Here is a 72,089-nt window from a genome sequence, read left to right as displayed (position 1 = left end):
GTTGTTTCCCTATTGATTTGGGTTGTTGCTGATTTTTCACTTCTGAAAAAAAAGTACCACATTTTCATGTGCTATATCTAATTCTGAAAGCATTTTCATAGAATGGACACATAGATGACCAGATGCTGAACCAGGGAGTAAAGCCTGTGTACTTTACATGTTGATAGGTAGACTGGACTAATCCATCCTTGGGTCTATTCCCACTCACAGTGCACTGGAGTCCCAAAGTCTGTATTTTATTTTGAATTTTGTCTTGGTGAGTTAGACAATATCTTGGATTACATTAAACCAAGACTTCTAGAGGTCCCCAAACTCTTCAGTTTCTAGTGCTGGAGATTCTTTGTGTCTATCTCATCTTTCCTTGTCAACGAGACAAACTAGTCCAGCAGAGGGCTTACAGACCAGAGCATCCAGGAGATCCATCTGCCCCATTGAAGTGTTTGGGGATTTTCTGCTTAAGGAATGATCAGTTCTGGAGCCTAAATAAGGCTTTTAGTTTGGTGGGCTCATGCTCTTGGAAGGCACTTTTAACACAAATACATGTCAACTAGAAGACAGTTTGACAAATGACACCAGGAACTATTCATTGTCTACTGTGTAGGAGGTGCTATACAGACGTATCTAATTTGATTCTCATTAAAAGCCCAAAACTGCAGTATTTCCCTATCCATTTCATAGACCTAAAGCTCAGAGAGAAGAAACTTTTCCACAAAATGACTAATCCGCAAACCTAGGATTTACACACGTTGTCTCAACCTGAAGTCCACATTCCTTTAATGACACGAGGCTCTTTCTCAGTAGCCACACCAGGCTTCAGTGTACTCTGATTTTTTTTTTTTTTTTTTTTTTTTTTTTTTTTTTTTCAAGGAATCTCAGTATATTATAGTACAGGCTGGTCTTGAATTTGCTATTCTCTTGCCTCAGCTGCCAGATATTCTCTTGCCTCAGCCTCCAGAATGGTGGGATTTCAGGTGTGTGCCACCATAACCAAATTTAGGTGATTCTTAATTGGTTACTATAGTTCACTGTGAGGGATTTTGAGAATACCAGAAGATTTTTGAAATTAATTATGATCCACCAAGCATTTATTTTGCAATCTGCTCATTCATCAAGCATTGACCAAACACATGGTATATATTCACTCAGAAGTAGATACTAGAAAGCAAAAGATAACCAGGCTACTATTCACTGCCCCAGAGAAACTAGGTAGCGAGGAGGACACTAAGAAAGATGCATGGATTGCCCTAGGAAGGGGAAATAGATAAGATCTGGGTAAACTGGGGAGGGAGTAGAGGGGAGAGACTAGGGGTGAGAATATGAGGAGACAGGATGATTGAGTTGGGGGAGGGATAGAGAGGGAGAACAATGAAAGACACAAAGGGAGCCATTATGAGGTTAGGGAGAAACCTCTCTAGAGAGATTATTAGGAATCCACAAGGATGAACCTATTATGGTGGGATGCCTTGCTCAACCTTGATGCAGGGGGGAAGGGCTTGGTCCTGCCGCTCACCATGGGAGGATTTACCCTTTCTAAGGAGGGGACAGGGGTAGAGTGGGGTGGAGGAAGGTAGGGGGGAGGAGGGGAGGAGGGGAGGAAGAGGGAACTGTGGTTGGTATGTAAAATGAATAAAAAATTTAAAATAAAAAATCAAGTAAAATAAAATGTGAGGGCTGGAGAGATGGCTCCATGGTTAAGACTGTATACTGCTGTTGCAAAGGACTCAGGTTAGGTGCTAAGGACCCACATCAGGCAACTCATACCTGCTGGGAATTTCAACTTTAGGCAACCTGATACTCTCTTTTAGACTCTGGGTACAGGCACTTGTGTGAACATACCTTACACAGATACACACATGATTAAAAAAAAACCCTAAAACAAAAAGTGTAGTTTCTCTTCTCTAGGATTTCAGGGCCAGACAGGCAATGTAATAAATCAAATGCACACAGAAGAGAAAGTTGGATGATGGGGACACATTCAGATATCTAGGAGCCTAGAGAGAAAACACCTATTTGCATATTAAGCAACATCTGAGTAAATATAAAGCCCAAATCTATCTCCCACAAAACATCCCATGATGTACTTTCAAAATTTGAGTAAGATTAGATGCAAGAAAAGAGCAGAAGATGAGAAGAAAAGAGCACAGATTTAGTGTTTCAAACAGAAAAAAAAAAAACCAAAACAATCTTTTGTCTGATAATGTAGTTTCATTTTTTCAATAATTCAAGGAAATAAAATCACTGGTAACTTTTGGCATCGTTTTAATTTTCTGGTGCCCGCATACACACACTCAGAGAGATACTCATGCAATCCTATTTACATAATTTCTTGAAATTTTCTTTCTTCATTCCAAAATGAAAGTTTTTTTTCCTGCTGTTTATTATTAGTAATTAAATTTACTTACCCACTTCTCTGTTTCTGTTCAGAAAGGCACAGGCCTCTCATGAGTGTCAACAAAGCATGGCATATCAAGTTGAGGTAGGAGTAAACTCCTCCCCTTGTATTAAGGCTGGGCAAGGCAACCCAGTGTGAAGCCAGCCAAAGTGTTAGGGACAGTCCCTGCTTCTATCAGTAGGAGTCTCATAAGTAGATCAGGCCACACAGTTGCCACAGATATGTAGAGGACCTAGATTGGTCCCGTGCAGGATCCCCAGCTGTTAGTTCAGAGTCTGTGAGGTCCTATGAGCTCAGGTTAGTTGTTTCTGTGGGTTGTCTTGTGATGATCTTGACTCCCAGCTTATACAATCCTTCCTCTTTTCAACAGAATTTTCCAAGCTCTGGTCCAGTGCTTGGCTATGGATCTCTGTATCTGTTTCCATCTGATGACAATTGGGGTAGTTATCAATCTGATTACAGGAGAGGGCCAGTTCAGGCTACCTATCCACTATTGCTAGAAGTCTTAGCTGGAGTTATCCTTTTAGAATTGTGGGAGTTTCCCTTGCACCAGGTTTCTACCTGATCCCAAAATGCTTCCCCCAATCAAGGCATCTCTTTCATTACTCTGTTACTCCATCCATACCCCTCCCCCAACACAGTCCCTCATGTTCTCATCCCTGCTGGCCCCTACTCTAACCAGGAGAATTCTCTTTCCTCTTCCCAGGGAAATCCATGGGTCCTGGCCCCACTTTGGGCTCTCCTTGTTACATAGTCTCTCTGGATCTGTGCACTGTAGCATGGTTACCCTTTACATTACAGCTAATATTGACTTCTTAGTGAGTACATACCATGTTTGTCTTTCTGGGTCTGGGTTACCTCACTCAGGATGATTTTTTTCCTAGTCCCATCCATTTGCCTTCAAATTCCCTGGTGGCTATTACAAATAATGCTGATTACAAATAATGCTATGGATGTAGTTGGTTAACTGTCCTTGTAGAATGATTGAGTATTCTTTGGGTATATGCCCAAGAGTGATATAGCTGGGTCTCAAGGTAGATTAATTCCCTCTTTTCTTTTTCTTTCTTTCTTTTTTTTTTTTTTTTGAGAAAACTCCGTATTAATTTCCAAAGTGGGTGCATAAGTTTGCCATTCATAGCAGTGGAGGAGTGTTCCCCTTGTTCCACATACTCTCCAACATAAGCTATCATTAGTTTTTGATCTTAGACATTCTGACTGGTATAAGATGGTATCTCAGAGTTGCTTTGATTTGCATTTCTCTGATGGCTAAGGATGTTAACAATTGATTCTTAAAGTATTTTTTAGCCATTTGAGATTCTTCTGTTGGGAATTCTCTGTTTAGATCTGTACCTCATTTTTAGATTGGATTATTTTTTTTTTGATGTCTAATTTCTTGAGTTCTTTATATGTTTTGGAACCAGTCCTCTATCAGATGTGGGGTTGGTGAAGATCTTTTTCCATTCTGTAGGCTTCAGTATAAAAGGTACTTTTAATCAAGATATTTCTTACAATTGCATCTTTTAAAAAGGTATGCACTGTTTTGTTATGTGAGTTTGTCAGTGTTAATTCAGCTTCAAAGGACACTTTGCTGGTTCTCAGCTTTTTATATTGCAAAACACTGAAATGGATCTCTGTATGTACTGTAACACGAGTTCTAGTGGGTCTTAATAATAAAAGCCTGGAGTCAGATATAGTGGAAAATGCTGAGAGATCAGAGAGAGGAAAGAGCAAAACCACCTACTCAACTTCCCAGCCCAAAAGAGACTGAACTCCTGTCTCCATCTACCTGATCACTTCCTTTCTCTGCCCAGCCATCTTACTTCCCATCTGTTTGCCTAGACCTCTATGGTTAACTAGTGGCTAGCACTGCCCTCTGATTTTCAGGTAAGCTTTACTTGTTAGAGTATAAACAACAGACCACTATAATGTACTGCTCTGGAGTTTAATTTTCCTCTAAAAGGAATTAAAAAACATTTATTTTTAATTTCTTATATTTATAATACATGTGTATGTGCGCGTGCATACACGTGCACGTGCCTGTATATGAATGTGTACATGTGAGTACATGGAGGACAGAGGTGCCGGAACTTTCTGTAGCTGGAGTTAAAGGTAGATGCTGGGCTGCTTCATCCAAGGTCAGATTCCCACACATGCTCAACCAGTGGCCGGTTTCAGACCTCCACATTTGAGTCCAACCATGGGAGGCTACCTCCCAACTCAGTGCAATGTGACCCCACAGACCCAGGATCCAATTCCTTATGGAGAGATACCTTGTTCAGCCTAGGTACTTGGGGGGGGGGGCACTTGATCCTGCCCCAAATGATGTGACAGACTTTGTTGATACCCCATGGGAGGTCTCTCACCCTCTCTGAGGAGTGGTTGGAGGCTGGGATGGGGAGAAGGTGGGGGATCGAGGAAGACAGGAGGGAGAGGGAACTAGGATTGGTATGTAAAATAAGATTGCTTTAAAAATAAACAAATAAATAAATAAAATAAAAGGTTAGATAAATGTAAATAAAAATATGAAGTTAAAACAAACAAACAAAAAAGCTGGCAAAAAAGGTGCCACTGAGCAGCTATCTGGCATGGATGCTGGAAACCGAACTCTTTTCTTTTATTCCTGAACTTTTTTCTTCACGCATTCCTAACCACTGAGCCATCTCTCCAGCTCTCTCACTGGGGGAAATTTCTAGAAGGAGAATTACTGAACTATGTCAGAGCGTACACATTGCCAGATTATGATTAAAAAAAAAAAAGGACTGTACCAATCCCAACAACTCTTGTGGGATATAAGAATTTCAGAAATTACTTTGAAATCAGAGGACTTCAGTACGGATCCTGGTTAGCTACCTTCTACATCTTACAAAGTTGGCATGTCAGGCAAACCTGGCCTCAACCACCTAGTGTCTGAAATTTATTAGCAATGTCTAATAGAATTATGTGTGTGGACTGAGATAACATTCATTTATAAGAGACTAGGTGGGTGTTTGGCACAAGTCAAGAGTGTCCATCTGATAGTTTCAGGATCTGTAGAAGGGCTAGAATGCTAAGGATACAGAAAGCACACATTTTATCCTCACAACGAAGCAATCCTCGGCCTCTGGCTAATTTGATGAATGATCATGTGTACAGAGGAACTTTGTAAGGGTGTTCACACAGAGGCCTGAGCCCTGGACACACAAGTCTCTGTATGCTAGATCCTTCATGGAAGCCTCTTCAACACTTATCCCTTCCCACCTGCTTATTAGATTTGATATGTACAGGAAAGCACCCCATGTGTTTGAATAGCCAGGGTTGAGAATGTATTTTTCTTTTTTTATAACACAAGGCCTTTTAAAAGGTGTTGGTGATCTATAATCTGGGGCTGTTGCATGAAGTCCTAGATTGCTTGTAGCGAGTTAAATTGGATCTGCATAGTAGCACATTAAAGACAGGGACATCTGCACAGCTTCCCCTGGTGCTTTGTAACTGGTCGCTTCCTTTAAAATCTGCATCTGTTGTATAGCTCCTAAGTAAATGGTGCACATTTTGCTTAAAGACAGGACAGACTGTAAGGACTAAATTTTATTTTTTTCTGACCATTAGTGCCTGTCATAAAACAGATTGTGAAAACGCACGCATTTTTGAGCTATAAGCAGGCTTTTGTGTGCATCCCCACAAGGGACACATTTAATTCCCCCCCCCAAAAATGTGTGCATACATTTATTTGCTAATATACATATCTATTCCTTTATTTAGGAAATAATTTGTGATTCTCAGTGGGGAATTCTGAATTTATGTATTGTTACATGATTTAAAGAAGTAATTTATAAAGCGTTCTTTTTTTTTTTTCTTCCGAGAATGGTGTAATCTTAATAATCACTGAAGCTGGGCGGTGGGCATGTATGAGGATGCTATAGTATTCTCTCTGCTGTGCATGTTTAGAGCTCGGCTAAATACAAATTAGACTGAGAAGATTATGTTTTCATGAGCACAAATATACACTATGCTCTCTCTGTCTGTAGTGGACTATAAAACTCCATATTAGATCGAGAAGAGCTCCTAAGTGTTCAGTGTAAAATCAAATGACTGTGCACAACCTTTGTCCTGTTAGCCTTTGAGGAGAGCCAAGTGCTTTTGTGGTATTGTGGTTCAGCTGCACTTGGGGTAATTTACTTAGAATTGTAAATGTCCAAAATAAAATGTTTATCTTAATCTCATTCTATGTGTCCATCTTTTGATTATTTGAGTTTTCTATCAATTACTCATTCTTTCTTTATTTTTCCTGTATTAATGGATATTTATCTTTTCAAGTAATACAAGATAAGTAACACAAGTAATACAAGTAACACAAGAATTACCATTCACTCTGGTTTGAGTTTGATTTTATGTAAGTTTGAGAAATATCTTATTTTTCTGAAAATCTGTGCTTTTGTTTTTCATAAATAGAATTGATGCAAAAGAGTCCTTCCAGGATTTTGGTAAAGATTAAAATAGAGTGAATGAGATATGCTTTACAAACTGTAAAGCTCTTATAGCTGGAGGATGTAGTGTGTCTTCAGAGAAGTTAAAAGAATAAGAAGCATGTAGGTAACCAGAGTTCAGAATATACATAAGTCAGGATAATACCTTCCATCTTCGGGAAATAGAGTGACAACCTTTTCCATACCATGTGGTAGTTTTCAAATGTTAACATGCCCCTGAGAACTTGCTAAGATTTCTGGCTGCAGGCCAATTCCCCAGGAAGCTGATTCATAAACTTCAGGGCGATGGCAAGGATTTGCATTTTTTAATGAACATCCCTGATGATTCTGATGTGGGTAGCCCAAAGATTATAATTTAGAGGACACAGTTTCTAAGGTGTAAAATGTTATCCTTTTGAAGGATTTCTCTAGTTTGAAAGAAGATTCTGGGAAGAGGAAATATGTAATCCAAAAGAATAAATCAATCAGAAGGAAACATAAATATAGCATGTAGGAAAGAATTTTGAATGTGAACTCCCTAAGGTTCTTCAAATGGCATCCCATAATCACAACTAAACTTAAATAAGGATATACTTCTAAAAAATTGTCTTTCTGCCTTATATTTATGACTCTCCAGGTGATTTTGTGTCTATGTGGATGTAGCCTTAAGGGAATGTTACTGTGGAGACTTTATTTGTATTTTCTGAATTACTTTGAGTACAATTATTGTTTTGTCAGAAAACCATAGCTTTTCCTTTAGATAATTGACTTTAGAGGGGTTTGTTGCATTGTTAAATGTGTTTTTTTATTTAGACTTAGGCCTAAAATATTTCCTGTGGGGAATACATCTTTAGCTTTGTAATGGAAAAATAGGTTTTGATTAAAAGAAAATTGCTTTATAGTCAATTTTTTTTACAAGAATTGGGACAATTGCATTAGATGAGATTGCCCTGTGTGACTACTCTCCAAATGTTATTTACTTTTTTATAATATAGCATTATTCAGTGTGCTCTTTATTTTCTTAAATTTGCCATCTCCATTCAGACTGTTGCAATCTGATTTCCTAATTATGCAATACTTAAACCAAATAATATGAAGGATATAAAAGTGTTTTGGAAGCTGTAACATTATAAACATGTAAGAGATTTTAATACTGCAGATTTTTGTTCCTTGTTGCACTCCACAAGCAATCCCTAAATTCTTGGAGGTTTTCATGAAAGATATTGCACAAACACACACACACACACACACACACACACACACACACAGAGAGAGAGAGAGACACACCCTACTCTTTATTTAGAGAACTGTGCAAAAAAAATCCTACTCATACAGTGTAGGATGAAGTGAGCAAGTCAGAATACCATCCTATGTTTCCCTTTGTTTTCTACATATTTATGCATAGGAGACGGAGCTTAAAGTAGCAATTGGTATTTTAAGGAAAAAACACCTTACTTATTATCTTTAATACTAACTTTTGGTGATGGATAAGGTATTTTAATCTATATGATAGATTTTAGTGATGACCTCCTTTCAAGGTACCCAAAAGTGTGACATAAGGACCATATTTCCTTCCCATTGCTGTTGGGGTGATCAGGAAGATAAGTTTATTCCAGATGGCTCAGATCAAGGGACTCTAATGGCATATTACTCTCAAAGTGTGTGAGCAGGGTCAGTAACATGGAAACAGCCAGACACAGAAAGATGGGAAGTTATTACTATTGAAAGGATGGAAAAGGCAAGAGAAAGAACAGCACAGCGTTAGTTCAGTAACAGCTAAAACCACGAGAAAGGAATTCCTGCCTGGTTGAAATTGTCGAGGTGGAAGGACAATGAAATACAGGATGAAGCTAGCAAGAAGAAGGAATATGTGGCTCAACTTCTCTTTCTATTGCTTCCAATCTGTGTATCCACCAACATCAGCCAGTTAGTAAGGAAGCCCAGATGATGCGGTCTGCAAGGATTGACATCCTAGGATGTAGAATCACAGTAGAGTAGATGTAGATGTATGGTGGTAAAGCACATACAACACAGTCTTTCTTTGGCATCAACTGAAGATCACATCTTCCCATCTTATCCCTCTCCCCACCCCTCTTCTTTTCAGGTAAAAATATAATGTAGCACTTTGGACTGTGACTGATTTTGACTAAAATTCATGAGCATGGTGATTGATGTGATTGATAAACCTGAGAAATATTAGCTGATCAAGTTTTCACATGAATAAATTGGAAGTTTGAAAATTTGTAATGAAATGAATATACTCTATGTATAAGTTTGCATTTTGAGTTGTTAGAAGAACACTGAGCAACAGATTTGTAGGTAGGGTATATTAATAATATGATGATGCTTATCACATTTTATTGTTAGTTGTAAACATTTGAATGAAGTGGATGTTTCTGTGTAGTTTTTGATCCCAAGATTTTTTGTTGCATATATATATATGTATGTATGTATATACATATATACATATATATGTATACATATATATGTTTTGATGTATCTCCTTTGAAGTATATTTATCATTAACATTTTTGCTTTTATTAAAAGAAGTGCCATTAAAATTATTTAGCTTTATCTAAACCTGAGTCTATGAAGGTGATATATAGTGAAGGAGGGAGTGAGGAAGAAACTGTAAGGATGTAGTAGTGGTATGCATGTACCTTGGCAATAACAAACTGATGGGAGATGTCATTCTGTAAATATGTTTCTCATACTGGTTAATGAACAAAGCACTGTTGGCCAATAGGAAAGGAAGACAGAAGGGACTAGGAGACAAGGAGGAAATAGGAAGTAGTAAGGGAGGAGTCAAGATGGAGAGTCTGGAGAGAGCAGGACGCTGGCTCTCAGTAAGATAAGACCATGTGGAAATACATAGAAATGAGTTAATACTTAAGACAGAGCTAGCTGATAAGAAACAAGTACCTGGTCAACAGCATTTTATCAAATACAGAGTCTCGGTGTGTTAATTGGGGCTGGTGTGGCAGCAGGACAAGACCAGTGGTGGGAGGAAAAACCGTACTCCTTACAACATATAGCTTTCTAATTGAAATTAAAATCTGTTCAATAAGAGGGAAACCACTGGAAACTTAGCTAACTAGTCTGTACAAGATAGTTGGTTACTGGAGGAGAATCAGTAATCACTAATCTACTAAAATAGCATAACACCTAATAATAATCTACAGAAACTTGTCCTTACATCAACAGATAAGTGTAGTCCTCACAACTCATCAAGGGAAATTTTCTTTGCAACAGTCAGAAACCATTACAGAAAACCACAACCAATCAAATTACTGAGTCATTTCCACACTAAGGCTCAAGGACTATTGTGGAAGAGGGGGCTGGAAAGACTCTAAGAGTCTGAAAATCAGGAAATTTGTGTGAGATTGTTTCTCCTGGTAATGTCAGAAGTCACATTGATGTCATCACCAATGTTGACTGAACAAGTTGACTGAACAAGTCAACACCAATGCACAAGCCAAAGTGGGTAGGAAAAGCCCATGAGGCTTCAGCACTGTATAAAGAACTATAAACAACCAAGGAAAGCTAGGGTTTGGAGAGGTGGTGTTCCCCAGGGTAGAACATACAAATTTGTTGTCCATTATCAAATGGTTAGTCCTGAAAATATACATATAACTATGGACTTAGCAGGTTATACTTGGTAATGCACATGCGAGAGAGAGAGAGAGAGAGAGAGAGAGAGAGAGAGAGAGAGAGAGAGAGAGAGAGAGAGACTGGGAGAGAGATAAAGAGATGTTACAAATGTTTTCCCCACCAGCCTGGTCCCAGAGCCGCTGGATTAGTTGATATGTATTGTTTAAATCTGGTTTTGTCATGGAATATTTTGGTTTCTCCATCTATAGTGATTGAAAGCTTTGCTTGGTATAATAGTCTGGACTGGCATCTATGGTCTTTTAGTGTTTGTAGAATAGCTATCTAGGACATTCTAGCCTTTAGAGTTTCTGTTATCAGTATTTTCCCTCTTGCCGGTCTTGTCCCTCTGCCATGCCAGCCCCAAATAATACACAGAGATGCTGTATTAGATATAATTCTGATGGCCTGTTATTAGGTTCTTATTGGCTAGCTCTGTCTTAAATATTAACCCATTTCTATTAATCTAAGTATTTCCACGTGGTCTTATCTTACCAGAGAGAGGGCCCGGAGTTCTACCCTGTTGGTCCTACATCTTCAAACTCCTCCCTAATACTTCCTGAATCCTGGTCTCCTAGTCCCGCCTATCTTGCTTTCCTATTGGCCAATAGTGCTTTATTCATTAATTAATAAGAGAAACATATTTACAGAATGACATCTCCCATCTCTGTCTCTCTCTCTCTTTCTCTCTCTCTCTCTCTCTCTCTCACACACACACACACACATGAGAGGGAGGGAGGGAGAGAGAGAGAGAGAGAGAGAGAGAGAGAGAGAGAGAGAGAGAGATAAGAGGCCATGAACTTAAAGGAGAATGAAGAGTGTGTATATAGGAGGGCTTGGAGGGAGGAAAGGGAAGGGAGAAATGTTATAATTATAATCGCGAAAATAAAACTAAAAAGAGAAGAAAAAGAAAAAAGAGTGGGTGAAATTTAAAAAATGTGGTAACATAAAAATTATGCCAAAATGGTAGAGGGAGAGTTGCTAAATCAAGAATGTATCATGTTTATTTGCATATCTTATTCTACCCTAAATTGTGAGCAATTCGGCAGAAATTGAATGTAGGTTTTCCTTTTAAGTACAAATCAATTAACTACAGAGTAACTAAATTGCAGTATTGCCACTTGTCTTAGTTAAGCAATTTGGATTAAGAAAAAGGAAAACATGGGAGTCAGCATCAGAATTAGATGCAACAAGAGGTATGAGGTGACTGACGAGAGGCTGGTGGTCTTGGCTGATGATAAGTGTTGGTGAGGATGATACAAGCAGAGAAGATGGGTTGCTAATGATCATCAAGGTCTGTGGCAGATATTGGTAGTGGAAATGGTGTCATTACTGAGAGATCTGATAGTGCCTGTGGTGGTAGAAGTATGGAAACTATAAAGGTGAAGCTAAGTTGGGAGGGGAACTATGGCTGGAAGTATTGATGTTGATGAGGTGAGAGGTAGTGAAGTTACTAGTAATGCTTAAGGTGATGCTAGGCCTTATGCAGAGAGGTGATGCCAAGTGACCTTTACATGTTTAAAATGTGCCAGTGGTTGAAAGCAAATAATGAAACCCAGTAAGTTTACTTGCAAGGAGATTTATCACACTAAACACTCACTTTGCAGATGCTCTCTAAGCATTTCCTTAATTACAGATATTAGCATCATGCTGAGCCAAAAAAAAAAAAAAAAAAAAAAAAACACCACTCCTGTCAATATCAACACAGCGCACAAGTTCTTTCGGTAAATATTACTCAACTTCAATTACTGAAAACTTTTGGAATAAAGTTGGCCTCTCCTATTTAATACAATGCACTTTATATATAAATATATTTTTAGTGTGAAGATAATGCAGTTCACTTGGGAATTATCTTCTATCTCTTTTTCCAAAACACCTGGAATTATATCTTCTGTGACTTGGTATCTGCCTTTTGTACTTAATTGCCAAACAAAAAAAATTTCATTGGTAATCAACCATCTTGTTGCTTCATAGCATAAACATATATCATTTGAAAAATGCTGACTTTATAAGCCTGACCATCCGATATAATATATGGTCCTTCCCCCACCCCTTGACTGAATATGTGAAATTACACTAAAATATTCAGAGTAACAGTTTCTATTTTTATTGTTTAAAGTTAGCTCCTGCCTTCTCTTTAGCAACAGGTCACTCATCTAACAGTCTCGAGAATCATGTTAGATTAGAAAGACCAGCATGAATTCTACTCAACAAACTTATGTTGCTCAAACAAGTGGAATATGTTTTCCAACTTGATATATAGCTCAGTATATCAAGTATACAGAAGTATACATTTAATTGCTGGTTTATATTTATTGAATATTTATATCAGAAACTTTATATACCCAGTTTATTTTTGTCATGTTCTCACCAAACATAAATAGAATAAAGCCTAGGAAGTTTTAATTATGTGGCTCAGGTGGGTTTTGAATTCAGGTACCTGATGGAGTATAAAGTTTTATTTGAATATTTATGAAGTTAATATAAATTGTAAACTTTATGCTTGGGGCTCTCTAAAACAGTTCTATATACACTCAAAGTTTAATCATTTTATTTTTCCATTGCACTGCATTTAGTTATTTATTGACATTTCACTGTACATAGTGTTCAGCTTCATAGAGAAAATTTCATGCAAATATGTACTTTGGCCACATATATATATATATATATATATATATGTGTGTGTGTGTGTGTGTGTGTGTGTGTGTATGAAATTATGTATCTGTATAAAGTCTAGAATCTAAAAACAAGAGAAAATATATGGTATTTGCCTGAATCTTATTTCAATTAATATGACAATCTCCAGTTAATCCATTTACTGCAAACAGACTAATTTCATTTTTCTTTATGGTTGACTATAACTCCATTGAGTTTATATGCCACATTTCTTTATTCATTCATCTGTTGACAGATACCTAGGTTGATTCTGCAGCTTGTCTACTGTGAATAACGCTGCAATAAACATAGATGGGAAAATATTCCTTTGGTATGCTTATATAGAGTCCTTCAAGTAAGTGCCCAGAAGTGGTATAACTCAGTCATAAAGTAGTTCTAGTATCATTGTACTTTTTTAAAAAAATCCTGAGATGATTTTTATAGCACCTCCAGTATTGACAGCATTTATAGATGTTTTCTTAATGATAGTTAATCTGTCTGACCTAGGTAAGATGATATCAGGGTATCAGGGTTTTTTGTTTTTTGTTTTTTTGGTTTGGTTATGTGGTTTTTTTCAAGTTTTCCTTATGGCAAAGAATGATGAACATTTTTCATATGTTTATTGGACTTTTTTTATTTAATCTCTTGAGAACTGCCTGTTTTATTAGTCCCTAGAGATTGGGCAATTTTTTTCTTGGTATTTAGCTTGAGTTACATTCTCTAGATAGTAGTCCTTTTTCAGATATATAGATTTGTCTTAGTTACTTTTCTATTATTTTTTCTTTTTGTATGTGATTTTTTAAATTTAAATTAGAAACAAGCTTGTTTTACATATCAATCTCAGTTTCTGCACTCTTCTGTCAACCCATTTCCTTCCACCAACCCCATCCTGTCTCCTCTTTGCTCCTCAGGGAGGGTGAGGTCTTTCATTGGGAGTCTTCAAAGTCTGTTATATCATTTGGAGCAGGGTCCATGTCCTCCCCCATGTGTCTAGGTTGAGAGAGTATCCCCTCTATGTGGAATGGGCTCCCAATGTCCATTGGTATACTAGGGATAAATACTGACTCACTACTAGAGGCCCCATAGACTGCCCATTTCCCAACTAACACCACATTCAGGGGGTCTGGGTCAGGCTGGTTTCCAAGCTATCAGACTGGAGTTTATGATCTCCCCCTTGTTCAGGTCATCAGTTTCTATGGGTTTCTCTAGCCTGGTCTTGACCCCTTTGCTCATCACTCCTCCGTTTCTGCAACTGGATTCCAAGAGTTTGTCTCAGTGTTTAGCTGTGGGTGTCTGCTTCTGCTTCCATCAGCTACTAGATGAAGGCTTGTGTTTGTCTTTCTGTGACTGGGTTACCTCATTCAGGATGGTTTCTTCTAGTTTCATTCATTTGCCAGTGAATTTCAAGATTCTGTTGTTTTTTCTTTCCATTGTGTAAATGTACCACATTTTCTGCATTCATTCTTCAGTTGAGGGATATTTAGGTTGCTTCCAGGTTCTGGCTATTACAAATAATGCTGCTATGAACATAGTTAAAGAGATGTCCTTATTGTGTAAATGTGCATTTTTTGGGTATATGCCTAAGTGGATTTACTGGGTCTTGAGGTAGACTGATTCCCATTTTCCTGAGGAAACGCCATACTGATTTCCAAAAGTGGTGGTACTATACAAGTTTGTACTCCCACCAACAGTGGAGGGGAGTGTACCCTTTTCAACATATCCTCTCCAGCATAAACTGTCTTTGGTGTTTTTGATTTTAGCCATTCTGACAGGAGTAAGATGGTATCTCAGAGTTGTTTTGATTTGCATTTCCCTGATGGCTAAGGATGTTGAGCACTATCTTAAGTGTCTTTCAGCCATTTTGGATTCCTCTGTTGAGAATTCTCTATTTAGTTCTGTACCCCACTTTTTAATTGGATTATTTGGTGTTTTGGTTACTAACTTCTTGAGTTCTTTGTATATTTTGTAGATAAGCCCTCTGTCAGATGTGGGGTTGGTGAATATCTTATCCTATTCTGTGGGCTGCCATTTTGTCTTGTTGACTGTGTCCTTTGCTTTATAGAAACTTTTCAATTTTAGGGTTAGGGTTCAGGAAGCAGTCTCCTCTACCAATTAGTTCAACAGTACCTCCCACTTTCTCTCCTAAGAGGTTCAGTGTGGCTGGATTTATGTTGAGGTCTTTGATCCATTTAGACTTGAGTTTTGTGCATGGCGACAGACATGGGTCTATCTGTAGTCTTCTACACACCATCATCCAATGTTGCCAGCACCATTTGTTGAAGATGCTTTCTTTTTCCCATTGTATAATTTTAGTTTTTTTTTTTTTTTTGGTCAAAAATCAGGTGTTCATAGGTGTGTGGGTAAATGTCAGGGTTTTCAGTTTGATTCCATTGGTCTTCCTGTCTTCTTTTGTGCCAGTACTAAGCTGTTTTCAGGACTATAGCTCTATAATAGAGCTTGAAGTCAGGGATGGTGATGCCTCTGGAAGTTCATTTATTGTATAGGTTTTTTTTTTTTTTTTTGAGTATTCTGGGTCTTTTGTTTTTCCATATAAAGTTGAGTATTGTTCTTTCAAGGTCTGTGAAGAATTGTGCTGAGATTTTGATGGGGATTGCATTCAATCTGTAGATTGCTTTTGGCAAGATTGCCATTTTTTACTATGTTGATCCTACCTATCCAAGAGCAGGGGAGACCTTTTCATTTTCTGGTATCGTCTTTAATTTATTTCTTTAAAGACTCAAAGTTCTTATTATGTACGTCTTTCAATTGTTTGGTTAGCATTACCCCAAGATATTTTGTTGTTTGTGGCTTTTGTAAAGGGTGATGTTTTTCTGATTTCCTTTGCAGCACCTTTATCATCTGTGTTTATTAGGGCTACTGACTTTTTTTTTTGAGTTAATCTTGCATCCTGCCACTTTTTTGAAGGTGTTTATCAGGTGTAGGAGTTCCCTGGTAGAGTTTTTTGGGTCACCTATGTAAACTATCTTATCATCTGCAAATAGTGAGAGTTTGACTTCTTCCTTTCCAATTCATATTACCTTGATCTCCTTTTGTTGTCTTATTTCTCTAGCTAGAACTTCAAGTACAATATTGAAGAGATTTGGAGAGATTGGACAGCCTTGTCTTGTTCCTGATTTTAGAGGAATCACATTGAGTTTCTCTCCATTGACTTTGATGTTGGCTATTGATTTGCTGTATATTGCTTTTATTATGCTTAAGTATGTTCCTGTTATCCCTGATCTCTCCAATACCTTAATCATGAAGGAGTGTTGGATTTTGTCAAAGGCTTTTTCAGCATCTAGTGAAATTATCATGTGATTTTTCTTTTTCAGTTTGTTTATGTGGTGGATTATATTGATGGATTTTCATATGTTGAACCATATGTTGAAGATTATTTGTTCATGGTAGATGATTTCTCTGATGTGTTCTTGTATTCGATTTACCAGTATTTTATTGGGCATTTTTTGCATCAATATTCATGAGGGATATTGGTCTGCAATTCTCTTTCTTAGTTGTGACTTTCTGTGGCTTGGGTATTAAGGTAATTGTAGCCTCATAAATTGAGTTTGGCAATGACCCTTCTGCTTCTATTGTGTAAAACACTTTGAGGAGTATTGGTGTTAGCTCTTCTTTGAATTTCTTGTAGAATTCTGCACTGAAACCATCTGGCCCTGGGCTTTTTGTTTGGTTGGGAGATTTTGATGACTGCTTGTATTTCATTAGGGGTTATAGGTCTATTTAAATTGCTAATCTGGTCTTGATTTAATTTGGGTAAGTGATATCTATCCAAAATTGTTCTTTTCCATTGAATTTTCAAATTCTGTGGAGTACAAGTTTTCAAAGTAGTACCTGAAGATTCTCTAGATTTCCTCAGTGTCGGTAGTTATATCCCCCCTTTCATTTGTGATCTTGTTAATTTGCATGTTCTCTCTCTGCCTCTTGGATAGTTTGCATAGTAGTTTATCCATTTTGTTGATTTTCTTGAAGAACCAACTCTTTGTTACATTGATTATTTGTATTGTTTTCCTTGTTTCTACTTTATTGATTTCAGCCCTCAATTTGATTATTTCCTTGGTGTCTACTCCTCTGGGGTGAGTTTCCTTCTTTTTGTTCTAGAGCTTTCAGTTGTGTTGTTAATTCTCTAGTGTGACTATTCTCCAGTTTCTTCATGTGGGCACTTAGTGCTATGAACTTTGGTTTAGTACTGCTTTCAAAGTATCCCATAGGTTTGGGTATGTTGTGCCTTCATTCTCAATTGAATTCTAGGAAGTCTTTAATTTCTTTCTTTATTTTTTCCCTGACCCAGGAATGGTGCAATTGCACATTTTTCAATTTCTATGAGTTTGTAGGGTTTTTACAATTTCTGTTGTTGAATTCTAACTTTAGAGCATGGTGGTCTGATAAGATACAGGGCATTATTCCATTTTTTTTGTACCTATTGAGTTTTACTATATTACTGAGTATGTGGTCAATTTTAGAGATGGTTCCATGTGGCACTGAGAAGAAGGTATATTCTTTTGTGTTTGGATGGAATGTTCTATAAATATCTGTTAAACCCAATTGGGTCATAACTTCTGTTAGTTTCTTTGTTTCTTTGTTAAGTTTCTGTCTGGTGGACCTGTCTAGTGTTAAGAGTGGGGTGTCGAAATCTCCCACTATAAGCCTGTGAAGTTTTATGTGCGATTTGAATTTTAGTAATGTTTCTTTTATGAATGTGGGTGCCTTTGTATTTGGGACATAGATGTTCAGAATTGAGACTTCATCTTGATGGATTTTTCCTGTGATGAATAAGAAATACCCTTCTCCATCTCTTTTGATTGGTTTTAGTTTAAAGTTGAATTTGTTTAATATTAGGATTACTATACCCACTTGTGTCCATTTGATTGTAAAATCTTTTCCCAACTTTTAACTCTGAGGTAAAATCTGTGTTTGAAATTGAGGGTGTGTCTTGTATACAGCAGAAGGATGGAGTCTGTCTTTGTATCCATTCTGTTAACCTGTGCCTTTCTATAGGCAAGTTAAGACCATTAATATTGAGGGATATTAATGGTCATTGATTGTTAATTCTTGTTTGTTTTGGATTTGTTGTTGTTGTTGGTAGTATGTGTGGATTTCCTCCCATTTTTCTTTTGGCTGTTGATAAAATGGGATTATTCATTGCCTATGTTTTTGTGGGTGTAGTTGACTTCCTTGGATTGGAGTTTTCTTTCCAGAGTTTTCTGTAGGGCTGGGTAAGTTAAGTATTGTTCAAATCTGGTTTTTCATGGAGTATCTTGTTTTCTCCATCTATAGTGATTGAAAGCTTTGCTGGGTATAGTAGTCTAGCCTGGCATCCTTGGTCTGGTAGTGTTGGTAGAATATCTATCCAGGACCTTCTGGCCTTCAGAGTTTTCATGGAGAAATCAGGTGTGATTCTGATAGGTTTGTCTGTACATGTTACCTAGCCTTTTCCCCTTTTTGCTCTTAATAGTCTTTCTTTATTCTGTATGTTTGGTGTTTTGATTATTATGTGGCAAGAGAACTTTTTTTATGGTCCATGTAGATCTGTCAGGTCATTTGAAGTAGGGACTAGGACTTTTCTCCTGTCTCTTGGTTAAGGCAGTATCCCTCCATGGGGGATGTGTTCACAAGGTCCTTTTGTGCTCCAGGGATACATCCTGGTTCCACTGTCTGAGGTCCCTTAGACTGCTCAGTCCTTCTGGCTGAGACACATATTCAGAGGGGCCTGAGTCAGTCCCATGCTGGATTCCCAGCTATCAGTCTGGGGGCCGTCAGCTTCTCCTTGTTCAGGTCAGTTGTCTCTATGTGTTTCTGCAACCTGGTCTCTCTCTCTCTCTCTTTCTCTCTCTCTCCTGTCTTCTATTCCTACCCTGACTCAATCTTCCTAGTCACATGTGCTTTCCTCTCCTCCCCCTCTCTTTCTCCTACTTCTTTCTCCATTCACTGCCCCCCCCACTTCCCCTGTGCATTGGGGGACTTGTCCCTTCCCCCTTCTGTGAGGGATTTTATATGGATCTCTTAGAATACACCTTGTATCCTAGTTCCTCTGATGGTATGAATTATAGGCTGGTGATCCTTCTTTAAAGGATTTTTTTTATTCCCTCTTTTAGGGTCTCTATCATCTTCATGAAGTTGTTTTTAGGGTTGTTCTCTTCTGCTTCATCTGTTTTGGGATGTTCAAGTCTTGCTGGCTTAGAGTTCCTAGACTCTGGGGGTGTCAAATTGTCCTTTCTGTTGTTGACTTTTGTCTACCCATCCCTTTTTCCAGTGTATACCTGTGGGGTCTCTTCCTCTCCTGGAGAGAACAGGACCAAGGTTCTCTTCCAGTGGGTACAATACTCTGATGCCCCTCTTCATCCAGTGGGTGAAAGTGGGACTAGGGTGCTGGCAGACTGCAGATAGGCTTGTCCACTGAGATGGGTTGCCCTGTGCACTTCCTCAGGATGCTTTGAGGAAGACACTGGAAGGCAGGTTCCTTATGTGGGTAGAGGTAGAACCAGGGCACTGGCAATCTCTGGACAGGCTGGTTTGCCTGGATGGGCTCCCCAGTGTATGTGCAGGCCCCAGGCCTCAGGAGGCTCCGAGCATGGCACTGGAAGGCAGGCTCCCTCCTTGGGTAGAGACAGGACCAGGATGCAGGTAGACTTTGGGCAGACCAGTCAGCCTAGGCAATCTCTGCCATGTGCATGCAGGCACTTTATGGCTTTATATATATATATATCATTATTTATATTCCATTGATCTATGTGTCTCTTTTTATTTGTTTGTTTATTTGGTGTGTGTGTGTGTGTGTGTGTGTGTGTGTGTGTGTGTGTGTGTGTGTGTGTGTATACTAGTACCAAGTTGTTTTGTTATTGTGTCTCTGGACCAGATCTTGAAATGAAATGAGACATGGTGATCTCTCCTTTATTTTTCTTTTCTTGTTTACTTATTTATGCTAAGAATTACTTTGATTATTCAGGATCTTTTGTGCTTCCACATGAATTTTATGATATTTTTCCATTTGTATGAAGAATGCCACTATAATTTTGATGGAGCTTTATGGAATCTGTAGATTGCTTAGATAATTCAGCCATTTTCACAATATTAATTCTGCAAATCCATGAACATGGGAGGACTTTACACCTTTCAATGACTTCAGTTTTGAACCTATATTCTTTTTTTTTTAATTTGGAGTGACTTCTCTCTCTCCTTCTCTTTATTATTCTCTCATACAATACATCCTGACTTTAGTCTCACCTCCCTATATTGCTATTTCCACATCTTCCTGCCCTCCAAGTGCCCCCCAATCTCTTCCCATACTCTCTCCCTCCATTCTTTCCTCCCAATCCTGATCCCATCACCACTTACCCCTTATTTAAATTTGAAACAAGGTTGTTTTACATGTCAATCCCAGTTCCCTCACCCTCCCATCCTCCCTTATCACCCCCACCAAACCCCAGCCCATTCCCTTTCTGCTCCTCAGGGAGGGTGAAGCCTTTCATGGGGAGCCTTCAAATAATATACTTTCTAATACATTATTGTTACAAAGATGAGGGAATGAAGAAAGGTGTAGTCGAGATATTTTAAAATTGTTTTTAATTAAGAAAAACTATTTATTTTCTACCTCATTCTAGCTTAAAGCTTTATATTGCTTCTTTGTTTGACAAAGCATTGATCCTTCTCTGTAATCACAGTAGGAAATTAATCTTTAATTGCAATGCATCAATATTATGGTGGGCAAACTGCCTCTGATATGGCTGTTATTAAGACTACCATTAAAACTGTACAATAAAACCTCATTAGTGACATCTTCATCCTTGGGAGATCAGCTGAATTGTTTCTTACACCTTGGTACATTCTATCCAGGTCATGGGAAATTATGAGACTGACTTATACTTGTAATATATTGCTGCCTTGGTTTGCAAATGCTTTACAAACACAAGTGTGAAAAGAACAGAAGTGTAGCAGTTTCCCAGGACAGATTCACAGATAAGGTGGCATGCCGAACTTAGATTGGGGTGGATTTCTCTAATCATGTTAATGATGGCCTGTTAGCATAGGAGACAGTGTGTCCTCACCAGCAATTAGAGAGACCAGTGAGATATAGGGATCTTCCTTATGTCCGGAATTACAAACGTTCATCATCATGCACAACGGTTTTTTTTTTTTTTTTATGTGTTCTGGAAATTGAACTTGGTTTCAAAACTAGCACTTCACCAAGTAGCTTAACTGTCTAGGCTAGGAGAGATAATTATACTACGCTTTGACTAGTATAGTACAGGAGAAGCAGTACTGTGTGTGTTCCAGAGTGTAGACCCCAAGAAGAATTATAGTTTTACCTTTTAACTTTTTGGTCTCTTGCCTTGAGACCACATTATAATGGGGAGGATAAGTCACTGGGAGTAACCAAGGTACCCTTGCCCATAATAATACTGACTTCTATGTGTGTGTGTGGTTAATTTAAGTTTCTTATTCTAGAACATTAATTGTTCAGCCAAGCCATAAAATTGGTAAAAAGACTAACTTATCAACTTGAGGGTGGTTGTTATGCAACCAAGAATAATCAAACCCATTTCTAGCAGTCTGAGACTAAATTTCTTTGAATGTAAGTCAGTAGTTTGGATTGGATATTTTGCTATGATATTTCTATTGGGAGCACAGAAACTATTAACAGAATATAATAAGAAAATAGGAGAATGAATACAACTCATTTGACTGGTACAGATTGTTTAAGAATATGGCTGGTCTAGAAGGGTAAGTTAGAATGAGACGGAGGAACAACTTCTATATAACAGAGAGGAATGTTCAGTTTAGCTGCTAACCCATGCAAAGATTGTAATAAAAAGCAAAGAAGAAGAAAATGAACCTCTATGGACATTGCTAAAAGCTCAGTGTGGTTGATGAGATATCAGGGAAGAGCCCAGATGTTTTTTGAACAGCCCTCTTTAATGGTTTAGAATAAAACTCAGAGTGTACTCTCATGGACTCTGGGATGTGCAGAGGCTTAAAACTTCCTACTAAATCTCTCAAAGCGAAGTTTTGCCAAACATTCAGTAAGAACAGCTGTTTTCTCCCATGAGTATGCTAGCCACTGCACAGACACCATCTGTGGATAATGAGGTATCACTCTAGTAAAGACTTTAACCACGGTTATTCTGCATGCTGTTTGGTCTTGGGTATGATTATGATTTTCCATTTTTTAGCAGATCCATGGGAAATAAATGCCTATAAATATAATAGTTCATTATAGAAAACCCAAGCCACAGAGGAAAGCAAATATCAGTGATGAAGTTTACATTAAGTGTTAAGAGGAGTACAAACTTGGGCACCTCATAGAAAGACAGCTTTGTATATTTCAAAGACTACATGCTGAGACCGTCAGAGAAGCCATGTACTTTTCGGTCAGTTTCTACATGCTGTTGTCCCAGTTACGGCATGCATTTTGGGTGATCTCCACCTTAAAAAAAATTACCTGCTGAGGAGTAGAAGCCAAGGGAATGTGAAGTGGGGATGAGGATGATTGAAGTACTTTGCATACATGTATAAAAATCATACTGAAGTCCATTGTCTTTACAATTATTTTATGCTAAACATCCTACTTACATACGTAAGCCTCTTCATTCAGCATCTTTTCTGTGGCTCTAGGCATCATGGCAGGTCACATCTTCATATCTTAATGTAAGAAACTGGGCCATGTACTACTATTCACCATCCCTCCTCTCCTGTCTGATGAATTTTTGCTGGGAGCACTGATCACTTCAGTGTTCTAAACCCTAAATGGGAATCTGGAGATGATCTTTGACTTCATTGCTTCCTTTAGGCTTCTGTATTTAAGGGGCTTCCTTTTGTGATACTGAGGACTAAACCTGAGGCTTTTCATATGCTGGGCAAATGCTCCAGTCTTGGGATCCTCTATTTATACCGAACTTTTCTGGCTCCACTTATCAAAGACTTCTATATCAGGTCTTGGAGTTTAAGCCCAACGACTGAAGATGTATGGCTCCCTTCGTCACTGATGCCCTTAATCTCAGAGCCTATGAGAAAGATAATAAGAATAGACATTTTCAGCTTCTTGACTGAATGCCATTTATATTGTTTTAATCTCCCTCTAACCTCTATAGGATGATGATATATGTACAAGATACAACAGGGTATTTATGACATATATTTGTGCTGTAGTAGTTTTGCTGCAAGTATTATTAAATGAGTCCAACTCTCTAAGGATAAGAAATCTTGGGGATGAAACTTTAGCACATGGCTTAGAAAAGGACAAACTTTATTGAGCTCCTTGGTTTTTTTTTATTTTTTTTTTATTTAATTTTATATAACAAAGTCCAATTAAATGAAAACAAACATTTATACACAATATTTGGGAATTTGGGCGTCGTTCTTTCCAAACTACTTCCTGCTGGTAAGGGGCGCTGTCTTGGGGGATTCGAAGAAGATTCAGATATCCTAGCTGTAGTCTGTAGGGCTGTTTTGTCCAGCTGTTTGGAATGTAGGATCAGCTTGTACTCTGTTTCAGGCGGTCTGGCGTGATCAAACCACATTAGTCTGGAAGGAATCCACATCTTTTCATTTTCTGTGGAAACAAAAATAGAAATACTTTTCCCCAGTAACTTGTTCTTCAACTTAAATTTTGGAGTCAAAGCGTTTTTTTTTTTTTTTTAATTTATTATTTTACATGTCGATCCCAGTTCCCTCTCCCTCCCTCCTTCCCTCCAGCCCTCCCTCCCTCCTTCCCTCCAGCCCTCCCTCCCTCCTTCCCTCCCTTTTGCCCTCTCTGCCCTCTCCCATGCACTCTAAACACCCTCCCCTCCCAACCCCCCACCACAATACCATATGTAGGGGAATGCCATCCAGTTGGGGTCATGTAGATCTGACAGGTCCTGTGAAGTAGGGACTAGGGCTTCTCTCCTATCTCTAGAATAAGGCAGTTATCCCTCCATGCACCAGGGATACATCCTGGCTCCACTGTCTGAGGTCTCTTAGACTGCTCAGACCTTCTGGCTGAGACCCATATTCAGGGGGGTCCGAGTCAGTCCCCTGTTGGCTTCCCAGCTATCAGTCTAGTGGCCCTTAGCTCCTCCTTGTTCAGGTAAGCTGTCTCTATGTACTTCTACCGCATGGTCTTGTCCTCTCCATCTGCTTCTGGGTTCTAGTTCGACTCAGTGTTTATGTATGGGTGTTTGCTCCTGTTTTCAACAGGCATTAGTTGAGGACTCCATGGAGAAGTTAGTTGTTGATCTCACTCTCCGGGAAGGGCATTTATGATAGCCTTTCCACGGGAGCTGAGATTGTTAGTTGGGAGCAGTCTTGTAGTTCCCTCGACCTTTCTTTGTGTTCAACTTTATCTTCAAACCAATATTGGCTCCCTCTTTTATGTTCTCTTTCTCTGTCTCTCTCTCTGTCTCTCTCTCTCTCTCTTTCCTATTTTCCATTCCTAACCAGGCTCAATCCTCCTGGTCGCACATGCCTTCCTCTCCTCCCTCTCATTTTCTCCTACTTCTCTCTCCATTAGCTGTCCTCCCCCACTTTACCTGAGGTCTGGGGGACTTGTCCCTTCCCAGTTCTGTGAGGGACTTTATATGAATCTCTTAGAATACACCTTGTATCCTAGTTCATCTGGTGATGTGAATTATAGGCTGGTGATCATTTGATCTAGGTCTAAAATCCATATATGAGTGAGTACATACTGTGTTCTTCTATTTCTGACTGGGTTACCTCATTCAGGATGGTTTCTTCAAGTGCCATCCACTTGCCTGCGAATTTCAAGATACCATTATTTTTTTCTGCAGAGTAGTATTCCATTGTGTAGATGTGCCACATCTTCATTAACCATTCTTCAATTGAGGGGCATCTAGGTTGCTTCCAGGTTCTTGCTATTACAAATAGTGCTGCTATGAACATAGTTGAACAGATGTCTTTGTTGCATTGATGTGAATCCTTTGGGTATATGCCTAAGAGGGGGATTGCCGGGTCCTGTGGTAAACTAATTCCCATTTTCCTGAGGAACCGCCATACTGATTTCCAAAATGGCTGTATGAGTTTGCACTCCCACCAGCAGTGGAGGAGTGTTCCACTTTCTCCACATCCTCTCCAACATAAGTCATCACTGGTGTTTCTAATTTTAGCCATTCTGGCAGGGGTAAGATGGTATCTCAAAGTTGTTTTGATTTGCATTTCCCTGATGAGCTCCTTGGTTTTAGTTTTCTCCTATACAGTGGTTCCAGGTATTCGTTTGGTCTAGTTGTCAGCAACAAGACCCACTTTAAGCATAGCAGGGTCATTTCTTCCTATAGTGGAGGGTTTGCCAGTGTGCTGGTGGTTACCACTTACTTCCACAGGGATGCTCTACAGAATTCATGGCCCTACCTTGTATATGTGACCATCAGTTTCTCTTTGTTTTATATTTGTGTTATACACTGTCTGCCTTTAAGATAGTTTTGTCACCATGAGCCACCATGTCAACAACAGCTTCATTCAGGTCTTCTTAGTCTTTGGGTTGTGGGACCTTTATTGATAGGAGATGTCATTCTGTATATGTTTCTCATACTGGTTAATGAATAAAGCACTGTTGGCCAATAGGAAAGGAAGATAGGAGGGACTAGGAGACAAGGAGGAAAGAGGAAGTAGTAAGGAGGGTCAAGATGGAGAGTCTGGAGAAGGCAGAACCGCCAGCCGCCTCTTGCTGGTAAGACCACGTGAAAATACATAGAAATGGGTTAATAATTAAAATAGAGCTAGCCGATAAGAAACTAGTAATGGGCCAACAGAATTATATCAAATACAGAGTCTCAGTGTGTTAATTGGGACTGGTGCGGTGGTGGGACCAGACCAGCAGTGGGAGGAAAAACCCTACTCCTTACACCTTATTGGCAAGAGGATTGTGTCAACTTGCCCATGTCCCCAGGCTTCTCATCCAGACAAGCCACAATAGCATGGTGGCCGTAGACAAAGTACTGTAGATACTGAGAGGAGGAAGCTTGATAAAACAGTGAAGCTCATTGAAGTCCACTGCATATGCACACAGACACACAATGATGCCTTTCCTCTCCCCTTAGATTGCATAGCCCACAGACAAAATAGGAAATACGTTAACTTTTGAGGGCAGCTATGATGATAGTTTGTACACTGACAAAAGCTTAAAGGACCCAGACTCTAACCTATCATCATATAGAATTTGGGAACTAAACTAGTTTAATTCATAGATTTGATACCGATGACCTCTGTTGATATTTCGCATGTGATAGAATATACTAGGGTTGGAGAGAAGCCTCAGCAATACTGCTGCCAAGCCTGACAGTATGAGGTTGATCCCTGAGACCCACTTGGTGGGAAGAATAAACCAATTCCCACAAGTTGTCCTTTGACCTTCATATGCATGCTCACATGTATGCACAGACACGGTCACTCACAATAAATAAATAAATAAGTAAATAAAAGGCAATAATTTTAAATGGTTTTCAAAGTGTATTAGTATTGTCTCATTAGCAGACATGTTCTCAGGGAAATACTTTTAACCCACAATTGCTGCTGAGGAGAGGAAATTTAATCCACACACGCTATTGGCTTTTTTTTTTCCCTCCTGTCTTTTTCTTAGATGGATTTGAAGGCAAAAGTGTGAGCAGGAAAAGGGTCAGTGAGGCTGTGCTGTGCTGACAAAATCCCCAAGTTTCTAAAATCATAAGGGATTCTCACTCTTCAGTTCTGCCCGGCTGAAGACAGAACATTTTCTCCTATGATGTATATGTCACTTTCCATTAATTCTGTGAGGCCTGTCCCTTTAGAAAGCAGAGTAAACAGTGTAGTGTATTGGATTAGATCTCTACCGTGAATAAATTTATTTTCTAGCAAGTGTAAAAATGAGCAATGCCAAAAGCCCCCAGAGCAGAAAATGTCACAATGATTGCTAATACATTATTGCACAGAAAAAGGGGCTAATAAAACCCCTATTAGGATGTCATACCTGCTTACGACTGAATTCTCCAGAAAGTTTATTTGATATGTCTAAGCCAATTATCAAAGTATTAGTGATAAGAAGCAGCTCGATGGGCCTGAATGTGTCAGAATAGAATGACTAAATTGTGGGAATTCATGGGCTTCTGCTTTGATAATTAACTTGGCTTTTTGTAGAATGCATACACTTTGGAAACTAATTTTCTCTTTTCATGAAGCATTCTGCCCTTGTGCTGCCTTTGAAAAGTAAACTGTTTAGTTGTAAGGTTATTCCCTTTTCATTATATTGGTTTGTGCTTCCTTCTCGGTGTTGTGGCCCCGCCCTTCCTCTTGCTCTTTGTCTTGGTAGCATCATCTTGGCAGGACTGCTGTGGTCCTCAAACGGGTATGTGATATGCAGTGATGACATTTTCTCTAAGTGGAATTTAATCATTTTTTTTTTTTTTTTGCAGTGACATTCATGCTTTGCCTTTTCTTGCATTTTGCTAGGACTAGAACACCAACTTTATTTTTAAAGGATTTGAAGGCATTTTTACCCCTTTCAGAGGAGCAGAAGCATTGGTTGCATAAATAATTCTGTAGATAAAAGCCAGAATTCTGTAGATAAAAGCCAGTTGATTTGTAATGTCAGAATCATGATTTGGATCAGAATGGGTAGCTAGTTTGGGTAAACAAGACAAATCAAATGACCCTTTCTGCCCCATGGGTTTCTCTGCTGAAGTGGGCCAAACAGGGCCTCAGCTTTGGAATGGGTACATGAATTTTTCTTGTCTCTCAGCTGAGTGATGCTATTCTGCGGATTGGTGTGTGTGTGTGTGGGGGGGGCGCACTCTTGTTTTCTCTTTAGCTCCAGGGTAGATCTCACAATGGACTTCTATGTATTGCACGTTGATACCATCCATTTGAAACATCACCTACCCGATGATGTTTGGCTTTTCCTCTTTGGAGGCAAACTGGTCTGTAACTCAGAAAGAATCCCTGGGGTGGGAGGTGGCAGGGATGGATGAAACAGAATAGAAAGGGAGGAGGCATGTATAGAAATCGTAGGGGAGATGAGATGGGTGTTTGCCTCGTTACACGATTTAGGAAACGGTATTTCTTTCAGAAGGCACCTGTGTTAGACGAATACTATCAGGTGGTTGCACACCTGGAAAAAACCTCCGGAAGATGAATGAGAATGAGGAAGTTATTGAAAGTGATTCAATGCAGTTTGTAGTCTCAAGCTGTATTTATGGGCTATTTATTCCTATGTGAGAGAAAAAGTTCTTTCCAACTCAGATTCTAAGGAACATGTGTTAGAATGCTTATATTCTCCCCAGAGGAATGAAGTACTTTGCATTTTGGGCCTCTCAGAGGGCTTCTAGTAAACCTCACAGGAAGGTTCAAATATTTGCTTAAAATAAATTGCAAAATCAAGTTCTGCCTGTGACAACTCTCTTTTGCATTTCCTCAGTAAAGCCTGTGAAACTAGGTAAGCTTGGTGGAGATTGTGATGAAGTGAACAGGAGTCTGTGGAGATGTAGTTATTTGTAATCTCTGTCTAAATAGAAGGATACAAAAGTATATGTGGGAAAAACATGTTACTAACACTTTTCTTCTAGGTCTCCTATGAAATGTTACATGTAGAGCTTGGGAAATGACTGAGTTAGTTAAGTACTTGCCTTTTAAGTGTGAAGCACTGAATCCAATCCCTAGAATCCACATACAAATGCTAGGCATTGGCCAGCGCCGAGACAGCCTGTAACAGTGCTTGCTAGTCTGATGACCCTATTTGGTCTGAGTTTGAACCCTGGACACCATCATGGAAAAATATGAACTCCACAGATATGTTATAACATGCACATGACCTTCCTCAATATGTATAAATGAAAGAAAAATTTAAAAATGTCAACTATGGTGGCATGTGCTGGGAGGCAGAGACACAGGAGGTTCTCTTGGACAGCTAATCTAGTTTAATGAATGAGTTCAAGGGCAATGAGGCATTCTGTCTCAAAGGAGGTAGATGGCATTCTTAGGGTGATGTTGGAGGTTGTCTTCCCATCTTTACATGGATGTAAATACATGTGCTTTCATGCCACCCACATGTACCTACATGGGTACTTACATGTACATATATGTGTATATAATGAAAATAGTATGTGAACTCTGAAAAGCTTTTGTAGAAATGACTTTCACCATACTTTCTCCCCTTCATGTATATCTTTTACTGTGGTCAGTGAATTATTAATTATAGACCAAAAGAAGCAAGCAAGCAAACAAACAAACAAAAAAAGTAAAGAGCAAAGGCTGCTGGGATCTCAACCAATGATAACTGAAAACCTTTAGGGTGATTCTTTAGGAGGGTAAAGTAAGAGCAAATGCTTGACAATAAATTATCTTTTCCCACTTAAAAATATGCCTTTGGGAGGGGGTTGTTGATGATCATAAAAAGCAAGTAAATAATATTTCACAACTCCAAAAATGATTAAGAATCACTGCTCTGAGAACTTAGGTTCTAAAGAAAGCATCCCACATCTGTACAAGTGTCTCTTATACATATGCTAATCAGTTCCACTGGTAATTTTAGCTTTTGGTTTGTTTTCTTCCTTCCTGTCATTATTTTATGTTCATATTTGCTAGACTCCATATGCACACCCGTGGCAGTGGGGGGTGCTACACAATTGCTTACCATTCAAGTTTGGGAGATCATGGTAAGAATATGTAATAGTCCTTTGTATGAAGATACTTTTCTTCATGAAGCACAACTTGGTGAGCACTTTTGAATTATAAAGGTTTTTGATGAATAGAAGAAATAAAGGACTATGGTATAGATTTATATCTCCAGGCATACATATTAAAACCTTTAAATACTTCTGACCATAATAACCTACGGATTCCATTTTATCTCTTAATGGATTGTGTGAAAATGAAATACTTGAGCATTTTGGCAGATTTACAAAAATCACTTATTCTTGCTCTTTTTGCACCTGGAGATAGAGAAGCACTTCATAGCTGTAGCCTCTACCCAGGCTTCTTAGACTAGGTCAACTGCATCTATCAGGGGCCAAGAATGATCTTGCACTGCAAATGAAGACAGTCAGTCAATCCTTCAGGACCATTACAATCTTGCTTTGGATCTGCAAGGCACGTGAACCCACCCACATGCAGAGTTCTGCCTTTGTGCAGCACAGACCCTGCAGCTCTGCCTGCCAGAGATCTTCCTAAGCCCTACCTCCCCAGGCATGCCAGATCCACTCTTCCACATTTTTCCATTTATTTTATGACTTCCATTAGGCAATCGGCATCACATTAATTTACATGACTTGGTCTTTCCATCTTCCTGTTCTGTCCCTACTCAGTTTATTGTTCCCTGTGCTTCTGCCTGAGTCTCCTGGTCCTGGTTCCCCCCTGGCAGAAACACCCAGCAGCCAGAGAGTGGGGGTGTCTGTTGGTGCAGATGATGTCAGTGAGTCTCCCAGGACACTGAGTAGGCTGGAAAAGGGATCAGACACTCTGGAGATGGGGAAAATGTGTAACACACTCAATCTATTGTTTTGGAGCTTCTTTGTCCACGTTTGCTTTCATGAACAGAATTCTAAGCACGCTTATTCTCGTTAGTTAATGTTTCTCAGAACACCAGAGTACTCTGGCCATAAATGGTGATTATTATCTTAAGACATTCAGTTATCTAGACCTTGACTCTACTTTAAAAAGGAAGGTTTTATGCCTCCCCATCTGTACTCAATGACTTTCCTTCCTGAGGGTCAGCGTTAAAGCATCTGCCTAAAGTAGCTGTCTTGGGTGAAAAATCACTTTAGGGCAGTTGCTGTATAAGACCCTCATAGGGTTTGATAAAGTGGAATTTACTTGGAGGAAGAGAGCATTTTCAGGGATCCTGGGAGACGGGGATATCACTTCTGAGAAGCGTTCCTCTCTTGCCTGAGAAATGCTGACTAGAATTGTTTTAGTTACAAGACTTCAAATATATATTTAGATAAATAAACTTGGCATGTTCAACTCCAAAATTTCATAATGTCCAGCTGTGCCCTTTTGATATTTAATTTTATTTTTTTAAACCATCTTAATCTGGGCTGATGACTCAGTGGGTAACAGCACTTATGTGCAGGACAGATGACCTGATCCTCAGAGCCTACAAAAAGTAGGAGAGAACCTGTTTCAGAAACTCTACACACATTTAGTGGCATATTCATGTCCCCTTCCCCATCACCCCCCCACACACCCATACACACACTAATAATAGTACTACTAATAAATTAAAAATAAAAATAAAACTATCTTAAGTTCATGGAATACGTCTTATTTTGTTTATTCTGTATTCAGTAAGCTAAGCATTAAGGTACTTGGGACATGGGAAAAGCTAATGCATGTCTGTTTTCACAGATATCACAAACAAAACTAACAAAATTTCATTCCTGGACTTTTTCAGGGATTATTGATGCTTAGAGCTCCTTAACTCTTAGGAAGAAATTGACAGCAGGAACTGTGATATAATTTGATTCAGATTGTGATGGGAGTGAAGAAAAACATTAGGTTTAGGTTCAGGAGATACCTTTGTCTTTTCTGATGTTGCAACTAAATATCACAGCATGAGTGATTTACAATGAAAGTAAAGTTATTTCTTAGAGCTCTGCAGCATGGAAAGTTCAAGGCCAAGGGGCAATGACTGGTGAGAACCTCCTCACTCTTGGAAGTCCCAAAGCAGTGCTGGAAATTACATGGAGAGACAGAATGAGATTGTTACTTCTAATTTCTCTCTCTCCTCTTATAAAGTCACTAAAACCAATAAAGCCATGGCATTATAGGAACCTAAAAGTTTTTCTTAAAGTCATTAATATAATGTTGGGTTCCACTGTCTTGACCTTACCTAATACTAATTATCTACCAAAGACCCTGTTCTCAAGTACCTTTAATAAATGACTGAAAATTAAGTGTCTAGCAAACAGATTCTTGCGGGCAAACCCAAATTATTGTATGCACATAATCAAGTCATCTAAAATACTTCCTAGAACAAATCAGAAAAATGAGAAATTACCATAAATAATATTTTTGGAGTCTGTCTTTTGTCATTTTTAGTTTAACATATGTTGTCCTTTTAAAGTTGCTTGTTCTATTAAAATTTCTTCCTATTTGGGAGGCACAGTCCTTTGTGGAACTGCGACTTAGCCATGATTAAAAAACAAAAACAAAAACAAAAACACTATATACATTGGATACATACTGCTTTGCAAAACTTTCTTAAAGAACAAATGTCTTTAAATAACCTTAAGATCATTTGGAATGCAATCATTACAATATGAAGATTGGGAAGCTGCCTTGGTATTTGTAATGCATGTGAATCATATTATGTGTGTTTATATATTGACTCAGGCTTTAGGTAACTACATTTGGTAATGGGTAAAACTGGATTGGGATTTTATGCCCATTTCCCATTTTCCATGCTGGAATTTTATCTGATTTGAACTTGTACAGTTCTTGCATATGTTGTCACTTTCTCTGTGAGTTCGTATGTGCATTGATCTTTCTGTGTTGTTTCTTTGAGGTTATTCATAAACTCTGGCTCTTAGAATTTTTCCACTACTTCTTTTTGTGTAGATGGCCTAGTCTTAAGAGACAGAGTGTGATATAGACATCCATCCCATTTAGTGGTTAGCATCCCAAAGTCTCTTATTTTTTTGTATGTTGATCAGTTGTGGTTTTCTGTATAAATTACAATCTATTGCAAGAAGAAGTTTCTCTGATGAATGTTGAGCAATGCTCTGATCTATGGCCATATCAATGTGTTTTTATGAGTCATTTTATTGTGTACTCACTTAGTAGAATCATAGTGGTAGATTTTCCAATAGGTCCTGTAACCTGTCTAGCATTTAAGTGATGATGTGGCAGGACTTATTTAGTATGTGTCTTAGTTTGGGTTTCTATTGCTGTGAAGGACCATAGCAATTCTTATAAAGGATAACATTCAATTGGGGCTGGCTTACAATTTCAGAGGTTTAGTCCATTATTATCATAGTGGGACATGTTGACATGTAGGCAGACACAGTGCTGGAGAAGGAGCTGAGAGTTCTACATCTTGATCCACAGGCTGTACTAGGTATAGCTTGAACATATATGAGAGATCAAAGCCCACCCTCACACTGATACACTTCTTCCAAAAAGGCCACACCTTTTCCAATAAGACCATACCTCCTAATAGTGCAACTCTTTATGGGCCAAGCATTCAAACACAAGTGTCTATGAGGGGGGGCACTCCTAGTCAAACCACCACACCATGTTTAACAGAAAATACAGCCCTTCAGTAAACCAAGGACACACCACCAAATGTGACCATATAGGTTTGGCCAGTTCCTGGTAATTTTAAAAAGTAGGCTTTTCTTTATTGTAGAAGATCAGATTTGGGCTCTAGCCACTAATTTTGATTACAAATTCATCTTTTTTCATTTTTCTTACTTTGTATATTTATGATATATAAATTGTGTGATTGATGTGTCTTGACTTAGCAGCCAGGTCACTCAGAGCTTCTGAGTTCCATCGTATGTCAATCATCTGCAAGGCAGGCTCAGTTGTCAGCCCTTCACTTGGAAGCCTTCAGGAAGAAACAAAGTTCATAGTGTAGATTTTAAACTCTGTTTATAATAAATCCTAAACTTGTATAAGTGCTAAAAATGGAACTTTTTTCTCTTATGTAATGAAATCTAGTCTTAGTGTCACTTCTTGGGATCTTGGGAAAAATGGCAAATTCTTAGCTAGTTTGTCAGTTTGTCCCCTCCTCCCACTCCCCCTGCAGTTGCTTCTTAAAGTATTTTTGTATGCTTTTTTTTTTTTAAAAAATGATACTCTAATTATGTAACTAAAAATTGGATTATGTAGGTTTTGAAAAGAGTGACTTCACCTTAGGGATATGTATTTGTCCACGTAGCGCTGTTACTTATTTTTTTCCATAGTATCTGCTTGGTGGTAATTAGATGTGTTTATAGTCACTTGACTAGAGTACACAACCCAAAGAAAGACTGGAGATCAAACAATACTATAACAAGGAGGTAATAGATTCATAGTTCCATCTACTGCAGTGTAAGTCAAATGAATGGTTCCAGAGGACTTCTTTTCGTGTTTTGTTTTGTTGTTGTTTTTTGAGACAGGGTTTCTCTGTGCAGCCTTTGGAGCCTGTCCTGAAACTCAATCTGTAGATCAGGCTGATCTTGAACTCACAGAGGTCTGCCTGCCTCTGCCTCCCGAGTGCTGAGATTAAAGGCGAGGCCCAGCTCCAGAGCACTTCTTAAAACTACAAAATGAAACAAGAATGCAATCATTCTCTTGAGAGCTGTGTGTGGACCAGGTGAGAGCACTCTGATATGAAGGGATGCTTTCAGCTGCAGCAACAAGACTCAGTCACCACCCCTGCTTTCTAATAACCTCTCCAGTACCCAGACGATTTGAAAAGCCTGAAGCTGTTTGTTTATTTAAAGAAGCTTATTATATCAGGATTCTGCACATATCCCTTAGCAAATCCAAGACAATCTTGCTTTAGAGCCTTACAGAATTTATTTTTCTCTTTAAGCCTGCAAACAGACCTAGTAGATCAGCTCTCCTCATTCCTGTATCTTGGGCACCTATTGCCAAATCTTCACTCCATAGCCATCTACTCCAGTTCGTCCTCTTAGCACTGCAACTTAACAAAGTGACTCTGTTTAGATAACTGCCAATGGCCAGAAATTCCCACATGCTTAGCACAGATGTGACACATTGAGGGGAAGGATGACCAGGGTGGTCAATGTTTCTTTAGATGATCCTGTGGTGCGATTCGTTTTTTTAGCTGCTGATGAAGAGCAAGTGGTGTCCACTTAGTCTTGGTTACATATAACAGTGAATGACATTGAGGCCTTTTAAACATGGTACAAATACTGTTGTCATTAATGTTATGACTTTGCATCTATCTATAAAATTATTTGTTTATCTGCAATTGTCTGTAGAATCACTTGGGACTCTTGAAGAAGCAGAGCTTCATTCTTGGAACTTGGAATTCATTTGCCTGGAACTAGAAGTGTGTTGGCTTTGTCAAAGTTCCCTGGGGAGTTCCAACATTAAAGCTGGGTTCTGGGGAGCGTCTACTATGTTTGTGAAATGACCAAATCTTCTGCTTATTGATTTATTCATGTACCTAACTCAGAGCTTAGTGCCCAGTTGGTTCTTAGTACATTGTTGAATTAATGGATAAAAGTTTGGAAATGAGATAGCTTTAAACTTTTAAGGACAAGATAATGAAATGACGTTAAAGGAACCGAGATTTTTCTGCAGATGGTTCCATCAGACTACTGTGTCCATAATCATATGGCTTCCAGCACGACCTTAAAGAACCTCTGACCCTGAGACATCTGGGGATCCTCTCAGGGAACACAAGACTCCCTGGAAGTTTAGCATTGCTGTCCATACCCAATCCCTTCAAAAGGGATAGCCTGATGACCACATACTTAAAACTCTTGGGAAAATGATTTTTGAAAGTCAACAGCTCCCTCTTTTATTTATTTATTTAATTTAGAAATACTCTTATTTTACATATCAATCCCAATTCCCTCTCCCTTTCATCCTCCTATGCCCCCCACTCACACCCCATCCCACCCCCAGTCACTCCCAAGGAAGGGTGAGGCCTTCCATGGGGGGGTCATCAAAGTCTGTCACATCATTTCAGGGAGGCCCTCCTTCATGTAACTGGGCTGAGAGAGTATCCTTCTATGGGAAATGGGCTCCCAAAGTCCATTTGTACACTAGAGATAAAGACTAGTTCCACATAGACAGATCCCATAGACTGTCCAGGTCTCCTAACTGGCACCCACGTTCAGAGGGCTTGGTTCCGTCCAATGCTGGTTCCCCAGCTTTATGACTTGGGTCCATGTGCTCCTACTTGGTCAGGTCAGCTGATTGTGTGGGTTTCTCCAGCATATTCTTGACCTCTTTGCTTATCTCTCCTCCCTCTCTACAGCTGGATTCCAGGAATACAGCTCTATGTTTAGCTATGGGTGTCTGCTTCTGCTTCCATCAGCTACTGGATGAAAGAGATGGCTCAGTGGTTAAAAGCACGTACTGCTCTTCCAGAGAATCTGAGTTCAATTCCCAGCACCCACATGGTAGCTCACAACAGTCTGTAACTCCAGCTCAAGGGGATCTGGAATTCTCAGATATACATGCAGGCAAAACACCAATGCATATAAAATAAAAATGAGCTCCCTCTTTTTAAAAACCTTCCAATCAGAAGGAAAGAAAATTAAAGCTTAGAGATTTCACGTGAAAACCTGCTTGTCTTCATTGGCAGAGGTGGGGAGGGGGAGAGAAATGAGATCTTCCATAAATAAGGAAAAAAATGTTCACATAGTAGTAGCTAAACAGGTAATTGAAATATGAGGAAAAATGAGCAAGAGAAAAAAATTTATGACATACTTTATGTGATTTACCAAGAAAAAAAGGAAATTTATTAAAAGGAAAAAGCTGAGGTTTTATTTTCTTATGATAATCCTTGGAAATGATTGAACTTTCGTGAAGTACAGTATATTTGGATTTGGAAAGATCTGACTCAAATGGTGAATCCTGAGTGAAAGGTGAATTTTGGACCCTGCTCTCCAGGTTCCAGTTTTGCTGAGTGACCTTGGACTTCTTTTCTTCCTTCTAGCAGCTCTTGGCTTGTTTCACATGAAACTGTGAACTCAGCAGCATACTCTGGTCCAGTGGCTGGCTCTGGGGAGCAGAGGGCAAGTGTGTGGACAGCTGGGGGACAGGAGGCCACTGCCAGATGCCACTTGCTGCTAAGGGTTACCAAGGACACCATTTTGTAAAGAATTTCGACACCAAGCAGGGCCTTTGTGTTTTCTAGATTGTCACTCAAGAGAAGTCTGTTCCCAGGGAGTTCTTTTACCTGCTTCATCTCCCTGGAAAGATAGGAAGAATTTAACCAGGCAGTCCTTCTCTGATGTTGATCACACAACAGTCTCATCAGTGCAGTGAGAACTCTTGTCATCTCTTCCACTCAGTTACCCAAAGGTTAAACAGTGTCCAAAAAAAAAAAAAAAAAAAAAAAAAAAAAAAAAAGCCAATCCACAGGGTATAAAAACTATGTAAATATTTCTATGGAGAGGGTTTTCACTTTTTTTTTTTTATGTATGCCAATTTGATCATGTATCTTACTTGACAAAACTGTTTAGTGGCTCTCTTTCTATTTTTGCTGGTGTGTGTGTGTGTGTGTGTGTGTGTGTGTGTGTGTGTGTGTGTGTAACACTGTGGATGCCACATACTTGCATGCTTGTGGAAGTCAGAGGAAAACTTTGAGAAGTTGGTTCTTGTCTTTCACCATTTGAAGCAGGTTCTCTTATTTCTGCTTCTGTGTTATTTACTCCTGGCTGGAAGGCCTGTGTACCTTTAGGTGATTCTCCTGGCTCTACCTCCTAGCTCACTGCAGGAGAGCTGAGATTACAGATGCATGTACTCTGTCTGGCTCTATGTGAGTTCTAGAGACTGAACTGTGGTTGTCAGGCTTGACTGGGAATGATTTTAACTTGTTGAGCCAGGCGAGGCCTCTCAAAGTCTCCCTTTCCTGGTGGACAAAGTCCTTAACTGTTAGCAGGAATCAAAACAGCCTCCATGGTATCGAAATGAATGTGATACAGAACTGGAAAGTAGATTGGCAACCTTCTCTTAGGAATTACTCTTTAGTTACTGGTGGGAAGGATGCTGTTGGGAAGCCCATTCCAGTTGATATATTTTGATTCTTTAAGAAGACACTATAACTAGGTAGAGATAAGCTCAGCCTGCTAATTGATGTATAGATTTCTCCATTATCTAACCTCAGCCTATGTCTCTGACTTTTCTGGATTCTTATGTTAGATGACAGTTGCTAGTTTTGTTCAGCTCACTGCAAATCCCTGAAGTCACTGCCATTTTCCTGTCTTCTGTCTCTGCATATACTATTTCTCCTGCCTGAAATGTTGCCTCATTGCAGTTCTGGGAATCCTCTTCATCTTCCTGTGTGACTGCTTAGCTGCCTAGCCTCAGCCCTATCAGTTTAGGTCTGACCACTCCCTTTTTGTGCTTGTTGTTCTTCTTATATGCCTCAATTACAGTACCCATTACATGGCAATGTCAGTCGTTTATTTATTACATATCTAGCTCTTCCCCAGACTGAGCTTGTGCCTTTGCACATTTGTGTCCCCCCAAATGATAGGTTCTTGATGAACCACTGCAGAAGTCAAGCATTCTCCTGCAGGGATATTCCATGTGGTTGAGAACATCCTTCCCCACAACCTTCCTCAGTATTATTTTATACAGGCTAAACAGCACTAACTATTTTAATCGTTTTCTGATTAGCTTTCTAATCAGCTCTGCTTTTTTTTTTTTTTTTTTTTTTTTTTTTTTTTTAAAACCTTAACTTAATTTCGCCTCATTATTTAAAATGTAGTGGTTCATTCTGGACATAGAGTAGAGGACAGTTAAGGTACAAGATGATGAACAGACTATTGGAAGGCTTATTAAATAATGCAGGCCATATTCTTTCCAACCTACTCAAATGCTCCCTTTGAGGACTAGCTTTCATTCCTCATGAAATCTTTTAAAGGAGGAAGACATTCAGCAATCCTACCCAGATATCAAGGACCAGCATAGCACTGTAACCCTATGAGTGCAATAGTGGCACGCATACCTTGGTGATAAACAACTCTCTAATTGGACTTAAGACCTTCATTGGAAACCTAGCTAACTGATGAGTGCTAGTGAAGTCATGGTTATTGGAGGGAAAAATTTACTAAACTAACATCATCCATAACAGTAGCTCTCCTTTCTTTCATTGCTCTTTTAGTTAGCAAATCTTAAGAGAGCTAAAGTCTGATCTTTGTTGCCATTGTTTATTTGTGACAGCGTCTCACTATATAGCCCAAGCCACCCTACTGTCTCAGTCTCCTCCATGCTGGGAATAATAGGCAGTGTCATAACATGCTTGGAAAGTCTCTTTATTTTAAATGAAAGTGGTGATCATTTCTAAATGATACGCTAAATAGATACCTAAGGATTTTAGTAAAAGCTTTTCTGGGGATTTGAGTGGTTAGAGATTTGTAGACTGGAAATGGGCAGCTACAGTCCTCCTCCCATCCTGGAGAAAGCTTGGGCTAAACTGTTTTAACATAGTGTATTTGCTGAAAGAGAGAATGTTTGGCACTAAAGTTAGAAAATTCCCTTCCCACTTGGAAATCAGTGATTTTGAATGTCAAACATAATGATAATTTGATTTCTACCATTATTTTGTGAATACCACATTAACAATTTGGAGGAATTGTATTGCAAGTAGCTTCATCCAATGATCTAATAATCAAATAAAATGTCTTCTAATCCTATTTATTCAGCTTCCCTGTGTTGTTCTTAGTCTGCTTTGAGAGCAGTGTCAAATTGAATTTGCCATCCTCTGTGTTTGCCAAAGTTTATTATTTCAATTTACAGCAGCAGAGCTGTTATAACCTGGTCTTCCATGTTCTCTGTTGTGTTCCCTGTGATAGTGTGCCAATCTGCACAACAGAGTAACTATGGCAGGACTGCTTCCTTTGCCTCAGGAAAGCAAAGAACCATCGCTGTGACATCTGGAGGAATCAAGATGGTTTTTTTTTTTTCTTTCTATTCCTTACTTATTTACTAGTACTTTAAGAACCCTCAACAAAACACTATTAACATATTTTCCCAAAGTCACAAGTAGACTAATTTCAAGTACAATATGGGCAATATTTGAGAAGAGTCTCTAAAAGCATTTTAGCTCATGAGCCAGAGAGTGTGCAGGGCAGGCCACATTTGCTGTACTACCAGGGCATTAAGGTTCAGAGAGAGATTTCCACAGCATCCCTTGAGGCTTCTGATAAGGTCTACAGTCTGTTCTGGAGCTGGTTCAGTGGATTATCTGATGTGTCTCAACAGACTGGGTTCAGCTTGCCCATCTGCAGTCTGACATTGTGCCCCAATGCCCTTATGCTTGGACATGAGAAAAGCCAGCAGGGAGAAATGACCTCTTCATTAAAACTAAATATGACAGTGGCAGTATCTATTTTTTGTAAGCATTCTAGCATTTGGAAGCATTCATAGGAAAATTCCTCATTTCTTACTTTTGATTTTTCGTGTTCCCTTCTTCAAATATAGTGCATATGTACACACATATTCACATACATGAAATATAGATTAAAAATTTAAATTTAGTTGTATATTGTTGATATTTTCATGATTGTATATTTATATTTATCTCATCTTTTAAAGATAAGAATCATATTCTCAGGTGACTTTTAATTGAAACACAGACAACTAGTCAGCAGACAGGTTTCTGTGGCCACGTGTCCTCCGTGACTTTGATTTCTCAGCATGACCTTGGGAACACTTCGGTTTTTAAAGGTAGTCTTAAGAAGTTAGGAAACCATGTTTCATTTTCACTCAGGCTCAGGCCCCTGTTGTAGAAAAGAAATGAAACAGAAATCAAGTTGGTTTTCTATCCCGCAAATATACCAATATTTTTGGAAATGAGGCACCCCGTATAACTGGGATCAGTGTCCACTAGAACTCAGCAGAGCAGACCCTCCTTCCACGGGCGTTTTCTCCAGTTGGCTAAACTGAGCTGGGATAAGTGAGCCATCAGTGTGGCTGGCCTGGCTGATTTTTTTGATACACCCGACTAGCAGGAAAGTTCTTCAACTAATTCACTTACGATAAGGGGATGGCTTCTTAAAGGCAGCGTGGGGAAAGATACTGTGCTTCTCAGTAAGCCTGTCCAAATTGTCTGCAGAGCATTCGAGTATGAAATTGAGTCTAACGCTGCAGCATGTATTACTAAGAGTCGACTAGCCAGTAAATATTTAAAGGGTCTAAGCTAAGCTTCTCCATCATTTACCTGCATTTTGTTTGGATGACAAGAAGTGGCAGAGTGCACTGCGACGTAAGATTAGGTGCTTCAAATGTGCCTCCGGAGATTAAATGCGCATTTCCTGAGGCACCCTTCATTGTGGGGAAATGGTAGTGGACAGACTTCCTGAAGGGTTTTCCACTTGGCTGCGCGATTAAGTGTTCAGGGAACTATATAATTGTCAATATTCTTTAAAAATATTCCCGTGTAAATGATTTCCTTATTTAAACTTCACAATGCATAATATTTAAACACTTGTCAAGCGGTAACTCACTGGTAGCAGAAAATTATAAAAGTCTACCAGCAGGATTAAGGATGTTAAGGCTGAAGTTGACTGATGTCTGGTTTTCTTGAAGAGGTATCTTACCACTGAGGTGTAATTTGTGAATAAGACACACAATTGCAGTAATTTGAACAATTGTATGTTAAACTCTGAATCTCAATTTGTTCTGTTTTATTTTGAAATATTTCAAAAACAGGGTATGAAGGGTGTTTAAATTCTCAGTCCATATGTGCATGCATGTATGTGTGTAGTATGATTCTTCTTTAAAGTAGAAGTTTAAAAATGGGGATAAATGTCTTGACTGTATCCCATGAAATGTCATGGGTTTAAACCTACTACCCAGGTATGAAATGATACCAATGTCATTTGTGTAAACAACAGCAGAAGGAAGCACTATCCATCCATCATGTGTGGGGACTAGAGTGTTCAAGGAATTTACTAGGAGATCAGTATTTGCCATCACATTTGTCATGGGTTATAAATTGAAGCCTAATTTACAAGAGTTTAAGGCCTTTCACCCAAATATAAAAAGTGAGCCATTAAATTTAATGAGTCTCCTTTATCGGGACTCATCTTGTAAATATGCCATGTGATTAAATGCAATGAAAGGGAGATATGGGCAGTATTTAAATTGCAGTTGAGAGTGTGTGTTGTAAGAGATAAGAGCTCTGGAGTTTGCAGAGAACTTAGAGTTCAAGATCAACTGGATATGCAAGTAACAATAATAAAACATCAAAGTAACAATTACAGCAGTATATTAATGTCACAGTGGATGTGATTAGGGCTCTGTGAGGCCTGTTATGGAAAGCTGCTTCTCTGGCCCAGGTAGAGGCCTAACATTCCAAGTTATCCAGATCATAAGAGTCAATCCAGTTTGGTAAGCCTATCACCTGACTAAGGAATCCTCGTTCCAGGAAGCTGCCTCACAGTGGTGCTTGTGTAATAGGAAGAGTAATGGTCCCTTTCAGAAGATAATATACTCTTCATTTCCAGAATTCCTACTCCCAGTGCAGTCATTTCCAGAGCTGTAGCCATTCTGCTTTATAAGTTTTCCTGTTTTTCTAATATTCAGAAAAACACACCCTTTCCTTTCTTCTTTGTATGTCATTTCTAAGCATGCCCTCCTGATACTTGGGTCTTATTTTAACTCCAAACCTCCATTCTACATGGTGACTGCTCGTTTGCCATAAGGATAGCTTCTATACCATCTTAATTCAAATGGCATGGTTTTCTATCTTTCTCCTTTTCATCTTTTCCTTCCAGGTCACTGTCAACATTTCCAACTTCTGAGCACATTCTTAAATCCTTTTATTAACGAGACTAAAAGTTTCCCAAAGGGGATCACAATTTCCCAGGAACTTGTGGTAATTCTGGTAGGACTCAAAAATTTGATATTATGATAGTGGATATGTGTGTCAAACAGATGAAGATTAGCAATAGGTATAGAAATAATTGTGTAGACAGGAAAAGACTCTGAAGTTAGGGTAAAATCCTACACAACAATTAAATGAGTTAAAATTTCACTTGAGGAAGAAGAGGAAATGTTAGATTGAAAATTTGATTAAATCCATGCCTGAGATCCTGTTTCCAGCATTAACATTAGATAATGCTGTTTTGAAACATGTAATTCAGCTATAACCAAAGGAAGCAACACCTTAATACTGAGGAGATACATATTTACACATATCTCTGCATGTTTATTGTAGCACTAGACATGATAAATAAGATTTATACTCAATTTAGGTGTCTGTCAACAGTTAAATAGATAAAGGTATACACTCAAAGAAATATTATTCAACTAAAAGGAAGAATGAAATCCTGTCTTTTGTGGAAAAACAGATGAAACCATAGAATACCATGTTAAAGGAAATAAGTCCAACCAGAAAGACAAGTATAGAACACTTTTCTTTCATATATAGATGCTAGAAAATTTGGCTTAGATGCAGAATGGTGGTTGACAGGTTGAGAAGGATTTGTGACAGAAAAGGAGGATTGGTGAATTTAATCAGCAAATAATGTTTATATGTGTGAAAATATAAAACAGATCATAATAATCTGTATAATCAATAGTACTAATAAACATTAAAAAGGAATGTAAGATATTTACATTTCTCCATAATGTAAAAAATAGATCACATTGCTTGAAGGATGAGTAAACTAGAGGCAGACCACTGGCTACCTGAATCAAAAAGACACATGGTGAGACACTGTGGGATTTGGACTATGCAGATGGATAGATGGATCTCTGTAAGAATGGACTCAAATCTCTGTAATGAACATTTTTAATGTGAACCACAGGACCCCACTACTCATCAAATACATATCAAAAGCAGAAGATATTGTCGGCTTTACAAAGTGTCTTTGGTACCCAGCTTTGTGAACATTAGCCAAAATCCCCCTAATGTCCTTCATCACTTTTCCATTTATTTCCCTCAGCATTTACCAATCTCTTCTGCCCCTTGATTTCTGTTTTAGTGGAGTTGAGTTCAGTCTCTCCCCCTGTCTTGTAATAGTCTTGATTCAAGTTCAATTTCTTTTATAGCACTCAATAAACATCTGTTAAATTTGAGGAATTTCAACTTTCTGTTCTGTCTTGCTGTGTTTGGGATTGACCCTGGGGCCTTGTGTGCATTAGGTAAATGCTCTATTGCGTAACTACATCCCTATGCCTTCAACTTATTATTCTGAAATATAGTGTCAGTTTTGAAAACACTAAAAGATTTTATGAGACATACTAATGTTGTGAGTGATGTTATAAAGCAAAGCAAAGTAGATCTAGCAGATGGCTGCAGGTGCTATAGCCAAAAGTAAAATACAGTATTAAAAAAAATGCAATAGCAATCTCTTAATTTAAAATTGATAACTTATCTTAATTAGAATAATGAAAAGTGAATTAAGTTACATAAAAATGCCAAATAAGTTACAAATGCTCAGAAATGTGTACTAACTGGCAAGATGCAGTCTTTGCTGCATGGTATTTATTTCCTATGCATTCACACTGTTCAAAGTGTTCTCTGGCTGCCAATTTGAGGCTGACTTACATTTCACAGTTTGTTTCCTTTCTTTCTTCCCTTTTTTGAGGGTGGTGGTGGTGGTTAAGAAACAAACACATGGTGGATATTATAACTCGTTGGTAGAAGAGGAGAAACTAGAAACCATATTGCATACAACCAGATCCTTTCAGTCTTCTAGAAATCTGAAATCATCTTTGGTGTTGTAATTAGCTAGAATGTGAGATTTAACTGACAATCTAGCAAAATAAGAAAATCTCTTGCTTATCCACTGTGTTGGGATGTGTGTGTGTGTGTGTGTGTGTGTGTGTGTGTGTGAGTTTGTGAATGTGTGTGTGTATGTGTGTGTGTGTGAGAAAGAGAGAGAGAGAAAAAGAGAGAGTTTGTGAAATATGTGTGTGTGTGTGTGTGTGTGTGTGTGTATGAGAGTGCTTGTGAATGCCTGTGTGTGTGTGTGTGTGTGTGTGTGTGTGTGTTTTGGGGAAGGATTACAGCTACATAGAATTTTACAATTGACAGAGCTCATTAACATGCATCATCTGATTTAGTTCCCCAAACAAGCTTTACAAGACATGAAACAGCTTGATTAAATGATTTAACAAAGGTTATCTGGCTGGTGAGTGACAGAGTAGAAACTAGAATGCGATTTTAATTTCATCTAGTTAAAAAACAAAACAAAACAAAACTCAGTGAGCTTATTATGGATAGTGCTATATTAGATCTTGGAGACAGATTGTGAATAAAGAAGGGAACAGACAGCAAACAAAAATATGTTTATAACAGTTGTGATAAGTGCAATGCAAGAAAAGTAAAGATTGCAATGAGAATTTATAGGCAAGCCATAACCTTGGATGTTTGTGAGATTTGGATAGAAAAGCTTGCCCAAAGATGGGACTTTTATCTTCCAAGATCATGTCCTGGGTCCTTTATGAGTTCAACTCTAGTGGACACTACTACACTCTGGTCAGAAAATCCTAATAATATATGCAAAAATGAGAATTATAATGAGAAGATAGTATGCTTTCAATCAAGCTAAATATATTTGAAGCTTTACCCTCTTCATAGCTTTAAAAGTATTATTTCTTTAAAAATGTACTTAAGTAATTAAAAAATTATAATACATAATTTCTCCCTTCAGTTACCTCTCTCTAACCCTTCCTATGAAGCCCTCCTTACGCTCTCAAATTCATGACCTCTTTTTAAAATTAATTGTTGTTACAAATACTTGTGTATACACATATACATACATACATAAACACACACACACACAGACTTATATGCTCCTAAATATATATATATATAAATAGAACCTGATTAGTCTGTATAATGTTATCTGTATGTATATGATCTCAGGGACAGCCACTTGGTGTGGGAAATCAATTGGAAGGCTCTTCCTTCGAGGTAATGATCTCTCCCACTCTTAGAATCCCTTGGTTGCTCATAGCTTTGTCTAGGTTTGAGGCCTCATGAACTGTCCCTCTTTGGTGTTAGTGTCATCATCATTGGTGTCATCATTTTTCAGGTTTTGTGTAGGTCATCATGTTAATAAGGCTTCATGGTTGTAGCCTCTCTGATATTTCTAGGAGACAACTTTGCAGCTAATCTCCTGTTCCTCTGGGTCTTCTATTCTTTCTGATCTCTCTTCTGCAACGATACCTGACCCTTAGATGCAGGATTTATGTTATAGACTTATCCAGTTGGAACTGGGTACTATACAGTTTCCTGTTATCTGCATTTTCATTGGTTGTGGTTCTCTGTAATAGTCTCTGTTGCAAAGAGAAGTTCTCTTAATGAAAGTGGAGAACTAAATGTATCTGTTGATGTAAGGGAAAATATTTAGAATGTAGTTAGGAATTATGCTGGTTTTGTAAGGTGGCAGTTGTAGGTTCTCTTCCAAGATCCATGGCTTCATGAGCTCTGGATATTTAACTAGGTTTCCAATGTCTGGCATGGTTTCCATCTTCTTTGAACAGGTCTTAAGTCCAATTAGATAGCTATTAGCTATCATCAAGTTATGCATGCCACTATTGTACCCTTACTGTTATCTTGCTATATTGGTCATTGATGTGGTTATAGTAACAGCTGGGTAGGATTACTGGTTTCTTCCCTCCTTTGGATTGTTACATACCTCTTTCTGCTATCATGAAAGCTTGTTCTTATGGGAGACTTGGAAGTCGGGTCCCGCTCAGGTCCTCTGGGTTCGGTGTCTGGAATATATGGTATTTTCAGCAATAAGGACTTAACTTACACTTCTGGGAGCCAGTCAAGGGCAATAGCATTAGCTTATAACATTTTGGGTATATTTTGGATAACCCTGACCACCAGCTTAAAATGGAGCTTCTTATGCCTGATGTTGGGATTTTTATTAGTCGTATGGCTCTTGGGAGGACCACTAGCAGCCTAGATGGAAAATTTTTCAAAAACTGTATATATATATTTACGGAGACTTATATGTATTATATATAATTTTAGGTAAGTAGGTTATAATAGTATGATTCCTTATTACTTTTTTCAGATATCTTTACTGTTCTTTTGCCCTCTTTCTTCTATAATTACCTTCCTCCTCCCTAATTAAATTCCTGCTGTTTCTTCAATTTCCCCTTGAGATCACTCGAATCCTGCTAGTCTTTCTTCTAATGATCACCCTATCTCATTGTCCCCTTTCTCTTTCCTGGTTTCTGCCATTACTCTAGGTTCTATTCCCACATCCAAAGACTTATAGTGAGGAACTGCAGATGAGAGAGAACATGCAACATTTATTCTAGTTCTAACCATACAATACCTTTTCTTTTACACAGCAATTGTTCTAGTTCACTTTCTATTATTGTGATAAACATCATTGCCAAAAGCAACCTGAGGAGGAAAGCATTTATTTTACTTATACTTCTAAGTCCTACTCTATCATCGAGAGAAGTCAAGGACAGATCTCAAGCAGAAAAAGAGGCAGGGGCCATGGAGAAAAGCTACTTTCTCTGGCTTTTGGTCACCTGGTTTTCTGCCTAGGGTTGGACTGTTCACAGTTATAGTGATTTAATAAGGACCTGAAAAAACATAGGCTGAATAGTTGTTTATTTAGGGAGAAATAAACTTACAACAGAGACAGAGGAACACCAGCAGGTCCCTGGTCCCAAGGATGCCTCTGGATGTCCAGCCAGCAAGAGAGCCCTCAGGGAGCTCCTTCCCCAGACCTAGTTTTCCCAGGTCAGGTCAGCCCCTGTTCCCACCCCCAATGGGCGTGGTCAATGCCACAGGTGCCCACAAAGTGAATATTTTACTACACACAGAGGGCTGGGCCCTCCCATGTCAATCAACAATCAAGACAGTGTCGTATGAACATATTCACAGGCTAATTTAACAGAGGCAACTCTTCATTGAGAAACCCTCTTTGCAGGGGACTGTAGGCAGTATTAAGCTGACAAAAAAAATATAAAGTAAAGTGTGTGTGTGTGTGTGTGTGTGTGTGTGTGTGTGTGTGTGCCCACACGCACACCCACAGGTGTAGGTGCCAGGTATTGAATATCCTAGAGCTGGAGTTACATGCAGCTGTGAGATATCTGACTTGAATATTGGGAAGTGAAGTCTGGTCCCGTGGCAGAGCAGCAAGTACTCTTTACTGCTGAGCCATTTCTCCATGATTTCCTCTAATTTAAATTTTTTTTTTACTGTTGTTATTTATCTTTCTGTCTGAGTATATTTAAGAAAAATTTAATTAACAGCATCCAAAAGTCTGGGAAAAAATGATCTCTATCCTAGCATGAGTCTCACCTACACCCCTTGCTTTGATTCTATGAGTGGGGAAATATCTTTTACTAATATAATACATCAAAAGCACAAGGTAGCACTTTTGCATTTATGTGGGAGATAGGGTTAAAAACAACATGACAAACTCCTTGTGCAAAGATGCTTAAGGCTGTCTTGGGAAATGAAAATAAACAGAGCATTTCAACGAGTTATTCTGTGAACCACGGAAGTTTCCTAGCAAGTGATTGACTCAATCTTTCTATAGATGAGGGTGAGAGACAGGGCAGGAGAGTTGGCTGAAATTGAAAGCTGCTTTGACAAAGAGAAGGCAGAGGCTGGCTGGGGTGAGAAGAGAGAGCTTTTTGATCCCTGCTGCTCTTTCTGTGGAGAATTTCTTTCTGTCTCCCCTCTTGGCCTTGCCTATATCTATCAATAGATTCTGTTTATGTCTTAGCTGTGTTGAAGGCGGCCAGACTGACAGAATGCCCTCCCTCATTGGAATATGTCACAGTGCAGAGGGTAAAAGCAATCGATGGCCCTTCCTGACCACCACCCTTCCGCCTGCCCTTATAAATACTTTTATTTGCATTCTGTCACTGTGGTTGTGGGCTTCTCCCTTTGCTTTCGCCCTTTCTACTTGAAAGTCATTAATCTGCAGATGCAACTAATTAGCCCTTTGCTGTTCTAGGAGCTGAAAACCTTGCTCGCTCATCGTCCTAGTTTATTGGATGCCAGAAAGTGTACACTTAAGGATCAATGGCTCTTGCCAATAGAGAGAGTGCTGTGCATAATTACACAATTGCCCCCCGTCAGCTATAAAATGAGACTTGCACAGAGTGCCTAAAAATCTGCCTCACAATAGTGCAGTTACTTAAACTAGGGGTTTCCATTTCCTCAAGTAAGTTGTGCCCATTCAGTGAAGTGAGCCATCGCAATCGTCTTGAAGAGTGAGGCACAGAAAATTAGGTGGAATTGGGTGCATTTCAGCCCTGACATTTTTCTTTTTGGAGAAAGGTTGAACTCAGGACCTTAGGGTTGGTCTAAGATTGGAAAGGCCAAATCACTTTATCTTATTTTGTTTTTTAACAGAAAAAAACCAAAAAAAAAAAAAAAAAAAAAAAAAACCCAAAAAAACAACTCAACCCTCTTGATCCCAAATGAAATAAAAATAGAAACTAACACATTTTTCCAGGTGCTTAAAAAACTCATACTTAGCTCCATGAACCCACCAACCTTTAAAAAAGAAAGATAAAACAAACTATAATAGACTACATACCTCCAAAGAAATATCTTTATTTCCTTAAAGGGAAATTTTTTTTTCTTCAGAGTTAAATATAAATGTATTAAAGCTGGCAAGAGTCAGGGAACCATTGAAAGCTAGGCTTGATAATGAGTTAAACCAATAGAAGGATTTTTTCTAGTCAAGAACATTGTGTTTTGTGTCTATGTGTGCCTGTGTGCTTGTACTACTTATGTGTATATAGATGCAACGAGGGCATTGCACTAAAGGGAAGTGAAATGCTGAGAAGTGACAGAAAGGATATTCTGTTCAACATGGGGAAAAAACAAACAAACAAAAACCAAAAAAACTATCTTCCAGTATCATTCCTCGTGGTTTTGGGAAGAATGTACTAGGCATTTGGGATGGTAGGATCTTGCAAAGAAGAGATGAACTTTAGAAAGAATATCCTGCTGCCTTTACCAGCCACAGATTCTAGCCCTCAAGGTTTGTGTGATCTCAGGCATCCTGTTCAGGTCCATGTAATATATCTGAGCTCTGCTGAGCAGCTGTCGGGAGTTGGGTCCTTTTAGGTCCTGTGTTGAGAAGTGACTCAGGATGTTCTTCTGTCTTTACCTTTGCACAATGCTCAAGTCATTTTTTGAATAAATGGGGGTGGGCATGGCCATGAACAAATGAAATTGTTTCCTTCTTTCTCAGACAAGTAGTATTCTTTCTTTAAAGGTTTATTTATTTTATTATGTGTATTCTTGTGCACCACATGAATCCCTGGTGCCCATAGAAGCCAGAAGAGGGCATCAGATCCTCTGGTACTGGAGCTATGAATGGTTGTGAGTAGTAATGTGGGTGCTGGGAATTGAACCTGAGTCCTCTGCAAAGCAATAAGTGCTCTTAATAACCAAATCAACTCTCCAGAAACAAAGACAGGTAATATTTTAAGAATAATCAACAGAAATGGCCTTCCTCAAATAATTACCTAAATAAAAAATTCTCTCTCTCTCTTAGTCCTCTGTGTGTGTGTGTGTGTGTGTGTGTGTGTGTGTGAGAGAGAGAGAGAGAGAGAGAGAGAGAGAGGGAGAGAGAGGGAGGGAGGAGTTTGTGTGTCTCTATGTGTGTCTGTATGAGTGTATGCTAAAAGTATGTGGGAACTCAAGGAGGTCAGGGAGGGTGTAAGATCCACTGGAACTGCAGTCACAGACATTTGTGAGCCACCTGACTTGGATGATTGGAATCAAACACAGGTCCCAGGGAAGAGGGACAAACACTTAACCTCTAAGCTGCCTTTCCAGCCCCTTCATCTGTACTTTTAAATTAAGAGATACAAAGATAGTCCACTGACTGTAGTAGCTTTAAATTATTTAGATTTCAGCTATCCCTGTTTATTATCTTATGTAATCACACTGTTTTCTAGAGAGGTATAATTATAAACAGATAATGTCCTTTGTTTTTGAATGCACAGTCAAATGCAATAATTACTGATGTGCTTTTGGAACACAACCTGTCTCACCACCAAAAACTGTGCCTACTCATCTGTGATATGTTCAGTTTTAGGAAATTCATGGACCAATTGTTATCAGTTCCTTCCTGGAATCTTTGGCTCTCTGTATGGTTAAGACAAAGCTTATGAAATAGTAGAGAAGTTAAAATCATGTAGTAGGACCAAATCTGCTTTTGTTGCCAAATACCAGCAGATTGCTGGTTTATGGTAATCACCAAGGTTCAAGTTGTCCTGACTTGAATCTAAATGTGGCTGTTCTACCTATGTGAGTGATTGTTACACTCAATAAATCCTAGTTTCCGCTCTTGTCAAAAGAGGGTGACATCTACACCAGGCTGGATTGCTAAGACTATACAGGGCATGGAGCTCAGCTGGACCTAAAAGTTACTAGTGAGCTAGGTAAATGATACCTATGTTGGCTGTTATGGCATGTTGTCATGTTCTCTGTTAACCTTCTTTAAAGAACTAAATCAGATTGTTTTCAACTCTTCACATTTGTAATACTTTTCCACTAGAATGTTTTTTTTTTTTTTTTTTTTTTGGCGGGGGGGGGGGGCGGGTTGTGACACCAGGAGCAGAATAGTCATATAAGATAGGTATACAAATCAAACATTTGCTGAAAATTCATAAAAATTTATTTAAAAATTCTTGTGTATTTGTATAATTTACCATTTAGTAAAGAAGAAGCAAATTTACATACTAAAGTTACTAGTGATCATTATAATTAACAAAATGGCTGGCTATTTAAGTTGGTTAAGTTGGGCCATCCTACTCTATTCCTTTACGGAATGGGTTTTGTTAGATAGTTTTGAATGACCTTACTCTTTAAAATTTATTCCATTTGGCTAAAAGGTTTGTTCAACTCAAGCAATATTCAGTATTATGTTTTGAAAAGCAAAAGACCCATTCTGTTAAAATTGACTTGCTTTGAGTTGGACTAGGATGACTGTAGGCCGTGGAACCCAGGAGGGAATGCTGACTTTACCTCGTGGGGCCATTGTTTATCTGGGACATTGCTCAACAGTGGGCTGGTGCTGCCTCTCCACACTTCATTTTGCTCACTTTGATTTTTGCTATTTAGCTCTTTGATTTCTTTTTGTAACAGTTCCCTCTTCTTATTGCTGACAGTTCTTTGTTAAGTTCTCAACAAACAATCATAGAATAATTGACCATATTTTTCTTTTTTGAAAAAGGATCTTTTGGTATATCTCAGGTTGGTCTTGAATTTCTGTTCCATCTGGCCCATCCTCCCAAATGCTGGGGTTGTAGATGTTTTCCACAACAATAGCTTTATTTAATTGAACACTTTCTGACTTCCAGACACTGAAATAATGACTGGAGACATGAAAATGAATGAGCAGTCCTTATCCTTAGATGTCCTTGAAGACTCTCTATTTCCTAGGCATAGTCTCACCATCATTGTCACCCTCATTGCCAGCTTATTCCTCAAGCACTAATGACATTGCATGAATCATATTATTTATCTTTATGGTGAGGATCCCCTTTCTAGAATCGCTCCAACTTTTACCCCAATGTTGAAAGTGTATGTTTGAACTCTAGCTCCTCCCAGGTACTCTCACTTCCCTGTATGGAACGGTTGTCAGTATCTCCAAAGATTCTTTTTGTCGCCCACTAAGGAAGACCTGGGAAGCCTGGGTGTGGCTATGTTTCTGACCTATCTACACTTGAAACTAAAATGTGTTCCCTATGTATGTGCTGTAATATGTCAGTTGCTGGTAAGTGACAGGTTTGGATGACCTGGGTAGACCTGGGTAGACCTAAGAGACAAATGCTGGCCATGTGATTAGGAGTCTCAGAAGACTTCTGACTCTATTCAGGAGGCAGGAATTAACCTCACAGCTGACTTACTGCCAGAAGGATGGTGAAACCTTCTAGTTTGAGATCATTAACTTTTAACAACACAATATACTCTAAAGTGACATTCAGAAGGAATGGCTAAATATTTTGAAACAAAAAAAGACTATTATAAAGAATCTCATTAACTTTAATAGGCTGTTTACAATAGCCTGTGTCTATATAATCATGGGCTCTTCTCTATACAAAGTGAATTTATTGGTCGTTTACTAATATGTTAGATATACACAATACCCAAAAGCTTGATGTTTAGAATGAGAGCCTCATTTGCATTAGTACTGGGTGTTATCTGGGCATCTTAAACTGTCTGTGTGGAGAAGATGCTCTGTACTTACCAAGAGAATTGGAGCAGTTGGTCAGATGGCAGCAGGAGGTACTTCTCACTTAGAGATTCTGTTTCAAAGAGATTTAGTTCTCTGTGGGTGAGGATGGGGGCAGTATGGGCCTTTACCTAGAATCACCCTTCCAGATATAATGGATGTTCTAGTGTCCTGCCATTCTTACATGCAGTGCTTAATACTGAACCAGACACCTTCAGCCTAATAAAGAACATGAGGATCATCCAAGATAAAGCATACTTGAGACAACATACTTGAAATATGTCCAGTGAAAAATCACTGGGATTTTGCCCACATCCCCAGATCTCCTCACTATCTCACTGTGCAACTGGAAGCTACTCACATTCAACAGATGAACAGATTAAGGGCTGGGAAGGTCATGAGGGAGTAGGCCTTGGATTTTGTCATGAGTGCTTTTTTATTTTTAGAATAGAATGGTTTCAGAAAGGCATGTGGTTCCTACTGGTCTCTTTAATTGTTTGGATCAACTTTGTTGAATTCAGGAAGGAAGAGTTCTACTTTAATGTTGTTGCATTCATTCTGCTAGGAGGTGGAGCTGTTATGTGCTTCTAGATGAAAATGCAGCCATCTCAATGTGCAGAAATGGCTTAGATTAAAAATTCGTGAATGTTGCTGAGTTGCAATAGACACAATTGAAAAAATGTCATCCCTCCTGCTCTGTCTTTAAGAGCAATGATTAATGTCCCATTGCAGGATGATCTATGTGCCCATAGATTACTTCCCGAATCAGGGTGTCTACTTTATGACTTATTGTTTGCCTGTGATCATCGAACATTTTAGTTAAAGATAAGTGAGGATTAAAGCACTTTCCTTTTTGTCTTGGCAAGATTTTTTTAAAGGAAGAGGGAAAATAAGAAAAATCAGGTAGGAAAAAGACTGCACTAATGCCCAGCTGAAATTAAGCAACTAGAATCAAATTAATCATGTATCTGTGAACATGTAAAAAGTTTAACAGATACTTAACAGTAAAAAACCCTAAGAACCTCTGCTATGATACACAGCTATATATCAATATTGTTCTGTATTTTATAGGATTACAAAGGGTGCTTTAGCAAATCATGTAATTTGTTGAAAAACAACAAATGAATTTCTGGTTTCTAAATTAGAGGAATTTAAAATGGATATGCATTATTGATCCAGATCCATTTTTGTGATGTTTGCTCTGTGTGTGTGTGTGTGTGTGTGTGTGTGTGTATGTGTGTGTGTGTGCGTGCGTGTGCGCGTGTGTGTGTATTTTCCTGTGGTTTTCCTTTTCCACTGTGGTAGAAGAAGGAGAAAGCAGGCTGGTCTTTTTATTTTATTGCATTACATTAGTTGCACGATAAGATTCTTTGAAGATGATTGTCTTGTGAATTCCAGTTCCAGATCAGTGGACATTTGGCTGGAAGGATTTATCCTGTGTGCTCAGAGAATTGGGCTTTAAATCAGTGTTAGTGGAGGCTGCAGAGGGCTTGGATTTTACAACTGCAATAACTAACTCACTGGGGAAGTGTGTGTGTGACCCTTTTCTGATATTCTGAGGGAAGTGTGTGTTTGATCATTGCTTTAAATTCTAAAATGCAATACAATGAAAACATTAGCTTTCCTGTGGCCATGGGTTTGTTTCACGTGGCCAAAATGATTCCATATAAAGGGGGAATAGTTGCATTACTTTGCACTTTGTAGGAGAATTGAACTTTTGAATCCACTGAAGAACACTTAGATTGAATTATATCAGGATCAGGGGACATTTTAAGCCAAAGGTAATTTAAGTCCCTTTGAACATTTCTCTCTCTCTCTCTGCCTCTCATTTTTCTCTCTCTTTTGAAATAGATTTTTCTAAAATTGATGGCAAAAACATCCCCTAGGAAAACAGGAAAGTATAGATGTATTTTTATCCATTTATTTATTTATCTACCCAAGCAGTTAGTTTTTAAACACGTTTTCATAGAAGCTAGGGTTTGCCCTTTGGAGTGCCTTGTTTGACACTGGGAGGAGCCTGACAGGAGTTATGACAGAAAATGCTAAATTCTTTGGGACCACAGAATGAGTGATAGAATGTCCCAAAGAAGGTTATATCCCTCCAATGAAGAGAAAAGATACTATATAATGGTTTGGTCTTCATTACCTCCTAAAGTCTGACTCATATTGGTAGATCTTTATGTTCTATGTGCTAGATTGTAAGATAAAGTGTGTAAGAGATGCCAAAGTGCATATATAACGCCCTGAAAGTCTGCAGGGCTCCCTGGGTGTGGTCTCCCAATGATGGAAATCCATCCACAGCCTCTAAACTGTGGTTTGGACTGTGTTCCTTTACCATGGGATTAAAAACCTGCTGACTTCCCTCTTTTTAAAAGTTTATTGGTGCATTTACAGCTGTCTAGTGCACAATACAACTGGGCAAATCCATTTTCCAACACAATAGCCCTTTGGCTGTCTTTATTAAGCCTGTGATCAGCTGTAACCCATAGGCAGTTTTGTAATCCATACAAAATATTGTAAACCTTTGTATCCCAGTAATTGATTATTTTGAATCTTTAAGTAGGACTTCATATTTACCTTTAAAGTTCATTGACTTCACTTTAAGTGCTTCAGTTTAAAGATAATTTTAAACCTTAATGTTGACATCTCCTTTATTAGCCATTCTTTCCCAGTCTATGGCATCAATAAACCTGTTTAGTATGTGGGCTATATATTTATATAGGCCATTGCTACAAATGTAAAGGGAAGCAGGTGGGGGGGGGGTCATGGCATTAGCTATGCTCACAAGCCACTTTCTTTGGAATATGTGTGTTTAAGTGTAACTGAGTTTAACCAGGCATGGTGGTATCCCTCTGTAGTACTAATATGTTGGGGCAGGATGGGTATGAGGTTAAGAGCAACCTGGGCTATAAGTTGAGATCCTCTTTCAAAGACAGAGAGAGAGGGAGAAAAAAAAGTCAGCTTGCACATTAAGCTTATTGTCATATTATATACAGACAGCCTCATAAATGTTATATCTATTTTGATCTAGTTTGCAAGAAAGCCTCTATCTATGTGTCAGTGGTGATTTTAAAGAAAATGGTCCTCATGTAGGGTAGTACTATTAGAAGGTGTGGCCTTGTTGGAGGAAGTATGCCATTGTTGGGGGTGGGTTTTGAGGTCTCCTATGCTCAAGCTACACACAGTGTGACACACAGTACTCTTCCTGATGCCTGTAGATCCAGATGTAGAACTCTCAGCTACCTCCCCAGCATCATGTCTGCCTGTATGCTGCCTTGTTTCCTGCTAGGATGATAGTGGACTAAACCTTTGAAACTGTAAGCCAGTCCCAATTAAATGTTTCCTTTACAAGAGTTGTTGTGGTCATGGTATATCTTCACAGCAATAGCAATCCTAACTAAGATACTACCCAGTTTCTCATTTATTCTTGCTATTGAGGTTTAATTAAATAGCAAATATTTTTATTTTCTGTGATGGGGTGGTTAACCTTGGTTGTCAACTTGACTGGATTTAGAACCAATTAATGTTCCAGACACATACTTTTTGCCTTTGTGTCTTATTTTGGTGAGTTCATCTACACTATTTGTGAATCCATCCACCTTGCTGCTGCTTGACCTCTTTTCACTGACATAAGAACTCAGCTTCTTAAGTCTTCTAAAATGGACCGAAGGTCAATGGTATCAGCAGCAGACTGTAACTGCTGAGGCATCTAGCTCCATGAGATCAATAACTATTAGGTTCTCAGCCTCTATAGGTTTTGTTTAAACCCTAATGAAACTTGCTGGGGAAAAAAGACTGGCAAGTAGAACGAGAAGCTGTTTGGGAAGAAGAAGAGGGCAAGGTGGGACAATGGGGTGAATAGAATAAAATGCATTATGTATATTTATGAAAATGTCTAAGAATAATGAAAGTATTCTGATTTGGTAGAGTATGATGGTTGTCCCACTTACCAGCTCATCTAAGTACTTGGGAATATCTCCATAAATGTGTCATTTCTAGTGCTTTCCTTGGATCCATGCCTTTTCCTAAATGTCTTTAAATTAACTCTAGTTTACAATAATTTTCTATTGGAATTACATTCCAAGGTGCCTATTCAGAATTATAGATTTTTTTTTTTTTGCTTAGCTTATGTTTACTATGCTCTAGGCATCTCTTCAAGTGTTCTACATGTTTTATCTCACTTATGTATTACCCTAATGCTATGAGGATTAGCACCTACAGTATGCAAGAAAGTAGTGAGAGCTGTCACATGTTAAAACCTTTCCCAAATACCATGAACCAATGCAAGAACTGGAAAGAAAAATCCAACCCAGAGCTTTTGTATAGCTCTGGGTTGTAGCTTAAAAAATCTGCATTTGAAATGTGATACCAGAACCAAATTCTGAATCCAAAACCAGCAGCAACACCCATAAGTCTTTTTGTTTTCTCTGTAAGATTATTTGAAGCTACATGACAAAGTTAAGAAAATATGAATTTTCTAGGGTCCTAGTAAGAAGTGGTAAAATTGTAAAAGGACATAGCTATGTAAAGAGCACATACAAACCAAACTGTTGAACTGACAGGTCATGAACACACTTATAGATATGTACACAGGAATATTTCCTGGCTTCTAGCTCAACTTGCAGTATTAGGCACCACTATTACTATTACTATTTTTTTTTTTTTTTTTTTTTTTAGTCTGAGGAAGGGGTACGAACACAGACCAGAATGCCTGGAAACATCAGATCTTTCTTTTATGAAAGGCCTCTATTTCACATTGAGACTGCATGTTTGTGTGTGTGCTCCTGATAGTAAAATATTTAGTTTAAAAGGAAGACAAAGAAAATCGGCTCTGAGACATTTTATTATTTCTGCTCACTTATTTTGTGTTTTTGTATTGGATTGCCTGGTACATATTAATCCTTGATAAATGTCTGTCAAATGAATGAACACACTCCCATAATAACCATCCACAGTTCTGGAGTGAAAGCAGAGAAGTTAGGATGCATTTTCATCACAAGGGCTCTTTGTCTCTATTGTGTATTTTCATTCAAAATGCTCAGTGCTGCAGTTTCTTTCTCTTCAAGGATGTTACTTACTGTGGAAGGGGACATCCCTCTCTCACCAACTCCAGGCACGTTCTTCATTTTGAAACACATAACTTATTTATTATGTTATGCAAATGAAGGCACAGCCAGCGGTGCCATGCTCTGTGAAAGGCAGAAAGAAAAGGACCCTATAAATACAAAGAACCTGGACCAGAGAGCATTTTATTACAAGCCTCACTCCTTCCTTAAAGACAGTAAACATGATGAATTTCTCTTTGCAACTGAATTTATGAAGATAGATGGGTTTTCTCTGTGGTTGTTTTAACCAGGTTTGCCTTGTAGTCTGAGGCAGAGCTGCAAACCCACACAGACACATTCATTGCCACCTCTAATGACAGGATGCCATGTTGTATGTATGACTGAATGGGACTTCAGAAACACAATGTTCTACCATAGGAATGGCAATGGCGCCTCCTCTTTCAGTGTTTGCAGTGGAAGGGCCCCTCAGTATATTCTTTAGGAGAAACCTTGGGCTGCTTTAATTCCTATAACTTCTTGTGGCACACTTTCAAAGTCAGACTGACAGAAAAAAAAATATTTTGCTGACACTTTTTTTTTTTTTTAAATGCCAACTTAGGACGTGGTGGCACACAGCCTTGTATCTGATTCTCCTTCATTCAGTCCACATTTTGGCTTTTTTGCTGAGCTGACACAGAAGGGGGAAGTAAAAGTGAGGGGTAGAGGGAGGAGCTGTGAAGCCTGTGAGCTCCATGCATAAATGCCTTTCTCACTCAACACTGTTCAAGCCTGAGTGCTCAGGCACAGCCACAAGAGGGAATGGGCTCCATGGTGTTAATGATGACAGCGCGCATCGTTGGCTATGCAGATCACAGAAGAAAGCCATTCTGCTGAGCTTCAATTCCATCAGGATCATTTACCTTTTGAAGGATAGAAAAGAATGCATTGAAGATCAAAATCATCAGCCTTATTTGGCTTCATCCAAGATTTATGGCAGCTGCTTTCAAGGGCAACTGAGAAAACCAACTGCAGAATTCACATCTGTACCATTTCTTGTCTTTCAATATTTTATAAATGTTATGAGCAAAGTCAATCTCCGGGGACATTAAAATTAAACAGCCTCTGTCCCTTCCCTATATTGGAGCCAGCACACATATAAATAATCTCTATATTTAAATATTCCCATTTTGTACCATACCTTTTAGAATAGATGTTTCAGAAGCCTGAGCATAGTTTACTGTTAATTTACTAGGGTTTATCATTGATGTGGGATTCATGCCTTTGTGGTGTGAAAGGCATTAAACTTTGATTTAAATTGTTAATAATAAAGTACCTATTATTTTGAGCTTTCAATATGAATTCATGCTGGAAAAAGCAAACATTTACTGGCTATCAAGCAACATTTGAAATGAAGATATACAGTCCTTAATTTAAGTGTCTTGATATGTTGCTAAATGAAAAACAAAACTCGACTAATTAAAAAAAAAGTAAGAGGACATTTTCTGTGATCTCTGAGGAAGTAAATACTGTTGCTTTGGTTCCCAGAGATGCTTTGATTAATTTTGACAGCAAGAAATATTTCTTGCATCCATATGATAAAAGACCATAATATAAGTGAGTCTGATACAGTGGCTCACAAATTATCCTGAGGACCAAGCATCACGGACAAAAATTGATAAGGCAAATTAGCTTTCTATTTGCAAGATTCTCATGGGCTCTGAACTTTTCTTTCATCATAAAACATTTTTAAAGCAGTCCTGAGTGGCGTCACTCCTACAGATCCTTGTGGTCCTTTTTATTATTTACAATAAAATGCTTTTTTTTTTTTGCATCTATATCTGTCAGCATTTTAACTCTTAGCTGCTATATTCCTTGTCACAAGGAAGGTAAAATGTCAAACACCAAAAAGAAGTGGACACACGTTCGCTAAATGATGTCCGACTCCTGGGACATGTTCAATAATGAATGAATGGCTGTTTCGGAAGGAAATGGTGGAGCCAGAGAGATCTCAGTTCAGAACTGCGATCTGCATGAGTAGCTGGGTCACCTTGGGCAAGTTAGGTCACATCTCTGATGTTAAACCCAGTAATTTTGTTTTTCCAAAATGGAGACAGAGAGGGAGAGGGAGGGGGAGGGGGAGGGAGAGACAGATGGGAGAGAGAGAGAGAGAGAGAGAGAGAGAGAGAGAGAGAGAGAGAGAGAGAGAGAGAGAGAGAGAGAGAGAATGTGACTTAGTGGGGGAACTTATCTTAGGTGGCAGTTGGGATGCAGACAATCCTCATCCCTTAGCCACCAGTGGAGTCAGTCCTCTTGATCTATGTGTTTCATTCTGCCTTTGGTTTACTCAGCTCTAGTTACTTTGTTTCTGCTTCAATGTTTTTGTATTTATTGTGTCTTATACATGAAACAAGTGTTCTCCTGGTTTTAGCAGGAGGAAAGAATGGATTTACTCACCTCTTAGTCATTATCTCTTCAAGAGGTACTTCTTGCTCGTTCTCAAATACCATTTTCTACTCCCACTAACTCTTAATATAAGTTATGTTTTCCGATACTTTTATCATCTCATGTCTTCTTACCTGCCGTAGCTACCTTACCTTGCTTAGTATAGAAAACACTAGATGCTGATGCTGATGATGGTAGTGATGATGATGGCTGGTGGTCATGATGATGGTGGTGGTGGTGATGATGGTTATGGGGATGGTATGATGATGGTAGCTACAGTAAGAATAGTGAACACTTATCATCTCTGACTGCCTGTGTGCTGCTACTATCTGTCCTTGAGTGTGCTATCTAGTCCTCCACAAACTAAATGATGTAATGTGATGATTGACTTTTATTTTCAGCTTGGTTGGAGGTAAAGACATCTAGATTATCTGAGCATGCATGTGAAGTATTTCTAGATATAACTGGTCACTGAGGGGAGACTGTGGCCTGCACCATCCAATATACTGGGTTCTCGATGGTGGTGGCGGGGAGGGAATGTGAAATCCAGTTAGTGTAGGCATAGTCTTTTTCTGCTTCTTGGTTGTAGAGCAGCTAGCTCTACACCATTCTGTCCTGTCAGCCATGGTACTCTGCTTCAGCAAAGGTCCCAGTGATGTGGCTGCTTGCCTCCATGTACTCTAACCTCTGAAATAGGGGCTAAAATAAGTGTTCATCACAATAGTATTAAGTCTGACTGGTATGGTCTGGAGCTGTAATTTTCTCATACTGAAGGTGTAGAAAATGAGTTATCCTAGCTACATGAGTTACCTAATAGTAAGCCAATGACAAGAAAGTGAGCTTGAATTCAACTATGAGAACAGACTTGTATTTCACTTTTCATGGAAGCTTTCTTAGGCAATGGGTTTAGGACCATAAGACCAGCAGTTTGGCATTTGAGAGAACAGGGTTCTTTGATTTTGTCCCTATCCTTTCCTTCTGATGCAGGCCCTAAAACAATTTTTGGACTTTCCCCTAAAAGTCCTAAAATAGTGATTCCAGAAGTGTCCTTCCTATACTTACAGGAAAAAAAAGACAACTCTTTATTTTATTGGGTCTTAGAGATGGCAAGAAGAATCTGAACAAATAGCTCTACAAAATCCTCTTGTTACCATTGGATCATGTATAATTGCATTTTCCCCCAATCATATTTCTCTGTGATTCCTTTTCCTCCTTAACCTTAGGTTCACATGTTTATCAGAGTGTTTATTTCTGAAGGGTCTTTCCCATTAAAAATCCATGTTAAACAAACTCAAATGCTATTATCTTATGAGTCTGTATTTTGGTAAAGAGGTCTCAGCCACGAGTCTAGTGATGGGTGGCAGAGGAGAACTTTTCCCCCTGATATTGGACATGAGTCTGGACATGACATAACTTGGTCCTAGAGGGACACTAGCCCACTTGAACATGTGGTTCTGGCCGGCCTTACACCTCTCCCCATTCCCTCTGCCTTGCAAAAAACCATTAGATTACATTCCTAAAGCTAGCCACCAATATCTATTCTCATACTTGGCCACTTCTTCTCCTGAAGCTGGCTACCAAGGTCCAGCAATGAGAAGCCCCCTATGGTTTACCTAATTAACACACACAATTAAAATTAAACACTTCACTCTAACACAGGGTTTCTCCCTTTACCTTTAAACCGCCATTTGCCTATGTGCCATGTTTCTTTCCTCTTTATCATGAGGCAGTCCTTTGTCTCTACAGAATAAATAACCTGCCCCTTTTCCTTGTCCCTTTTTCTCCCATCCCCTACCTCCTTTACCACCACACCCTAGCTCATTCTAACACAGACCTCCCTTTTCCTCCTCTTAAAAATTATACCTGCTAGGTCATTTGTTGCTGTTTTGCTGCCCCAGTCAGAAAGCATCTACTTTAAATTTTCTTTCCTGCTTAATAGAGGATCTCACTGTGAAAACAGGTGGTTAGGTGAGCTTTGTGCCTAATCTATGGTCTTGAAGGAAGCCCCAACTGTTTGGGGGTCTCCTTCAGGACCTTAGCTCTTTGCTCCTCTCTATCCCTCACCTGCCTGCCCAACAATACTGCCTCTTTATTGTAGGATGGCATTAGCTTCTAGGTTTTCCCAGCCACTAAGAAGTGGCCACTGGATATTCTTATATTCATGTTGATCAGGTAAAATATTGGGTGCTCTGAACTTTTGGGAATTAATAAGACTTTAGGAGGGGGTGCTTGGACTTCTGAGGGACGTTAGACACAAACCGTTGTCCTAACCTCTACTGTCCTAGCCAGTTATAGCTAACACATGAGCTGTGCTAAGGAATTGTGGAGTGACGTATCTTTTCATCTTAAGCTTATTTCCTGCTGAGATAGTGCATTTTCAGACCGGCAGGCAGATGTTCCTGGGGTTTCTGCTGCAATTCCTTTGTTTATGTCTCAGACACTATTTTACCTGTGTTGAAGATGCAGTGCTCTACCTGGACCATCAGTTCTTGCACTGAGAGGTGTCTCCTAGGACTCTAGCGTTCACATTAAGAGGCTGTGGACAGCTGTGGTGGAGAGTTAGCTATATGTTCACACTTTGCCTCCTCCTGCTGCTGTGGCTGTCACTTTGCCAACTGCCAGGTGCCCCAGCTTTCTTTTGTGCTTGGTGTCAGGACTATGACTTGAGGGTGGATCCATTTCTTCTAGAGTCAGGTTGTGTGGACAGTCATTTTCCACACAGAAGAGGGGGTTCACTTTTCCCTTTAGGTTTCAGATGGTTAAGATGAGTGTGGCTTTTAGGATACTGAGTGGGGTATTAATATTTTATTGTTAAAATTGTGATTGTACCTTGTAATTACAAAGTGTATGATTTGATATTGATACTAATTTATTCATACCTGTATGCCACACATGTTTGTTATATGAGGCATGCACACAGAGTCCTGGAAATTGTGCCTAGCCTTGGAATTACCACACTGCTAAGCAAAAAACAGGAGAATTTCTGCCCTTGTGGAGCTGCAGAGTGGTAGAAGGCTATCCCCAAGTACATCAGTGTAAAATCACAGCTCTCTAGAGACTGATCTCAACAGGGAGGTTAGGACAAGCTTCCCAGAGGAAATGGCTCTGAACTAAGCTATGGAAGATGTATCAGGCACAACGAGGGCAGAATTCATGAAATAAGTTATTCTCTGTAACTTATTATTCCACTCTCATCCTTCCATTAACCAGTGAGTCCTTTTAGTGGACGATGACTGGGGTATTAAGAGATGCTCCGTGAGTTGCCTGAGGTCAGTCACATCACTAGTACAGGTTGCACAGGAACCAGACACCTGTCTTCTGACACCCCTGAGATGATGCAACAGATCTGGGTGAAAACTATGCTCTTCTAGTTATTATTCAGGCAAATTGCACTCTTCTAGTTACCACTTAGCCTTTGGCATTCTCATGTGTAAAGTGGTTGGCTGTTAATGTTCTTTTCACAGAGCTATTGAGCAGATGAGATGAGATGGCATAATACATTAGTTAACATTCACTTTTCCTTTAAGTTCTTTCTTTGTGACCTTTCCTCTCTCTACTGTTCCACACTTGGAATGCTCTGCAGGATGGAGGTATTCTGTGAGAGGGGGAGATCTTGTATGCATGTTAGTCTGCTTACTCTGCATGGATATGTGTACTGCAAGATGCCCTTTCAAATATATCAGGGTAGGACATTGGACATTTCTTCCTAGAGACTTAGAAACTACATCTGCTTGATGCATCTGTTAGCTTTCTGGCATAGTTGTGATATGATGATCACTTTAGGTCCAGGATTAGTGTCATTTTTTTTTCTTTCTGAAGTTCTCATTTAACTCAGTTATAGTTATTAACTTATTATAGGTCTTAGACACATTTGTTTCTTCTTATTTAAAATATACTTTTGGCACTTAGATTGCATGGCTTTATTAGTTTAGTTTAAATATCAAGTGTAACTTCCAGGAAGAAGGCAGCTTGAAAAATATGGATTATAGAACCAGAAGCTCAGAGTCCATTCTGTTACACTTATCAGAAGGATAGTCTTGATCAACTGTTTTGGCCCTTGGTTTCTTCATCAGAAAAGTGTGGAGACAAAAAGCATCTAGTTATCTAGGTATGCTGGCTCATACCTTTACTTTCAACATAGAGAGGCAGGCATGTTGATTTCTGATTTTAAGGCTAGCCTGGTCTTTATAATTATAATTATAAGACAGCCCCAGCTCTACAATGAGACTCTGTCTAAACACATATCCTCCCTTTCTCTCTCTCTCTTACACACACACACACACACACACACACACACACACACACACACACACACACACTATCCAAATAAACAACACTATATAGATGTTAGATATGTAGGAGAGCCTCTTTAATGTGCCTCAAGGATAACAATAGTTCTATTAAAGTGGTTGGAAGGCTTAAGTTAAACACATTTTTGTAAGCTTCTCAGCACAGGATCTGACAGATGATAAATATTGTTCATTATTATGATGGGTGAGATATTATGTTAAAAGCTGAAGGGGCTATAAATAGAAAAGGGCTCTCTCTCTCTCTCTCTCTGTCTCTCTCTGTGTGTGTTTGTGTGCATGTGTGTAACAGGAGATGCTTAGAATGTTCTGGAAAATGTGGTTCCAGTAGGCTATGATTTCTGAGCCATTTCTATCTTTTGTATTATGTCAACCTTGAATCATCTCTATTTCGAAAGTCACTGGGCAATGTGATATCTTTTCTGGCAGGCTTCCTTACTATTCTTGATTAGACTTCAAGACCAAATTTGCAACTATTTATCTTTGTTGCCTCACCTTCAAACATTCTACAAGGATAGTTTTTCTTTAAAACAAAACTGACTGTAAATCTTGCACAGAGCTGGGACAGGAGGATAGGCTTTCGACTAATGGAGTTGAACTGCAGAGTTCTGATCAGTTATGATGCCACTAATGCAACTTCTGAATGGTGTGGAACCTCTGAAAAGAAATGAGTACTTAGTACTTAGTAGTTATGATGTACCCATGAATGAGTACTTAGTAGTTATGATGTACCCATGAAGAAAAATGATAGAGGCAAGGAAAGTGTCCAGAGGACAGGGGCTATGCAGGAGGATGAGGACACTGGTCTTTGTAGGGAGAAGACAGTATCAGGGCTGACAGAAAGAAGGGGGTTAGAATAAGAACCATTTATTGGAGCTATCAGGCACAATGTCTAGATACCATGCAGAAGTGGGTAATACTGCTGCTCTGAAGATAAAATTGAAAAGCTCACTCCATGCATGTTATAGCCTTGTAAGGAAGGGCATCATGGCAGTGATTTCCTATTTTAGTGTTCTTCCAAATCTGACACTCATGGGAGACTTCTAGCCAAGGCAATAACCACCTAAAGCCTATGTGTTTTAATTAATAATGAGGGCATTAGGAGTTGATCAAAATTTAAAAGTATAGTACTTTCAGAGTACTTATTTATGCAAGAAAATAACTGAACTATATGTAAGGGTTTTGAGTGAGTCATTACAGATGAAGAAAAATCCCTGCACCCATTCATCCACCCACCACTAGGTATAAATGCTGATCCATTACCAGGGGCCCCTTAGACTGCCCAGGTCTCCTAACTGTCACCCACATGCAGGGGGCCTGATTCCATCCTGTGCGGGTTTCAGAGCTGTCAGTCTGGAGTCCATGAGCTCCCCATTGTTCAGGTCAGCTGTTTCTGTGTGTTTCCCCAGCATGGTCATAACCCCTTTGTTCATCCCTCCTCCCTCTCTAAAACTAGATTCAAGGAATTTAGCTCTGGATGAAGGCTCAATGATGGCATATAATGTAGCCATCAATGTCATTATAGGGGAAGGGCATTGAAGATAGCCTCTCGCTATTGCTTAGATTCTTAGTTAGGGTCATCCTAGTATATCTCTGGACATTTCCTTAGTGCCAGATTTCTCTCTAAACCTACAATGCTTCTCTCTATTAAGGTATCTCTTTTCTTGCTCTCCTCTATTCTTCCCACAACTCAATCTTCCTGGTCCCTCATATCTTCTTCTCCCCTCCTCTTTCTCCTAACTCACTCTCCCCTCTCCCTGTGCTACCCCTCACTCCACATGTAGGGTGATGCCCTCCAGGAGGGGTCATCTAAATTTGTCAAGTCATTTGGAGTAGGGACTAGGACTTCTCTCCTGTCTCTAGGTTAAGGGAGTATTTCTCCATGGGGGATGTACCCCCAAAGTCATTTTGTGCACCAGGAATACATCCTGGTTCCACTGTCTGAGGTCCCTTAGACTGCTCCGGCCTTCTAGCTGAGACCCATGTTCAGGGGCTCTGAGTCAGTGCATGCTGGCTTCCCAGCTATCAGTCTGGGGGCCCATTAGCTCCTCCTTGTTCATGTCAGCTGTCTCTATGTGTTTCTGCAACCTGGTCTTGTCCTCCCTCTCTGTATCTGGATTCCAGATGGCTCAGTGTTTAGTTGTTGGTGTTTGCTTCTGTTTCCATCAGCTACTAGATGATGGCTCCATGATGGTGGATAAGTTAGTTGTCGATACATTACACAATGGAGTACCATTCAGTGGAAAAAAAATAATGGAATCTTGAAATTTGCTGGCAAATGGATGGAATTAGGAGAAACCATTCTGAGTGAGATGACTCAGTCACAAACAAAACAACCCCCCCCCAAAAAAAAACCCAAAAACATGGTATGCACTCACTCATATATGGTTTTTAGACATAGAGCAAAGGATTACCAGCCTACAGTTCACACTGCCAGAAAAGCTAAGAAATAAGGAGACTCAAAGTTCTTATTATATAGGTCTTTCACTTGTTTGGTAAGTGTTATCCCAAGATATTTTAACTTGTTTGTGGCTATTGTAAAGGGTGATGTTTCTCTGATTTTTTTCTCAGCCCCTTTATCGGAGATATATATATATATATATATATATATATATATATATATATATATATATATTAGGGCTACTGATTTTTTCTTTTTTGAGTTGATTTTGGATCCTGCCACTTTGCTGAAGGTGTTTATCAGCTGTAGGAGTTCCCTGGTAATGTTTTTCAGGTCCCTTATATAAACTATCACATCATTTGCAAATAGTGAAAGTTTGACTTCTTTCTTTCCAATTGAATCCCTTTGATTTCTTTTTTGTTGTTTTATTGCTCTAGCTAGTACTTCAAGTACAATATTGAAGAGATATGGAGGGAGTGGACAGGAAAATTGTTCCTGATTCTAGAGGAATCACATTGAGCTTCTCTCCATTCATTTTGATGTTGGCTGTTGGTTTACTGCATATTGCTTTTATTATGTTTAGGTATGTTCCTGTTATCCCTGATCTCTCCAAGACCTTTATCATGAAGGGGTGTTGGATTTTGTCAAAGAATTTTTCAGCATCTAGTGAGATGATCATGTGGTTTTTCTTTTTCAGTTTGTTTATATCATGGATTACATTGATGGATTTTCATATGTTGAACCATCCCTGAATCCCCAGAATTAAGCCTACTTGGTCAGATGATTTCTCTGATGTGGTCTTGGATTCGACTTGGCAGTATTTTATTGAGTATTTTTGCATCGATATTCATGAGAGCTATTGGTCTGTAGTTCTCTTTCTTAGATGTGTCTTTGTGTGGCTTGGGTACTAAGGTAATTGTAGTCTCATAAATAGAGTTTGACAATGACCCTTCTGCTTCTATTGTGTGTAACACCTTGAGGAGTATTGGTATCAGCTATTCTTTGAATTTCTGGTAGATTCTGCACTGAAACCATCTGGCCCTGGGCTTTTTTTTTTGATTGGGAGGCTTTTGATGACTGCTTGTATTTCATCAGGGGTTATAGGTCTATTTAAATTGCTTGTCTGTTCTTGATTTAATTGTTCAATTTCCATGAGTTTGTAGGGTTTTTGCAATTTGTGTTGTTGAATTCTAACTTTAAAACATGATGTTCTGATAAGACACAGCAGATTATTCCTTTTTTTTTTTTTTTTAATGTATTGAGGTTTGCTATGTTGCTGAGTATGTGGTTGATTTCAGAGAAGGTTACACATGGCATGAAAAGAAGGTATATTCTTTTGTGTTTGGATGGAATGTTCTATAAACATCTGTTAAACCCAATTGTGTCATAATTTGTCAGTTCCTCTGTTTCTTTGTTAAGTTTCTGTCTGGTAGACCTGTCTAGTGTTGAGAGTGGGGTGTTGAAATCTCCCACTATTAGTGTGTGAGATTTTATGTACTATTTGAGATTTAGTAATGTTTATTTTCTGAATGTGGGTGCCTTTGTATTTGGGGCATAGATGTTCAGAATTGAGACTTCATCTTGGATTTCTCCTGTGGTGAATAAGAAATGACCTTCTTCATCCCTTTTGATTGATTTTAGTTTAAAATCTAATTTATTAGATATTAAGATTGCTATACCTGCTTCTTACTTCTGTCCATTTGAATGGAAAATATTTTCTCAATCCTTAACTCTGGATTATTTACTCTGTGGCTTTGGGAAGGAAATCAGTCACCTCTTACTACAGGCGCATTTGCCCAGCCAGTTAACCTTCCTTTCTGGCCAGCCCTGTTGTAGTACAAGGTAAGGTAGTATTGATGGTAGGGTTGGGTCTGTCCCTGAATCTCACTCAAAGCCCTGGTAGAAACTTGATACCAATGGCTGAACTCTTTCTTCAGGTTGTGAGGCTCTTGCTCTTTTTGGACACTAAGCTTTGTGCCTTATTTATAAAAGGACAATAAAAGCAGACAATCTTTTGTTGATATCCTGATACAGAATTTTACTCACTTATTTTTAAACATTATTTCTCTTTCTTTCTATCTCTTTACCTCACTCTATCTCTTGCCTCCATCTCTATCTTCCTCCTCCCTTTCTCTCTCTACTCTTTGAGACATGGTCTTACTATGTAGCCCTGGTTATCCTGGAACTCACTATGTAGACCAGGTTGGTTTTGAATTTAAAGATATCCCTTTGCTTCTGCCTCCTAAGGGCTGGGATTAAAGGTATGTATCATCATGACCAACTCTACTTTTCATTTTAACTGGAAAGGCTAACTTATTTGCTTAAATTTCCTTAGATAGCTAAGAGCAGATATGTGTCTTGATCCTAGGTGTAGGATAAAAGGGACAGCCAAATAAACCCTGACTCTGAAACCAAAGCCAAAAAAACACACTCTGCCCTTGACCAACTCAGCACAATAACCAACCAATCACTGAGCAGGAAAACCAACCAATCTCTGTGCTTGTCCAAGCCCAGGAATTGAAATTTGACCAGTTACCACCCTGAAAATTTTCACCCTGGGAAAATTCCGTCCCTATGAAGCTCTGTACCTGTTCAGTTGTGAGCTGCCTTTTTCCGAGATCTTCTTTCACCTGAGGGAAGCAAAGCAGAGAAGCAAGCCTGAGGGGAGCAGAACTGTAACACCTTTCCTGGGGAAACCTCCCCCTAAAGAGCAGAATTGTTACAGGAACCGGAGCAGAACTGTAACAAGTTGGTTGGGGAAACTCTCCCCTGCTCCAGTAGAGTTGTTACATTGGGGAAACCTTTCCCTGGCCCAGGGCTGTAAGCTGCTACACTGACTGTGACAGTGGTGTTCCTTGCCTTCCTGACAGCCAGGATCCCTTTCCATCCCAGCTGCAATACTTACGTTTGGTGCTGTGACTCAGCACTAGGCAATGAACTTCTTTTGGTATCCTATTTACTATTGTTTACTTTTTCCTCACAAAACTTACCATTTCTTTCAAGCACTGCTGAGCACAAAACAGAGGGTAAAAAGCCAATCAGATGGCCTGTTTTCCTTTGCCTCACACCTGTGCCATCAGCCCCATGGGGCACCAGGGTGATGTTTCCCTGATTCAGTTCCTACTTTTGCTTAAGGATGCATGAAGTCTGATGGGGTCTTCATGTATGTTCACTATATTGGTGCTTAGGTGGGAAATCAGTGGATAATGAAGGTCTCAGAATGACCTTGCAAGGACACGGAGGTAAAAAACAAACAAACAAACAAACAAAAACAAAACAAACAAAAACAAAACAAACAAAAACAAAACAAAACAAAAGCAAAACAAACAAACAAACAATAAGCTAAACCAGGCTGTGGTCTACAGGAATGGAGGCTGCATAAAGAATGCAGAGACAACAGATGATCCCTTTATATTGAGGTCAGTCTTAGCACACAGCACAGTGTGTCCAGTTTCTGTTAGAGGGTAGGGTCTGACCATCTTGAGCTCTTCCTCTCATGTCCTTCTGAGAGGTCCTGCCATGATGTGACCTGCTGCCATGAGCTCCTGCTGCCCATGTTGGACTGTATCCTCAAAATGTGAGTCAAAATAAACACTTTTCTTCAGTGGCTTTGGTCGTGGTATTTTATCCCTGTAACAGGAAAGTTAAAACAGTCACTGATAGTGTACATATTATTGTTATAAAAATTACAAATCCAGAAAAAAAAAACCAGGGCACTTATCATTCAAAGGTATCTGTTTTTATGTGTTTTCCTTTTCTGCTGTACATTGGAATATGTTGAATATAAGGACTTATCTCTGGGTATGTGTAGTTAAGTAATGAATTTAGTCTCTCCAGGAACAGTTGGAGCTGATGGGAGATGAACTGTCATTCTTATGTGCAGCTGGTTTGCATGGTGCCCTTCGGAAACAAGTGACAGATGACTTCCAAATTTCCTCCCAAACATAATTGTCTCAAAAACAGTCCTGTTGGTGGCAGCATTTGCCTTAAAAGCCCTCTGCATGGACCATCCATTTATTGCACAAGGTGAGCCCAGGCTTCTTTCTTGCTGTATGTGCTTTCTGTGACTTAAGAGAGAGGGAGGAAAACAGTCTATGTAGAACAGACAAAGGGTTCAGTTTTGCAAAAGGTTCCCTCTAGCCAGGCGCAGGTGGAATCTACTTGTGATTAAAGAGGAGTCCTAAAGCCTAGCCCATTAACAGGGCTCTATAGGCAAGGAAAATGGTGCAGGAATGGGGTGTTTTTCTTATTTTTTTGTGATCTGCTTTGAAAAAGGAGTGTTTGACTCTGGAAAAATACCCACAAGTCCTGAGGGGTATAGGCTTACCTTCAGGGGTGGGCTGGGGTGGGTGGGTCAGGGTGGAGTTGGACTTGATGCTGGTTGGTTTCACCACAAGATGGCACTCCGACCTCTAAGTCTATGTTTTTGGTTTTAGTCCTGAGAAGAAACCCTATACCTTGTTTCAATCATTGCAGAACAAAGGCAAACTTGACTTAGATTTCTTAATGTGTGAAGGTCAATTTCACATCCCACCTGGAACTGTGTCTCCATGCTTTAGACAGGGCTGTTACTGTTATAGTGTTGTTATTAACAGAGTGGGTTCGGGTTGGCTTTCTGTGTTTTGCCTAGGAGTCTGACCTCTCCCTCAGGCATCATGGAGGCATGGTAGGGCATACAACAGGGCTTCTTAAAGTAACTATGGTACCTGATCAAGAATTAGTTTCCAACCTGTCCTATGCCACGGTATTAGGCCAAACAAGATAAAAATGAGTAACTAGAGAAAGGAAATAAAAGACATAAAATGCAATTACAATTTTATCACTTTCAGTTACAACTGCCATACGGTTCCATTTGAGTAAACAGAGTCAAAAGAAAATAATGGAAGAAAGCAAAACAAAACAACCACCACCATATAGTTGCCTATTAAATGTGTGTGCCAGGCGA

The sequence above is a fragment of the Phodopus roborovskii genome, unplaced genomic scaffold (assembly GCF_943737965.1).
Source record: "Phodopus roborovskii unplaced genomic scaffold, PHOROB, whole genome shotgun sequence".
Classification (NCBI taxonomy): Eukaryota; Metazoa; Chordata; class Mammalia; order Rodentia; family Cricetidae; genus Phodopus; species Phodopus roborovskii.
This window is presented reverse-complemented; position numbering follows the sequence as displayed.